The 58112-nt window shown below is 41.9% G+C and overlaps 4 protein-coding genes across 7 annotated transcripts; 3 read left to right on the top strand and 1 right to left on the bottom strand.

Annotated features, from left to right (window-relative positions):
- The first annotated feature begins 14479 nt into the window (after nucleotides 1–14479).
- Nucleotides 14480–25969, top strand: LOC139416520 (tubulin tyrosine ligase-like family, member 9). Its single transcript, XM_071165219.1, has 14 exons — nucleotides 14480–14652; nucleotides 14980–15026; nucleotides 15530–15622; nucleotides 15837–15948; nucleotides 16681–16866; nucleotides 17245–17313; nucleotides 17521–17611; nucleotides 17736–17776; nucleotides 17971–18058; nucleotides 18652–18710; nucleotides 18851–19047; nucleotides 23443–23556; nucleotides 24961–25085; nucleotides 25281–25969. The coding sequence occupies exons 1-14, from the start codon at nucleotides 14638–14640 to the stop codon at nucleotides 25349–25351; spliced, it is 1308 nt and encodes a 435-aa protein (XP_071021320.1). The 5' UTR covers nucleotides 14480–14637; the 3' UTR covers nucleotides 25352–25969.
- On the bottom strand, nucleotides 25495–33971 carry LOC139416519 (family with sequence similarity 217 member Ba). The gene is made up of 4 exons (XM_071165218.1): nucleotides 33520–33971; nucleotides 30014–30107; nucleotides 29831–29895; nucleotides 25495–29756 (listed from the first exon to the last, which is right to left on the bottom strand). The coding sequence occupies exons 1-4, from the start codon at nucleotides 33624–33626 to the stop codon at nucleotides 28373–28375; spliced, it is 1650 nt and encodes a 549-aa protein (XP_071021319.1). The 5' UTR covers nucleotides 33627–33971; the 3' UTR covers nucleotides 25495–28372.
- A 652-nt stretch (nucleotides 33972–34623) lies between these two features.
- Nucleotides 34624–43561, top strand: LOC139416522 (protein phosphatase 1, regulatory subunit 3Da). Of its 3 annotated transcripts, none has more exons than XR_011635105.1 (3): nucleotides 34631–34756; nucleotides 40823–42039; nucleotides 43120–43561. XR_011635105.1 is itself a non-coding variant. In XM_071165223.1 (2 exons), the coding sequence occupies exon 2, from the start codon at nucleotides 40851–40853 to the stop codon at nucleotides 41757–41759; it is 909 nt and encodes a 302-aa protein (XP_071021324.1). In that variant the 5' UTR covers nucleotides 34624–34756; nucleotides 40823–40850; the 3' UTR covers nucleotides 41760–43550. The 3 variants fall into 3 exon arrangements, 1 of the variants encoding a protein (XP_071021324.1); XR_011635104.1 differs by having other exon boundaries at nucleotides 34640–34756; nucleotides 40823–42949; nucleotides 43099–43553; XM_071165223.1 differs by having other exon boundaries at nucleotides 34624–34756; nucleotides 40823–43550.
- On the top strand, nucleotides 34644–56617 carry LOC139416521 (calcium/calmodulin-dependent protein kinase type 1B-like). 2 transcript variants are annotated; one of them, XM_071165221.1, is made up of 13 exons: nucleotides 34644–34756; nucleotides 47692–47839; nucleotides 48507–48593; nucleotides 48910–49041; nucleotides 49126–49200; nucleotides 49312–49450; nucleotides 49716–49839; nucleotides 49942–50017; nucleotides 50114–50226; nucleotides 50444–50522; nucleotides 51225–51312; nucleotides 52808–52910; nucleotides 56273–56617. In XM_071165221.1, exons 3-12 carry the CDS (start codon nucleotides 48517–48519, stop codon nucleotides 52907–52909), a joined length of 1005 nt encoding a protein of 334 aa, XP_071021322.1. In that variant the 5' UTR covers nucleotides 34644–34756; nucleotides 47692–47839; nucleotides 48507–48516; the 3' UTR covers nucleotide 52910; nucleotides 56273–56617. The 2 variants fall into 2 exon arrangements, with proteins under 2 accessions (XP_071021322.1, XP_071021323.1); XM_071165222.1 differs by lacking the exon at nucleotides 52808–52910.
- Nucleotides 56618–58112: the final 1495 nt, after the last annotated feature.

Below are 58112 nucleotides of genomic sequence, written 5' to 3'. Positions count from 1 at the left end.
CAAGGCAATAAATAACAATACTGTGGTCTGTGCTTGCCAATGTTCCTGCAGACGTCATCTGTAGCTGTCAGTTACTGAACATCCACATGCATTTTTGATATATGGACACTACACTCTCAGACAAAAGGGTTCCAAAAGGATTCTTTGGCTGTCCTCATAGGATAACCATTTTTTGGTTCCAGGTAGAAAACTTTTGGGTTCAGTGTAGAACCCTCTGTCGAAAGGGTTCTACTTTGTGGTTGCAAAGTGCTTTTCAAAGGGTTCTCCTATGGGGACAACCGAAGAACCCTTTTAGGTTCTAGATAGCACTTTTTTTTTCTAAGAGTGTCACTCATGACAAATCACTGCTCCTCACTCTGCACAAAACTAATGGCTAATCCTATTACCATTCAGTGGGATATATGGCTAGATTTACCATTACAGGCTTGTAAGCGTTCTTTCTCTTGCAAAGTTATTGTGAGAAAATAACTAACGGGCACATAGCCAGAGCTGAGGTCGATTCTAGTAAGCTCCATTCAGTTGAATTGTTATGTTTTCTGTTCATAGTCTGTGGTTCATTTAACTTGTGTTCTGAGGTTAACCTCACCTCTGCACCATGTATTCCTTTAAAATGACCTTGGTTTTCAAGCATTTAGCATTAATATGATTTGTACAGTATTTCTCCACACATTAGTTCATATAAACAGCAATTGGCATATGCTGCATAGTCAAATGCATTCAGTTATTGAAAGCTAAGTAGGTGATGTATTGCACTGGATGTGAGCATAGTAAGCTTGTGTAATGGGTGCCCTCCTTGGGTTTTGTGCGGAGTGTTTATGTACAAATATATGTAATATGCATAGACCTATGGAAAATCAATGCCAATCAGGCTCAATGGTTCTCCTTCGGAACATTAACACAACTTGGCTGTGCCTTGGTTTGACGTAGGCGTGATATTTTGTTGACAATTATGTTGAGTGGGAGCTAGGAAGTAGCCTAATCAGTTTGACCTCACACATTGTCAGAGGCAGCCGTCGACAGTTGCCGCTTGGAAAAAAAAGTCATACTTGTAAATTCCCCCTTTTCTTGGCTTCCTCTATGTCCAGTGATCTGAAAAGGCTGGTTGGAGGAGAGCAATATAGTGGAGGGCATATCAAAGAGAAGAAAACAAGGAGATAAAAGCATTTACAAACATTGTGACACACGTTCTCTCTTATAGATAATATATAATTAAATAAAGTTATGTTTGAGCCTGGATCCACATGGGGGCAGTATCTACCACAGTGTTCTTTTCACGTTCATGCATTCCTATTCACACTGGTCCAATCACAATTTAAAGTTTGAAGGTTTCAAACGTTTTCCTTGTTTATACAGTCACAGAGATTTATAATCTTGATAAACCATATTGGTTATATCAAGATTATATGAGGACCTCAATGGAAATTATTCCGTTTTTTAACCTTGATCATTTTTTTATGTATTTAATGTCGTCTCTGGCTCAAGCAGCCTACTACTTTTCATTAACAGATGAATTCAAATCAATCAATCAACCAAGATTATCCCCCATACAAGGTGAAGCTCAAATGTTTTGCTGTGAGAATTAGCTGGATCTAATGTATAAAGGTGATCGGGTCCTCTCCTTGTTCGGGCGTCGCTCGGCGGTCGGCGTCGCCGGTCTTCTAGCCATCATCGATCCACTTTTCATTTTCCATGTGTTTTGTCTTGTTTTTCCTCACACCTGGTTTCAATTTCCTCAGTTACTTGTTATATATTTAACCCTCTGTTCCCCCCCATGTCTTTGTGTGGGATTGTTTATTGTAGTACTTGTGTACGTTCCCCGTGAGCGCACAACGGGTTATTTTTGTGCCTATTTATCTTGTTGTTCTGGATGCTGTTGGTTTTGCATAATAAATCTCCGGTTATCAACCAGTTCTGCTCTCCTGCGCCTGACTTCTCTGCCGCACCCGCTACATTGGTGCTATTACGCACCCGCTACATTGGTGTTGATCAGTAATTGTTTTTGCCGTTGTCAAAATGTTATTTGTTTAGGCATGGATACAGTGCATTCGGAAAGTATTCAGACCCCTTGACTTTTTCCACATTTTGTTACGTTACAGTCTTATTCATCAATCTACACACAATACCCCATAATGACAAAGCAAAAACTGTTCTTTAGAAATTTTTGCAAATGTATTCAAATAAAAACTGAAAAATACATTTACATAAGTATTCAGACCCTGTATTCAGTACTTTGTTGAAGCACCTTTAGCAGAAATTCCAGCTTCGAGTCTTCTTGAGTATGACATTACAAGCTTAGCACACCCTTTATTTGGGGAGTTTCTCCCATTATTCTCTGCAGATCCTCTCAAGCTCTGTCAGGTTGGATGGGGAACGTTGCTGCACAGCTATTTTCAGGTCTCTCCAGTGATGTTCCATCGATCTCAAGTCCAGGCTCTTGCTGGGCCACTCAAGGACATCCAGAGACCCGAAGCCACTCCTGAGTTGTCTTGGCTGTGTGCTTAGGGTCATTGTCCTGTTGGAAGAACCTTCGCCCCAGTCTGAGGTCCTGATCTCTCTGGAGCAGGTTTTCGTCAAGGATCTCTCTGTACTTTGCTCCGTTCATCTTCCCCTCGATCCTGACTAGTTTCCCAGTCCCTGCTGCTGAAAAACACCCCCACAGCATGATGCTTCCACCACCATCCTTCACCGTAGGGATGGTGCCTGATTTCTTCCAGATGTGACGCTTGGCATTCAGTTCAAAGAGTTCAATCTTAGTTTCATCAGACCAGAAAATCTTGTTTCTCATGCTCTGAGCTGGTGTCATGTGCCTTTTACTGAGGAGTGGATTTTGTCTGGCCACTCTACCATAAAGGCCTGATTGGTGGAGTGCTGAAGAGATGGTTGTCCTTCTGAAAGGTACTCCCATCTCCACAGAGGAACTTTGGAGCTCAGTCAGAGTGACCATTGAGTTCTTGGTCACCTCCCTGAACAAGGCCCTTCTCCCCTGATTGTTCAGTTTGGCCGGGCGGCCAGCTCTAGGAAGGGTCTTGGTGGTTCCAAACTTCTTCCATTTAAGAATGACAGGTGTGTCTTTCCAAATCATGTCCAACCAATTGAATTTACCACAGGTTGTAGAAACATCTCAAGGATGATCAATAGAAACAGGATGCACCTGAGCTCAATTTCGAGTCTCATAGCAAAGGGTCTGAATACGTATGTAAATAAGGTATTTCTATTTTTTATTTGTAGTACATTTGCAAACATTTCTAAAAACCTGTTTTCGCTTTGGCATCTAATCAATTTTAGAATAGGGCTGTAATGTAACAAAATGTTTAATACTGAATACGTTCCGAATGCACTGTATCTGCGAAGTGTTTCTGTGGACTCACACATATGGGTAAACTGCCAAACTAATGGAAACACTTGAGTAAATGAAGTATATTAAAAGCAGGTGCTTCCACACAGGTGTGGTTCCTGAGCTAATTAAGAAATTAACATCCCATTATGCTTACGGTCATGTATAAAAATGCTGGGCAGGCCATTATTTTCGTTATTATTTTGGCTACCATGGCCCCTATATGATGACAATTCCCCCATCCATAGGGCACGAGTAGTGACTGAATGGTTTGATGAGCATGAAAACAATGTAAACAATATGCCATGGCCATCTCAGTCACCAGATTTCAACCCAAATCAACACTTATGGGAGACTCTGGAGCGGTGCCTGAGACAGTGTTTTCCACCACCATCAACAACATGGAAGATTGGTGTCGTATCCCTCGATAGAGTTCCAGATACTTGTAGAATCTATGCCAAGTTGGTTCTAGCTCTTGGTGGCCCAACACCCCATTAAGATGATTTATGTTTCTTTATTTTGGCAGTTACCTGTACATTGCATTTATTAAGGCTTACTTCTCATGTTAAACATAGTTTGAGAGCTCTTGCCAAGAAAGATGTCTGGTGTCTTGTAGTGCAGCTTGTTGCAATAGAGTATTGCCTGTTGGGTAAACTTGTGCAGAGGTCTTATTGTCATGCAGGAGCACTTTGAAGGTCTTGACTGTGGCTTCATCCCGTTTGCTCTCCAGAGATGGGAGTGAGTTGTAGGGAGTTCCAATGATGTGGCAGCCCTAAGGTCTCAATACCAGGTCAGGCTGCAGGGTCAAACCAAAGACTATCATTGACCTGTGAATTGTAAAGGGTGTAGGCAGATTGCTAGCCTATGATATGCTAGATCAAGTGCATAAGGTCACGTAAGGTCACGTACAGTACAGTGGTTGGATCAAGACAGCGAAATAAGGAAGTCACCTTCATATTTGTTGTTGATACATTTCCTTAAATTAGATACTAAGAGTCACAGTTAAAGGGATTTTCCTGTACTTTTGTATACTTTTTCACCAGTAGTGCTGAAAGTAGCGCCCACGAGCCAAAAATGGTCCTCGGAAATTGCGTACTACGCTACGTATGTGCAGACGTGCAACACATCTTTGCTCTCTATCACTCTGCTGTGGGTGCATCATGTGCAACTTGATAGCTGTCACTCATATGGCGAGGGACAGAAGCTCATTGGTTAAACTCAAATTGCTAGGAGGCTGGCCCACATTGGGGAAAATGTAGGGAAAATGCCTCAGCACAGCTTCCAGAAAAACTGTTGCTTTCAAACTAGGGATTTCGTGTCTAATTGAGGTAAGACAGTAATTCTGCTCATAGACGGTTTAGTTGTTAGGCAACAATGCATGCGCAACTATTGGGAAAAACAGACAGGGTTGGCTTAGATTGTTGATAACATGCAAGCTATATTTCGTCTCCAAAGTTTATTGAAAACATTAATACTTTGCACTGTTATGATCGTCGTAATGAGCGGACCAAGGCGCAGCGTAAGTATAGTTCCACATATTTTTAATATCCGTGAAACAAACAAAACAATAAAGAAACAATGAAACGTGAAGTCTTGACGTGCACGCAGGCAACTAAACACAAACAATATCCCACAAAAAACAGGTGGGGAAATGGCTACCTAAATATGATCCCCAATCAGAGGCAACGATAAACAGCTGCCTCTAATTGGGAACCATATTAGCACCAACATAGAAATAGACATACTAGAACATGCCTTAGTCAACTCCTGACCTACTACACCATAGAGAAACAAGGGCTGTCTATGGTTAGGGCGTGACAGTACCCCCCCAAAAGGTGTGGACTCCGGCCGCAAAACCTAAAACCAAATGGGGAGGGTAGGGGGGTGATTAGTGTCGGTGGCGGCTCCGGTGCAGGTCGTAGCCCCCGCCCAGACCCCGGATCCGGCCATGGCGCCGGGCTGAATGCCGTGCCTGGACTGGGCATTGGCGCAAAGGAGGGCTCTGGCCATGGAGCTGGGTTGGACGCCGTGCCTGTACTGGGCATCGGCGCAAAGGAGGGCTCGGGCCATGAAGCTGGGTTGTACACCGTGCCTGGATTGGGCACCGGCGCAAAGGAGGGCTCCGGCCATGGAGCAAGACTGGACACCGTGCCTGGACTGGGCATCGGCGCAGAGGAAGGCTCCGGCCATGGAGCTGGACTGTACGCCGTGCCTGGACTTGGCACCGGCACAGAGGAAGGCTCCGACCTTGGAGCGGGACTGGACGCCGTGCCTGGACTTGGCACCGGCACAGAGGAAGGCTCCGGCCTTGGAGCGGAATTGGACGCCGTGCCTGGACTTGGCACCGGCACAGAGGAAGGCTCCTGCCCTGGAGTGGGACTGGACACTGTGCCTGGACTGGCCACCGGCGCAGAGGAAGGCTCCTGCCCTGGAGCGGGACTGGACACCGTGCCTGGACATCGGCGCAGAGGAAGGCTCCGGCCATGGAGCTGGACTGGACGCCGTGCCTGGACTGGCCACCAGCGCAGAGGAAGGCTCCTGCCCTGGAGCAGGAAACCTTGCATGGAAGCTCCAGACCGGGAACCGTCGCCGGAAGCTCTGGACTGGGAATGCGCACTGGAGTCCTGGTGCGTGGAGCCGGCACAGGTGGCACCGGACTGGTGACACACACTTCAGGACGAGTGTGGGGAGCTGGCACAGGAGGTACCGGACTGGGGAGACGCACTGGAGGCCTAGAGCGTGGAGCCGGCACAGGTTGCACCGGACTGGTGACACACACTTCAGGGCGAGTGCGTGGAGCTGGCACAGGACGTACCGGACTGGGGAGGCGCACTGGAGGCCTGGTGCGTGGAGCTGGCACAGGTTGCACCGGACTGGTGACATGCACTTCAGGAAGGGTACGGAGAGCTGGCACAGGACTCACCAGACTGCTGACAGGCTCTTCAGGTCGGATGTCGTGCAGAACACACCTACATTTCTCTCATCTCTCTCTCCCAACTTCTCCATCGCCTCCCTGACGGTCTCTGGCTCTTCCCACGGCTCATCCGCCAGCTCCATGTGCCACCCCCCCAAAATAATCTTGGGGTTTCTTTGGCAGCGGAATGACAACACGCTCCTCACGGCAAGTGCAAGAAACAGGCACAGGACATACCGGGCTGGGGAGACGCACTGGAGATCTGATGCGTGGAGCTGGCACAGATGGCACCGGACTGATGACCTGCTCTTCAGCCCGCCTGCGCTAACCCAGCCTGCGCTAACCCCGCTCTCCGGTATCCTTCCTCACATTGTTCCATCGACTCCCAAGCAGGCTTTGGCACTCTCCTTGGCTCAACCGGCCACCCCTCGTGCCCCCACCCCCCAAAAAAATCTTGGGGTTTCTGTGGCCATGGTCCCCGGCGTCGTTGCTGTCCTTTCATGCTCCCTGGCGACTCCCGCCAAGGAAGGGTCTCGTGTCCTCCCATGATTTCCTCCCATGTCCAAAACACCTTCTCCTCCATGGCACGCTGCTTGGTCCTTGCGTGGTGGGATATTCTGTCATGATCGTTGTAATGAGCGGACCAAGGCGCAGCGTGAGTATAGTTCCACATATTTTTATCTCCGTGAAACAAACAAAACAATAAAGAAGCATGAAGTCATGACAGGCAACTAAACACAAACAATATCCCACAAAACACAGGTGGGGAAATGGCTACCTAAATATGATCCCCAGTCAGAGGCAACGATAAACAGCTGCCTCTAATTGGGAACCATATTAGCACCAACATAGAAATAGACATACTAAAACATCCCCTAGTCACGTCCTGACCTACTGCACAAATAGAGAACCAAGGGCTCTCTATGGACAGGGCGTGACATGCCCAATGAGCACTTGTCTCTCAAATACATGAAAATGTTACAGTTGTTGTCAAATACATGTTACAATGTGTAGTCACAAGCTTGATGTAGTCATTGTGTGCTATAAATATGGGACCAAATACTTCACTTTTGACTGCACTTATAAGTGAATTTGTCCCAATACTTTTGGTACCCTAAAATGGGAGAACTATGTACAAAAGCTGTTATTTCTAAACGGTTCACCCAATATGTATGAAAAAAAAAACTGAAATGAAAGCTGACAGTCCGCATTTTAATCTCATAGTCATTATATAAGTTCATATCCAAAGTGCAGAGCCAAAACAACAAAAAATGTGTCACTGTCCCAATAATTTTGCATCTCACTGTAAATACCTGCTATGCTGATAAGGTAGCACTATTGACACTACTATAGATACCTGTTATGCTGATGCGGTAACATTATAAACGCTACCATATAAATATATTTAATGCTAATGAGGTAACATTATAAACGCTACCATATAAATAGATTTAATGCTAATTAGGTAACATTATAAACACTAAACTATAAATACTGGCTATACTGATGAGGTGACGTTATAGACACTACCTTATAAATAACTGCTCTGCTGATGAGGTGACGTTATAGGCACTACCTTATAAATAACTGCTCTGCTGATGAGGTGACGTTATAGGCACTACCTTATAAATAACTGCTCTGCTGATGAGGTGACGTTATAGGCACTATCTTATAAATAACTGCTCTGCTGATGAGGTGACGTTATAGGCACTACCTTATAAATAACTGCTCTGCTGATGAGGTGACGTTATAGACACTACCTTATAAATAACTGCTCTGCTGATGAGGTGACGTTATAGGCACTACCTTATAAATAACTGCTCTGCTGATGAGGTGACGTTATAGGCACTACCTTATAAATAACTGCTCTGCTGATGAGGTGACGTTATAGGCACTACCTTATAAATAACTGCTATACTGATAAGGTATTATAACCACTACCTGATATGCTGATAAGTTATATGAGTTTACTAGATGAATGAAAAGAGATGATCATTCAGACCAGCCTTACTGATTGAACTTTCATAAACTACATTATACACTGTAAGCTTTTTCTCTCTGTTGTGTCAAATTTCCTCTGAGATGTATGATTTAATTAATTAATTAATTTCACTCACTCTTTCGACCATATTATTCTCGTCTGATCTCGGAAGCTAATGCTGCGTTCGCAAGAGGACGGTGGAAATTTACGATTTCTGAAGTTGTAAATACCAATTGGATGCATTCACGTGTTTTGAACTTGTTGAGAAACACTGATTGGGTAATGGCCAACAAGCTGTGTAAACCATGAACTAACTTAATGTAGCAGGGGAAATGAATGTTAGGTTAAAAATATTGTATCCCTGAAACCGGCAACACCCGCTTTCATCCACCGCCGCGAAGGGTGATCGTCTCCTGGCAACCAATTCCATGTGCAGCAAGACTTAAGAAGGGTTCCTCCTTAAATTTTTTGTTAAATTATTTTATTATATGTGAACAGCTTAGTTAATTTAGTGCATTGCAGACAGGAAAAGGTGGCCACATCACTTGGGAGGATGGTGGAGAGGGCCTCTACCACCTCCCCAGATGCCAGGATTGTATTGTACACCCTGCTCCGGAGGAGAGAGTTTCACCTGCCACTATTGATGGAATAAATGCCAGCCTCCCTTGGGACTGTGCTAACTGGCTAAATGTGAAATTGACCCACCATCCCACCCTTAGTCTGGACTGTCTGTGTGATAATGTACACTTGTTCAAAGAGGGTGTACCCACCTTCGTCAGGATGTTTCTCTGGGTGGCCAGTCCACCTCACCCTACAGGAGCAGCAGACCAGCCACCAACTCCCTGAGACAAATCAGAGGCTCATTTAGACCTGCATCTGATGGCGCCTCACAGAGACTGGAGAACAGCCAGCAACACTGCCCCCCACATCACCAGTCATCACTTCTCTCCCAGGAACTGCATGCTCAAGCCAGTCACAGTGGCCCCACGCAGTTTGGAACATCGCCAGCGCCACCGCCTTCCACACAACCCTCTTCAATTCATCCAACAACCTGCCTCTCATGTTACCAAACCAGGCAGGCATCAACTCAGTCCAGCTCTACACAAGACCGACCAATACCCTAGGGTTTGGAAAAACACTGTCGAGGGTAGTGCACCACATTATGCAGTCCACACCATGTATCATTCACATCATCAGCCCTCATATGCTGAGAATTAGGAGCTTTGCCAGCTACACTGCCCTGCGCACCACCCTCCTCAATTCCCCCACAACCTCCCTCCCAGGCTAGTTTTGGTTACCCTCCCTACTCCCATCCCCAGGACAGGTCTGGGACACTACTGCCCCTCATGGCGGCCCCAACCCTGCAACAAGAGCCACACCAAGGCCTCATGTGCACACTCAGAATGGAGCATTGGCAGCCACTCCGGTCTCCTGCAACAGCTTCACTCCTTTGGTGGGAGCTTCATCCGGCCGGACTGATCTCTGCCAACACTGCTCACCCAGTTCCCGCACCAGCCCCTGCATCCAGCGACTTTAGAGAGGTCTGTCAGCTCAGTCTGCTCTGCTCTTACGTGGTTGGCCAGGGACCTTGGCAAAGGTCTCTGCTCTCACTCAACAAATAGCTACAGATGACTCTATGCCTGTTAGCTCTTATGGGAATGAGCTGAATACCCCCTCTGACTTTAAGTCACGTAGGAGGCTTGGGCTAATGCACCTAAATGTGCGAAGTATGATTAAAAAAATTGACACAATTTACATTTGGGTACAGGACTTGTTCTCTCAGAAACACGGTGTAGTGAAACGTCAAATGGATCTCCCTCCTGCCCCCCTACCCCCGTTGTCCCCTCCACCACTGTCTCAGCCAGACTCAACTGACCTGCCAGATTGGGCTCAATCTCCAGCAGAGGACGCCAGTCCACCACCCAACACAACAGACTGGTACCAAGAAACACCCACCCCGCTAACCGACGACACCCCAGATGAATGGGAAAAAATGCTAGAATCATTGCTATTACAGTAAGAGGCTCTGTCATAAACGGCGGCCCATATATGTACTATGAAAAGTATTTCCTGCTGTACGCGTCATTACTGCACTTGATATAGTCGCTGAGGTAATGTGTCATCACTGCTTTTGCCAAAGAGGACGAGGAGCGGATCCGGTGCAGAGAAACAAAAGGTATATAAAGAGAAATTGCCATTAAATTGGCGCTGACTTCTTGAATCTTGAATTCATTTAGACAACCATTTGACCTTGAGCCATTAATGCTCGACTCAAATTACCTATAGATTCTAACTTGCTGGAACTCAGGTTCGTGCCGCTTACCTATCGGACAGTCGTACTTGTCGCCATTTGACCTGTGCTCGGTTTATCTTGATGCAACAATATCTTAACTGATTGAGCTCAACATTCCGGCTAGGACTTATTGCCACAGACACTGCGGTAGATCAACGGTGAACCTCTGATCTCTCCAGACTAACTTGAATCTCAAAATCTAGTTGAACCACCGATCTCTCATAGGAGGAATCGATACCTAAACTAAATTCTCAGAACTCTGACCGATTGAAACTCTGCTCCTGATCTCGTGGGTCTCCCCGTCATCTCTCAAAGGTAATTAAAGAGCTATTATAAGCATTAATATAGAGATACGTGTTATCATTGTACCAGGCATTATAGAGCATTAAGGCATTTGCATGTTTTTGATTAACGCTGTGTGTGACCAAGTAACAAATTGTGTATTTTGAAGTGTGTTTGATTGTAAAAGACAAAAAACAGAGTGTTTCCAAAAATAAACGGTAGCCTTATTTTGTCTCGAGTAAAATGCCCTCCCAAGACAGTTAACGGCACGGGAGATAACAACTCTGACACTCCCCTCTACCAGGACACTGGAAACGGAGACCAATACTCCATGACAAAGTGAATTACCATTAAAAGACAAGGAGGAAGGTGTGTCCAGTAGTGATTCATTAATTGTCTTATCGATCTATCTAAGTTTTATTATCCAAGCGATACATAGCCGACGGGCAGAGTAGTGAGACTAAGTTGACTAAAGGTCTTCACACTTTAAACTAGATACATCACAGAAGGGAAATACTCAACCTGAGGGAAATCATATAGAGACTGGTAGGAAGAAGGCTTAATAACAACTCAAGGATCCATTAGTGGTGTAAAAGGAGTCTAGGGGATAAATGTGGGGTTCACACATCCCAGCTAGAGCTAGACCGTTGAGAGTGACAAGGCAAAATACCTCTCTACGCGGACAACGTATCGATATAGAAAGAGAGGCAGGGCTACGCGAGCGGTCCTGGTTATACCGAGATAACCTGAAGTATCTATAGTGCCCTGTCCAATCCAGGGAACGGGACGCTAACCACCTCTAGCACCCCGCTGCCGGCCAAGGGGCGGGGCTGAAGGTTTCGTATCGCGACAACGGTTAAATGGTTCTGTCTTTGATAAAGACATTGAAGTAAATTATTATAATGTATTTAGATTTGACATATTACAGAAAGGGGGAGTTGTGGCCATATATGTCAAATCAATAATTTAAAATTTCATGGCGCCCTGTTCTTGAAATATTTCTGTTCCCAAGTCATTTGAGCTCCTGGTTGTAGATGTGTCCATAAACCAGAATACTGCCAAGGCAGATGCTGTTGGTGCTACATCTAAGTGTTGAACACATTTTCTTTCCTCTGAGTTGGTCATTTTTTAGGATTTGAAATCTGGATTGGCTATCCCCAACCTCAATCAATTTAAGAGTAAATGCATTGATTTTAGTCTGACTCAATTGATCTCAAATCCCCCACAGCTGGGAAAATGGGAAAAACGCTGTTAACTCCTGATTGATTGAATTCTTACTAATAACCCCCATAAATATTTGTCTAGTGAAGTATTTGCATATGATCTCAGTGATCATTGTCCTGTAGTATGTGTTAGAGATACCAAACAGCTAAATTCTAATCCTTGTTTAATTAAGAAGACACATTTTTTAAAGTTTTCTCCTCAAGGGTTTTCACATTACATGTTCTACTCTGATTTAGCCATACATCTAGTCTCCTGTATTCCTGACCCTGAGTTGGCTCTAGAAAATGTATCATCCATATTTATTCCTCTGGCAGATAAACATGCCTCTTTTAAAAAATTCAGAGAAAATAAATCCACTGTGATATGCTTGATCCATTTTTGCTGCAGCTCTCTGCCCCCCTGATTGCTGAATCATTAAACCATATTTTTTAAACCTGACACGTACTCCCCCTTCACAAAGGTGGTTACCGCTGTGACCTAACTAATTATCACCCTATTTCTAAACTTTCTTGCCTAGCTAAAATATTTGAATCCTTGATTAATTCTCAGCTAAAATCTTTCTTATCTTTGAAATTAATTCTAAATGTACATCAGTCAGGTTTTAGACCAGGTCATATCAGTATCTCTGCTGCATCCCTAGTTATAAGTTATGTGGATAAAAGGCAACATTGTGCTGTCCTCTTCATTAACCTGTCAAAGGCCTTCAATACTGTTGATTACTCACTGCTAATTCAGAAGCTTTCCTCAATTGGCCTAGACCAGGCCATATGAACGCACCTGCCACTTCATTAAAGCCGTTAGATGCAGTTTAACATAGCACACTGCCCTTTATTACTGGCGACAGTTTTAGTACTCATCCCTGCATTCTCTACCAGAAAGTTAGTTGTCCCTCTTTGATGTCACGTAGGGTGATACAGTGCTATGTTTTCATGTATAAAGCTCTTTTACAAATACTCCCACTTTACCTAGCATCATTACTAAACATTAGTCTTATGAGTTACCACACTCGGTCTCAGGGATGGCTATCTCTGAAAATTCCTTTGGTCTTTACCGAGTTAGGTAAATCAGGTTTAAGTTTTCTTGCAACTTATTTGTGGAACAATCTTTAAAATGTTCTTAAATGTGATGTTTTGGTTCCTGTAGTGCTATTCAGAAATCGAATTGAGGACCTTATACTGATGAATGTATTTATTTTTTATGACAGAGTTTTTCTACCTGCTTGTATTTTCTGTAATTATACTTTTTTTTAAACATTTCAATGTCAACCAGTGCAATCTAATATTTGTATTAATAAACCAAGATAGACCAGAACACGTCGTTTACAATGGAAGCAAATTAATCATAGGGTGCAGAAAACTCGGTGGGCAGAGCCAAGCACGAGCTAGTGAGATCCTATTGGCTCGTTATAGCATTTATTTTAAAATGTTCGTTAGCGAACCCTAGTTCTGTGAAGTGCGCGTGTGCACTCCTTCTAAGCAACGCAATTTTTTAGAAACTCCGTCCACTCTGTTTGTTACAGGTTGTAGTTTTGGAAACAGAAAACTGTATGGATATCAAATGTTTCATAGATGAGAAAATGAGCAGAATGTCGCCCAAAATCCATCTCTCACAGCCGGCCTCTGGGCTTTCTCTCATCACCATATATGGTACTGAGTGGAAACGCCAAGCGGATGCTTCACATTTATACATCAGGTGAAATATCTGTCTCGTTGTTCTAGCTGTAGTAAATTGGCTCTTTGGCTAGCTTTTGCTACAGCCTATGTCAATGAGCGTTAGCATTCTAGCTAACAAATGCTGCATCCAAAATAGTTATTTAAGCAAAGATCACAACCAAATATAGTCTTAGCGACTGTTATTAAAGCAATAATCAAAACGTAATTAAATGCGTATGAGAACCTTAAAAAGTTTGTTTGTTTATAAGTAATAAAAACGTAAATCTAGGCTATGTTGAATGGGCGCAGATGATGATGATGATGATGATGATGATGATGGCTTTCTTATGGTGCGTTCACGACAACTGAGAACTTGGGGAAAAACGAGGTAAACTGACGTCAGTCATCTTAAAGTCGTAAAATCGGAGCTCTAGAAAGAGGCCCAAGTTCCCTACTTGGATTCCCGAGTTAGAGGACCGTTGAAAACTAATTTTCCCAGTCGGAGCTTGTTTTATCCTAGTTCCCAATTGTCTTGAACGCACTGAATATGGAGGTTTCCGAGCTTCCAGTTGGTTCGAAGGCTGCATTAGTAGCGCATCCAAAAGACAAGCGCGTCTGTGCGTGACGTCAGTGTGTCTTGTACTGACTTAAGAGGGGGTCTACCAGTGCTGTACGCTTTTTCTCTCTTCCTATGATTTGGGAAATATGTAAATAAATGTTCAAAGATTGTGTGTAATTCATTGGAATTCATGATTATAAATACAGCTTTTTTATTCATGAGGTTGCCATGACAACATGTGTTGTCAAACCAGGTAGATACGAACTAGCTACTCCTTTCTAGTATCTGGTCAAACTACTCGACAGCTAGCTAACGTTAATGCTGCTAGCTAAACATTTAGCTAATTAAACTTTCAGCTGACCCCGGTAAACAGATGTGGCGAATGCTACCACGAAAACATGTCAAAGAATAAGGTGGGAAAGCCCTTCAAATGAAAATGTATGCATGCTCTGTGTAGCCAACTTTAGCAACGTTAACGTTACTGTTAGCGCATTTTGACCTGTGGTTCTGATACTGGTGAAGCTGCTAGAGCAGATCTAGCGCCGATTATCAGCTGCCTAGGCTGGTCTGGTCACGACTTCATTGTGTCCGACTCAGAGGCAGATATATTTAGCTTTGTCTCTGTTGTGGACTTTAGCGAAGATAATCAACTAACGTTCAATGTCTAGCTAGCTAACTTATTAGCTTGTTCAGGCAATTGTGAATGGCTAGCTATCTTAAATCATTCATTGTTTCACCAGACTGCTGGTTACAAGGGTCCTTATGGTTATCAAAAAAGAAGAGAGGGGTGAGTTGTTCTGCAAATATGGTTGTTATTAACCAGCTAACGTTAGCTACTTAACGTTACTCACTAACATGATTGGAAACATCTGACAGTACATAGACAATTTTACATTCATTTTGACACCCAGCTAGATAATTAATGATAGCCACTGTAGGCTAATGCTATTAGCTGTGTGTGTGTGTGTGTGTTTTTTTATTTGCATTTTACTAGCTATATTGTGTGTACACACTTTAAGAAGAAAAGGTTTTACATGGAACCAAAAGAGGGTTCTTCAAAGTGTTCTCCTATGGGGACAGCCGAAGAACCCATTTAGGTTCTAGATATAACTTTTTTTTCTTAGTGTAGACGGACTTACTTACATGACAATAAGTAAAATGCATATGATTTGTGATATGTGATCACAGTAATGGCAAATGTGATTTTATCTGGTGTGATGTTGGATGGCTGATGTTTGTGACATAGCCTGGCAATGGAAGATACTAACAAACCACTTGTTGACTCCTTAGGGATGGAAGAAGTTGTGTACGTTACAAATGTGGCCTAACAAACACCATTCAGGATGTCTTGCGACAAAGACCAGGCTGGATGGAGGTCAAAGAGTGAGTTGTGTAGGCTAGACCTAATGATGTAGCCACAATGTGTGTGTGTGCGTGCGTGCATCCACAACATTGAATTGTGATTAGGCTTTGTAGCATATTGTATCCAGAGTGTGTGTGAGCATTTTAAATAGCGTATTGTATCCTGAGTGACTTAGCCTACATTACAAGACGTCAAATGCCCATGTTTTTTTTGTATATATATCTGTGAGCGCAGTGATGGAGAATGGGATTTTAACTGGTGTGATGTTGGGTGGCTGAGGGAGAATTTCGACCACTCCTACATGGAAGAACACGTGAGGATATGCCATTTCCGCAATCATTATGAGGTCAGTCAGTACCGTTATAGATTAGTCAGTAACACTTAATGTGGGGCCCCCTTATCTATGTATTCATAAAGCCTTTACAACACTAGCCTACAAAAGACATTAGGCTATAACAGCCGTCATATGTATGCTTGTTAGATGACAGGCAAATCTGTTGTCATGTACAGAAGTTGTGCCTGACTAGCCTCATTAACTAGCCTCATAGAATATTTTGCCGGTGTCCATAAGGTTCATCTTTATCACTGCCTATGGGGGACATTATGTCTAAGCTGTTATGAAGGCTTTTATGATGCACAAGGATCATACAGTAGTGTTACCATGTATTGTAAAAATAGCTGTTAGCATATATGGACAGCAGGTGTGATTTGACCATATTTTCCCATGTGGCGCTCTTATTTATAGTCATGTATTATAAGGGCAATCTGCAGTTCAAACAACAGAGTTCACCCCACACTGTTTTGGTAAACAGCTGAGGAATGGGGCTGGAGAAAGGCAACCACTCTCAAATTCATAGTTAGATAGACTTATGGATGAAGGGACTGATCATCCATCTCTGAGATCAAAAATATTATTTGTTTAAGTAAGATCATAAGGCATTTCTTAAAGAGTCAATGTGTATATAGGCTATCATTCATTTAAGAGTCAAAAAAAGGATGTACTAATCGCAGATTGCCCCTCATAACGTATCACTTATGTTTGTACTGTATCATAATCTTAATTTGTTTTATCATGCAGCTGACGCGCAAGAACCTAATGGTGAAAAACCTGAAGAGGTACCGCAAAACCCTTGAGAGGGAAGCTGGCCGCATTGAAGCGTCCAAATGTGACTTTTTCCCCCGGACCTTTGAACTACCCAGTGAATACCACCTCTTTGTGGAAGAGTTCAAACGGAGTCCGGGCAGCACCTGGATCATGAAACCGGTGAGAGGACCTGCAGATTTGTTTTTTTGTTTAATATAGGCCTGTCGAACCTTTATTTAATCCATTCCCATCAGAGATACAAAAACATATATTTTCCAAGGAAGATGTGGCAAACAAGGCAGCTCCAGTTTAAAAAAACACAGAACAATCATACAACCAGAACATACCTGTGCACTAAATCTATAAGTCTACAAATGCATTATTTTCAACAGTGAACGTGACAATTCACACAAGCTTAGTTTAGCATTAGGTTGCCCTCAGTAATAAGAAGAGTAGACAAAACAAAACTATTGCTTTTACATTATGCACTAACATAATACATTTGTATCTTTATACTATAGTTATGAAGTTCAACTCCCTCTATCAATCTTTGTTCAGGTTGCAAGATCTCAGGGGAAGGGCATTTTCCTATTTCAAAAACTGAAAGACATCATGGACTGGAAAAAGGTAACACCATGCGGTAATATAATAAATTGAAACATTACATTATATGATTGTTGTGCAATGTAGATGTCTTATAGGTTGTTTCCCTTAACTTTTACATGGTTTATGTTCATGTTTGTAATTTTTTTTTTTTTTATATATATTTTTTTTTAAAGACAGACAGACAGACAAACAAACACACACTGACACTGTATGTTTGTGTTTGTACAGGATGGGAGTCGCTCAGAGGAGCAGAGAGATGAGACTCAAGTGGAGAGCTACGTTGCACAGCGCTACATAGAAAATCCCTATCTTATCAGTGGTGCATTAAACTTAAGTTTGATAATAGGTCTAAGTTTGGAATAAATTATTACACAATAGATTATTTTTATATTTCTGCATTGCTCTTCTCTAATGTTCTCTTTTTATGACCTTTCCTTAAATAGGGAGAAAATTTGACTTGAGGGTTTATGTATTGGTTACATCAGTAAGTTTCGGTCTTCTCAATCACTAAATGAATCAAAATCAAAGTAATCAAATCTAAAACCATTTTGGTAGATCATTGGATTAAAGCACTTCACTCATATGGGCTTGACACGTCAGCTGATGAAGTAAGCAACACATGCTGTAAAATATGTCAATTTAACACTGTTAACTAGAATTCATTTGTGTGCGTCTTAGTATATCCCACTGAAGGCATGGTTATATCGAGATGGTTTTGCCCGATTCTCCAGCACCCGATTCTCTCTCACCAGCATTGATGACCAGTGTATCCTTCTCCTTACCTCATTACAGCCTTGTATGTGAGCTGAGTTATTGTCTAAGAACAGTTATCTGCACACAGTAGTCGACTGTTCTGCAGCCAAATAATAATAATTGTCTTTTCCTTAGAAACAAACTCCCAACGGTCGGCTCTATTTCATCTCGACTCAATTCAGGATTAAATCCGGAATCCTAATAATAAATTGTCTGAAACAATTTGAGTCTTTTGAATTGCCTGGAATTTAAATACATTTGACCCAAATTCTGTTCTACTATTTCTCCATCATCTCTTTCTCCAGTGCCAGTCTGTTTGTGCCATCATGCCAACTCCTTGTCACTCGTTATCCTGTCATATAGTGCATTCCAAAAGTATTCAGACCTCTTGACCTTTTCCACATTTTGTTACGTTACAGCCTTATTCTAAAATGGATTAAATAATTTTTTGCACTCATGAATCTACACACAATACCCCATAATGACAAAGCAGAAACAGTTTTTTAGGAAATTGTTTGGCTTGGCAATGACAGCAATGGAGTTGGCAGGAGTACAAGCAGATCTGGGACTAGGCAAATAGAACGTCTCCTTAATGCTTCTTCTAAGATGTCCATCTCACCAATGTGGCAGTGCAAAAAACAGCACCAGATTATGATCCTGAAAAGGTGTGTAGAATTCCTTCAAAAGTCACAATGTTGTGGGGTAATCTAATCCGAATGTTTAGTAAGACCACTGCTAAACACAATTTAAGAATAAATGACTTTGCTATGAATCTCTCCCTCTATTCTCCCTTCCGTGTGTGTAGGGCTGTAAGTGGCAGATGCAGCAGCTTCGGCGATACCTGACTGCGAGGCATGGCACAGAGACCATAGAGGCTTTGTTTAAGGACGTTGACAACATATTTGTCCGTAGCCTGCAGAGTGTGCAGAAAGTAATCATCAACGACAAACACTGCTTTGAGCTCTATGGCTATGACATCCTACTGGATCAGGACCTCAAACCGTGAGACACACGCACACCTCCATCCTCATTCCCCACCGACTGACTGTATTTCTAATGCAAAACCTTAGCCAGTCTGAGCCCAGTATGTAACCACTGAATTGCTTTATAAATCTGACGTTTATGTAGGAAGGAACCTCATGAAGCTGGTTGAGGGAATGCAAAGAGTGTGCAAAGCTGTCATCAAGGCAAAGGGTGGCTCCATTGAAGAATCTCAAATATAAATATATTTTCATTTGTTCAACACTTTTTTGGTTACTACATGATTCCATATGTGTTATTTCACAGTTTTGATTTCTTCACTATTATTGTACAATGTAGAAAATAGTAAAAATAAAGAACCCCTTGAATGAAAGGGAGAGGGGGATACCTAGTCAGTTGTACAACTTAATACCTTCAACTGAAATATGTCTTCCGCATTTAACCCAACCCCTCTGAATCAGATAGGTACGGTGGGCTGCCTTAATCGACATCCATGTTTTGAGTAGATGTATCCAAACTTTTGATTGGTACTGTATATATATATATATATACAGTACCAATATATATATATATATATATATATATATATATATATATATATACAGTATATATACAGTGCATTTGGAAAGTTTTCAGGCCCCTTAACTTTTTCCACATTTTGTTACGTTACAGCCTTATTCTAAAATGTATTAAATTGTTTGTTTTTCTTATCAATCTACACACAAGACCCCATAATGACAAAACAAAAAACATTTGCAGATGTATTAAAAATAAAAACTGATGTAACATTTACATAAGTATTCAGACACTTTACTCAGTACTTTGGCAGCGATTACAGCCTTGAGTCTTCTTGGGTATGTATGACGCTATAAGCTTGGCACACCTGTATTTTAGTTTTTCCCATTGTTCTCTGGAGATCCTCAAGCTCTGTCAGGTTGGATGGGGAGCGTCACAGCATAGTTATTTTCAGGTCTCTCCAGAGATGTTCGATTGGGTTCAAGTCCGGGCTCTGGCTGGGTCACTCAAGGACATTGAGACTTGTTCCAAAGCCACTCTTGCGTTGTCTTGGCACTGTGCTTAGGGTCGATGTCCTGTTGGAAGGTGAACCTTCACCCCAGTCTGAGGTCCTGAGCTCTCTGGAGCAGGTTTTCATCAAGGATCTCTCTCTACTTTGCTCCGTTCATCTTTCCCTCAGTCCTGACAAGTCTCCCAGTCCCTGCCACTGAAAAACATCCTCAGAGCATGATGCTGCTACCACCATGCTTTTCCATAGGTACCAGGTTTCCTCCAAGACGTGACGCTTGACATTCAGGCCAAAGAGTTCAATCTTTGTATCATCAGATCAGAGAATCTTGTTTCTCATGGTCTGAGAGTCCTGTAGGTGCCTTTTGACGAACTTCAAGCGGGCTGTCATGTGCTTTTTACTGATGAGTGGCTTTCGTTTGGCCATCCTACCATAAAGGCCTGATTGGTGGAGTGCTGAAGAGATGGTTGTCCTTCTGGAAGATTCTCCCATCTCTACAGAGGAACTCTGGAGCTCTGTCACTGTAACCATCGGGTTCTTGGTCACCTCTCTGACCAAGTCCCTTCTCCCCCGATTGCTCAGTTTGGCCGGGCGGCCAGCTCTCGGTCGAGTCCTGGTGGTTCCAAACTTTTTCAGTTTAATAATGATGGAGGCCACTGTGTTCTTGGGGACCTTCAATGCTGCAGACATTTTTTGGTACCCTTCCCCAGATCTGTACCTCGACACAATCCTGTCTCGGAGCTCTACAGACTATTCCTTCGACCTCGTGGCTTAGTTTTTGTTCTGACATGCACTTTCAACTGTGGGACCTTAAATAGTCAGATGTGTGCCTTTCCAAATCATGTCCAATCAATGGAATTTACCATAGGTAGACTCCAATCCAGTTGTAGAAACATCTCAAGGATGATCAATGGAAATTGTTTGTATATGAGCTCAATTTCGAGTCTCATAGCATAGGATCTGACTACCTATGTAAATAAGGTATATCTGTTTTTTAAATTTAATAAATGTGCAACATTTTCTAGAAATCTGTTTTCCCTTTGTCATTATAGAATGTTGTGTGTAGATTGATGAGAGAAAACAAATATTCAATACATTTTAGAATATGACTGTAATGTGGAAAAAGTCAAGGGGTGTGAATTATTTCTGAAGGCACTGTAGATGAGCAAACAAATAAATGAGTGATACCCCCTCCACTTATTTGCCCATCCAAAGAATTAACCAAATATACAGATGGAGATTCAGTGAAACGAATCACATTGATTTGTTAAGACTTGTCACAGTCTTTTGGTCGGGAGTAGGCCTAGGCTACTAATTGACATAGAGTGAAGAGCAAAATAATCCACTTGTTAATTTTTCAATTTAACCTTAATTTAACTAGGCAAGTCAGTTAAGAACAAATTCTTATTTACAATGACGGCCTACACCGACCAAACCCGGACGACGCTGGTCCAATTGTGCACGGCCGGTTGTGATACAGACTGGATTCGAACCAGGGTGTCTGTAGTGACGCCTTAAGGACTGAGATGCAGTGCCTTAGACCGCTGCGCCACGCCACTCGGGAGCCCCAACATGCTGGCAAAATGTTCTGATCAGTGCTAATAAATTTGTCAACTAGACAAGATGATCATGCGCAGCACTCACCTCAACTTAGCTAACATTTCCACAGCCTAATTGTAGCCTTAACAATATCCAAATGGAGATATTGGTTGATTTATCAAGACCCCACGCTTGTCTCATAACAGTTTGGATGACTTTGTTAGTTTTAGCAAGTTTTAGCAAGCAACAATTTGATGCCATCAATTGTATTAGCCTACTTTATTCCAATATTTTTGTCGTTCAGGTATATTTAGTCCCACAGTAATTCTTTATGGATCCATCCAGTTGTGGTTAAGAAAGCAGTGCATGTGGTGAGCTATGCGAAGAGATGGGTGAGACATGCCTCGCAAAGTTTAGAACTGCCGGGATGATAGTAGTAACGGGCGCTGCCTAGCAACCATCAAGAGTTTAAGAGCGTAGGCAGAACTTTACTGCAATCATGACTAGGTCGATTGGAAGAAATATAAGTATAGGCTTTGTCACCGACAATACCTTTCATATATAAAGAAAAGTTGGCGGGATGCTAAAGTTGGCAGGAAAATGTCATGGTTTGAAAGGTGTATAGTGTATAAGGTTCAGGGCAGGGTACTGGGCGGAGGCCAGCTAGTGGCGAGTGTTTACAATAGAAGCTGTTTATCAGTCTCTTGGTCCCAGCTTCAATGCACCTGTACGGTCTCCGCCTTCTAGATGGTAGCGGGGTGAACAGGCCGTGGCTCGTGTGACTGAGGTCCTTGATGGTCTTCTTGGCCTTCCTATGACACCGGTGCTGTAGATGTCCTGGAGGGCAGACAGTGTGCCCCCGATGATGCGTTGGGCTTACCACACCACCTTCTGGAGAGCCCTGCGGTTGCGGACAGTGCAATTGCCGTACTAGGTGGTGATACAGCCTGACAGGATGCTCTCAATGGTGCATCTGTAGAAGTCTGTGAGGGTCTTAGGGGCCAAGCCACATTTCTTCAGCCTCCTGAGGTTGAAAAAGCACTGTTGTGCCTTCTTTACCATGCTGTCTGTGTGAAGGGACCATTTCAGGTTGTCAGTGATATGCACACTGAGGAACTTGAAGCTTTTGACCCTCTCCACTGTGCCCCATCAATGTGGATAGGGGCGTGCTCTCTCTGCTTTCTCCTGTAGTCCACGATCAGCTCCTTCGTTTTGTTGAGGGGGAGGTTATTTTCTTGGCACCACTCCGCCAGAGCTCCAACGTCCTCCCTGTAGGCCGACTCGTCATTGTTGGTAATCAGGTCTACCACTGTTGTCGTCAGCAAACTTGATGATTCAGTTGGAGACCTGCATGGCCAAGCAGTCATGGATGAACAGGGAGTACAGGAGGAGGCTGAGCACGGACTTCTGCGGGGAGGTGTTGCCTAACTTACCTACCTTCACCATTTGAGGTCGACCCATCAGGAAGTCCAGGACCCAGTTGCACAGGGAGGGGTTCAGACCCAGGGCCCTGAGCTTAGTGATGTGCTTGGAGGGCACTATGGTGTTGAAGGCTGAGCTGTAGTCAATGAACAGCATTCTGACATAGGTATTTAGGGGAAGTCTGCAGTACAATGGCGATTGCGTCATCCGTGGATCTGTTGGTGTGTCCACAATGTAAAGTGGTAGCTAGGTCTGTCACAATTCTTGGATCATCTTAATGTTAGATCATTGCCGTCATCCTTAATCTCTTTTAGGCCAATTCAGAATTATAAGCGGACGCAACTCTTCACTTAATCTTTCATTGATGTCAATGGGAGACTGGTGCGAACATTCAAGTCGGATTGCAATTCCTAATTTGTGTCTCTCCACAGGTGGCTGATAGAGGTGAACGCCTCTCCCTCTCTCACCGCCAGCAGCCAAGAGGACTACGAGATGAAGTGTTGTCTGCTGGAGGATACCTTACACATTGTGGATATGGAGGGCAGGTAGGGAGTGGGGAAAGGATACTCAACCCAGGGCCAATATGCCTACTGGTTTCCTTCTTTGCTTTTGATTTAGCCACTGATTTAGACCTCGGAAATCAAGATTCTCAGGCCAATTGGTGACATTATTTGGGTTTTAAAGTAACTCTCCAAGGAAAATATAGTTTTTAAAAGCTAATTCTGTGAACTCATAGCCAAATAATGTTGTTGACTCACAAGTCCTTTATTTGTGGCCAAAACATAAATTATAGAATAACCACTTTAATACCCCTCCTCAAACCTGTATCTGAAACAGACTGTTTCAAAAAGTTGACCTCTCACACTTTGGCCGATATGTCTAATTGGCTGAACTGGCAAATCAACTGTTCGGACAGGGGTTCACAGAAGGGGGTGTCGTATTTCCTAGAAGATCTAGACAGCTAAAATACTGGACAGCTACTGAAAAATCCACAGACAAAATGGCCCCCTAGTGATAGAGCTGAATATCTCTGGATTAGGGTAGACGTCATTTGGGAAACCAGTAGGCATGAATTTGAGTTTTCCCTTTTAAAAGGGAAACCACACTACAGGTTCAACTCAGAATGTTTACTCTGTACTAACATAAACCGCGTTACACCTGACATACCCTATAAGCTCCAGTGCAGACTGCAATTGTCACTAGATATTGACCTAGCCTCAAAATATACAGTATCAACATTCTGAGTGACCCGCAGTGTGGTTGCCTTTAGTGATGGAATTGGATCCAAATATTGGCATGCTCCTTTCCTATCTTCGTTACTTTCCACTGATGAGAAGACTTGATTTGTAGTCTCCCTGTGCAGATGGATTACCTCCCGTATGAACAATGTTCCAAAATACATGTCTGCACCGATACAAACGTCCAGTTGGTATAGTCGGAAATGGACAGGAAAGCAGGAAATCCAGCTTTCTTACTTCACCGCCTTTTCCGATTGTACACTGGTATAAATATCCACACCGGACAGCTAGCTAGATGGAGCTGGCAGAGAATATTTTCAATGTGTATTTTCCAAGTTAGTAGTTTGCATGAGCCATGACAGCGAATGTTAGTGTTACAAGCTTTCCACCACTGACTGGCTGTGGCTATAATTAGCCTAGCTATCTGCGTCCACCTCTTTCATGTTTCCGGGGTGATAGTATATCAAGGGCACAATTCCCGCCTGCATTTTAAGCTGAGCCTACCCAAATGTATGATTTGTTGGGAGAGTTGTCTGTCTGAAGAGCACCGTCCCTGAAAGATTTTCTTCTCCCCTTTCGAAGTTGCCAAGAAAATCCCCTATTGTTCCCAGACATAAGGTAACAGCACTTCCTGAGACTACTTAATAGGGGAAAGTGATTTGATGTTATTTTTCCTATCATCTATATTCTCTCTTTGGTTGTTCTCCTTAGATTGACTGGCAGAGAGAAGAGGGTTGGTGGCTATGACCTTATGTGGAACGATGGACCCGTCTACAGAGAAGATGTCAACCTAGAGACACTGGGCAGTGCCTGTTTCACTGCAAACACACACCTCGGTAAGTCTGGCTTAAACTGTTACTCTCAGTCACCACACTTGGGTTCAAGTTCATCTCATGTCAGTCAAACAAAAAAGCCTCATAGAAAATGATTGTCTCTTAAACATGAATTTTTACACTTCAATACATTTGCTTCTCACCTTAGAGAGAGCATAATATCAGGTTGTGTTTTGACAACTGTTTTCTCCACAACAGGCTGTGTAAACGACAGAAAGAAGCAACTCCGTCAGCTTCTAAAACCTTTTCCAGGCAAGAAGAGGATATGACACACTACCCAAAAAGATTTTCCAATTGAAATCAACAAGCCTACATATCACCACAGTTTCCATCAAAATTTCATAAATATGTATTTTCTTACAACCTCACTCAGATGGTGAGGTCACACTCACACAATGACATCACTCGATGATTCAGTGCAAAGCATATTTATTTCTATGCCTTACAAACAACTGCATTCAACATTGAGAAAATATGCACCACTTTCTGTGTGCGTGTGAATGTTTACGACAACTCTACTCCCTGATCTATGGCTTAGATACTTTACATTAATATTGAATAAATAAAGTGCAATTTAACACAGTACGACTATTACATGTATGTAGCGTTTCAATTAATAAATTCCACATAAAGTACAATACATTGATAGACGTTCTAATGTAAACAAATTGAATAACTGTTAAATTATGCAAAACAATATACATTCAGATTTTTTGCTTAACATTTTTCCTACCCAAAACTGTAAACATAAATGTCAATGATAAATGCGAATCAAAATGTGATTAACACAATATCTATCATAAATAGAACTATGGTGTACAAAATTTGGAAAAATATGCATTTACATTCGTAGCAAACATTAGACTGTCTCTCTTGAACAAAAAAAAGAGCTTATAGCCCTATGCAAATTATACTTGTAATAGACAATGTCAATTAAAGTCTATTCAAACAAGAGAAAGCCCTTACACAAGTATACCTTGAATAGAGTATATCATTCATATTGAACCAATAAACCATCATTCCAACAATATCTCAGTGTGTCTCTCCCCGTATTCAACCATTAAACTCTTAGACACAGAAACAAATGAGGCACCAAAGAAAGATACACGATGGTCAAGCAACAAAGGAAAAACAAACAGTGAGAGAATAAAGGAACAAATACATTCCAACACCAGAAACAGCTCCACTAGACCGGTGATGATGGCTATTTTGAGTGAACCTCAGGCTCTGTGGATCAGCCTACTTGCTGACTAAATAATTAATGGTTGACTAATAATATGTTGTCTACTTTTCAACATCAATAACCTGTACTGACAAAACTGGCTGTACAGTGCAAAGTGCCTTGAGCCCAAAGTTTTCAGTTTGCCTAAAAGCCTTAATTGATTACAGTCTGAAATAAACATGTCTGGAAAAAAATATTTACTCCACACATTAGATCATAATATCAGATATCATGGTCCAAGCTCCATGTAAAGGCTTGCGTGTATTGGCCAAACCAAAATTGTTACAGTGCAAGATTGTTACAGTACAACATGTTGGCAATGTTTTTATTCTTTGACCTATTAAAGTATCACTTAAAATCAAGTCTACATGAAATAGATGATTATATATTTTTTATTTGACCTTTTGAAAGTTGCAAACAGCTAGCGTAGTGATTTAAACAGCAGTAAAACAGTTACAGAGCCTTCAGAAAGTATTCACACCCCTTGACATTTTCCACATGTTGTTGTGTTAGAGCCTGAATTTCAAATGGATTAAATTAAGATTTTGTATCACTGGCAGAGCCTGTTTCACTGTGGAATTATGTTTTTAGAACATTTTTACAAATTAATTACGGATGAAAAGCTTGAGTTAATAATTATTCCAGCCTTTTGTTATGGCAAGCCTAAATAAGTTCAGGAATCTCAAACAAAGATTCAACCACAAAGACATGGGATGTTTTCCAATGCCTTGCTAAGGGCACCTATTGGTAGATACAAATAAAAAAAAACAGACATTGAATATCCTTTTGAGCATGGTGAAGTTATTAATTACAATTTGGATGGTGTATCAATACAGTGTAGTCACAATGTAGTCATTTCAAAGATACAGGCGTCCTTCCTAACTCAGTTGCCAGAGAGGAAGGGAACTACTCAGGGACTTCACAATGGGGCCAATGGTGACTTTAAAACAGTTAGAGTTTAATGGCTGTGATAGGAGAAAACTGAGGATGGATCAACGACATTGTAGTTACTTCACAATATTAACCTAAATGACAGAGTGAAAAAAACAAAAACCTGAACAGAATACAAATATTGCAAAACATGCATCCTGTTTGCAACAAGGCACTAAAGTACTATTGCAAAAAAAAAAATGTGGCAAAGAAATTAACTTTATATCCTTAATACAAAGCGTTATGTTTGGGGCAAATCCAACACATCACTGAATACCACTCTATATTTAAGCATGATGGTGGTGGTTTCATCATGTTATGGGCATGCTTGTCATCGACAAGGACGATGGAGTTCTTTTTAGGATAAAAAGAAACAGAATATAGATAAGCACAGGCAAAATCCAAAAGGAAAACCTGGTTCAGTCTGCTTTCCAACAGACACCGGGAGACAAATTCACCTTTCAGCATGACAATAACCTAAAAGTTGCTTACCAAGACGACATTGAATGTTCCCAAGTGGCCTAGTTACAGTTTTTACTTATAATCGGCTTGAAAATCTAGGGCAAGACTTGAAAATGGCTGTCTAGCACTGATCAACAACCAACTTCAGAGATAAAAAAAAAATAATAATAATAATAATGTGCAAATATTGTACAGTCCAGATGTGCAAAGCTCTTAGAGACTTACCCAGAAAGACTCAAAGCTGTAAATTGCTGCCAAAGGTGATTCTAACATGTATTTTTATTTATTTAACTAGGCAAGTCAGTTAAGAACAAATTCTTATTTACAATGATGGGGGACTGCAGTGACGCCCCTTGCACTGAGATGCAGTGCCTTAGACCGCTGTGCCACTTGGGAGCCCCATTGACTCAAGAGTGTGAATACTTACATAAATGAGATGTTTCTGTATTTAACTTTCAATACATTTGCAAACATTTCGAAAAACATGTTTCCACTTTGTCATTATGGGGCATTTTATGTAGATCGGTGAGAGAAAAAATATATTTCATCCATTTTGAATTCAGGCTGTAACACGACAAAAAGTAAAAGGATATGAATACTTTCTGAAGGCACTGTATATTATATAGAACTTTATCAAGCATAACTTTAAGCTCCTGTACTGAGCCAGGAAATGTGGTTACTTGGCAATAAAGTGAACATTCTTTGCTTTTCCATTCGCTTTGGCAGACAACGGTGCCTTGAAGAGAGAGAGTGGCTCTTTTACTGTTCTTTTAACCCCACTTTTAGATGCCTGACTTCCTGTTTCTGTCCTCTGACAGTCTTTCTCGACCCTCTTGATCGTGTTAGCCTCTCGTTTACTTCCAGAGTGTGTGTGTTTCTCCACACCCGCCTTAGCCGTACTGGACTCCTTCCTCACCTCGGCTTCCGAATTGGCTCTGGCGCGGCCTTTCTTCACACTGGCCTGACCTTTACCGTTAGTGCCTGGCTCCTGGGCGGGTTTACGGATGTTGCCAACCGCCTGCATGTGTCTGACGTGGCTTCTTCCTGCCGAGGGGCTACCTGGAGTCTGTCCTCCCCCACTGCAGCCTGTGGCCCTACTCTCAGAGGAAGTGACCCGGCTCTCACTGCTGCTCCTCTTCGGGGGAACCCCGGGCCTGGCTCGGCGCTCCAGCAGGGGACTGAGGCGCGAGTGGCGCTGGTAGGCATAGGAGGAGCAGCTCCCGTTGCACAGAGGGTAGCGGATGTGACAATGGGGGCAGACTGGGAGGCAGGAGAGCTGCTGTGCTGCCAGCGAGGGGGGGTTGTGAGGGGCAAGCGGGAAGGCGCGCTGACACTGCCGCAGGCCTTTGGGGGAGCTGAGGCGGCTGGGTGGCGCCGTGTGGGGCCGAGGTGCGTTCGTGGTGGTGGCAGAGGGGAAGCCCAGGGCCCTAGGACGGCCCCCCGCAGGTCGGCAGGCCTCCGCCTGCACAGTCTGGATCTGGAGCCACTCCAACTGCAGCAGCCTCTCCAGGTACTTCTCCAGGGGCCCCACAGGTTTGGGGCGAGGTGCGCCTCGGCCCTCCGTGTGGAGGAACACAGCCAGCTGGCGTAGGCTCCAGGTATTGAAGGGAGGAGGCAGGAAGTCAGGGTAGTTGTAGCTGACGTTGTCGCTCGTGGCCCCGTGTGGTCCTGGGAAGGCTGGGGGGAAGTCGCTGGAGTTGATCACTTCAGCGCGGAGGTTGAGATGGGGTGGGGTGCAGGGGGTACAGGGGGAGGGGAGTACAGGCAGTCTCTCTGAGTCTGACAGGTCACTGGCGCTGTCCGAGTCGACTTCCTTCTGCTCAAACTGTCTGAGGGACTCCAGGGTGGGGACTTGAGTGTGTGTGTGAAGCCGCATTGGCCCCTGGCGCAGCCCAGGTATAGGGGAGAGGGGCAGAGAGAGAGCTTTCCGACTTCGGCCCAGTACCCCATGGTTCTGATCTAACTCACCGCAACATGGGGACGTTCGCTGAACCTCTCGCTTCTCTTGCCTCTGTGTGGAGTGTGTGTGTGGTTTAGACTTCAAGCCTCCTTCTTGAGGGCTGTGGAGAGTTAGTGTTATTAAGGATTTGACTGGACTGAGTCATTTTAAGAAAGGGTTCCCCAATAAACTTACCTTGCCAGTTTGCTAGTGTTTCGAGTAGTGCCAGATTTGACTCTGCTTCCCTTTGAATGAATGCCCTGAGGAGAAAATGTACCATATAAGTTATTTGCCAAACACTAGTCTGGTTATTAATGGTAATTGTGCACATGACAAGACCTCATGATCTGCAAGATGATTTCACCACCAGTCACTCACCCTCTGGATTGTCGACACAGTGTCCTTATCCTGACCTGGAAGGGCATTCTTGAGTTGAGCTCCTGCCTTCTTCACCTTGTTAGCTTTCTTTGAACTGTTGAAACAAGAGAGTGGAGTGAGGAGACAGGAGAGAGCTTGTAATTATCTCTTTGCACTATACGCAATTTGGAGTGTTCCTGCATGTGGGCATTCCTGAATTTGCAGAAACCCCTCTTTATACTTCTATTGGTCACTTTTTAAGCTACGACTCCGGTATACAGGCAGGAGGCGGTGGCGCGCCAGTACAGTAGGTGGCAGTAATGCACCATAACGTTGGATGCCAACCGCCAATAAACCCCACAGAAGAAGAAGTGCCTGTCGGCCATTGCTATCCTGCAGTTATGTTAACAATGGCTAGGGCAGGTGTTCGACAAATGTTAGCGAAGGACACTGGATGCTAGGTAGCTAACTAGGACACAGGCGGTACATAGGAAACAGGATATGTAGGTAGCTAGGGCACTGTTTTCCGCAGTTCTATTAACCACGGTGAGGGCAGGTGTTCAGCAGGCGTTAGAGAAGGAGTTAATCCATTTGAATTCAATCACTTTTTGACACCCCCCCCCCCTTTTGATTTGAACAAAACCTTCCATACATATTTGTCCATTGTAGAAGTGCTCAGAAAGTGACTTTTTTTGGCCTGAATGCTAAAACATTCAAGACATAAAAGGTGCTCAAAGTTGACCTATTTTGCATACCATACCATCACTGATAAAGATAAACAGTTGAGATTGATATAATTTAAAAACTTACAAAACAGGGCTGTCAAACTGTTTTATAATTATTTTTGATTAAAAAAAAGAGTTTTTTTTTCCTTCATCGTCAATGATCTAAAACTCTGATTTTTTTCATATTCGTATATGTTGAAACTAGACCCTATTTTACTTAATCTGAGGTTTTCGGTTGTGCCTGCCATCAATTAAGGTACAACATGCTCTTGAATAAAGGTTGGGTGTCGTGTTTTGGCTGATAAATGTAGTAAATAGAATCAAATTGAAATTTCGACTTTCAAATAGTATGACAAAGATAGTTATAGGTCCACACATAGAAGAATGTTGATTTGAATGGGAATTTCTTGTTTTAAATTATACTCAATCCTCCATAAGAAACTATTGAAATCATAGAAATAAAGATAATAGAAAATACATGACCGCTGGATCCTTGTGGTAGTAGTTAGAAGTTACAATTTCAATTCAATTTAAATCGTGTACCAGCTAAATTGCAGTGGTCTGAAAGGAACAGGTCCATTATATGAATTATATTTCTATGATTTAAATGACACCCACCCTGTATTCAAGAGCATGTTGTGTCTCAACCGATTGAGGACACAATAGAAACATCTAAGAGGAAGACTCTAAGCTACAACATATGCGGTTCTGAAAAACTTGGCATTTACGAGTTTTTAGATAATTGATGTTAAAAGGTTAAGGTCCTTTGATGTGGATTCAGTGTATACAAACTGTGTAATTCCTTGCTCTGCTGAATTGCTGATTACTGCCACGGTGTACTTCCTGTGTTTTTATATAATGTATTTTACGCACCAGTGCATAATCTGTCTTTTTATGCCTCGATCATACCAACAGTGTCTGCATTTTGGTACACCAGAAGTGCATTTATTTCCAATGGAACGATGTGTTTGCCTTGCAGCGTTACGTTGCAGTGCGTTCTGTGTGGTGAATGCGTCAAACAGTGTGCGTAGCTGGCTTGACAGAAATGGTAGCAGAAGATGAATGTTTAACTTTTGTTGCACACATCCACATTATGCTGCATACTATTTTGCGCAACAACAGTATCTGTGTGATCAAGGCGTCCCGCACTCAACTCTGACGCTTCGATTTCGCAAAATAGTACGCAGCATCATCTGGATATGTATGCAACAAAAGTTCAACATTCACCTTCTGCTACCATTTCTGTCAAGCCGTCTACACATACAGTTTGACGCATACGTTCGATAAATCCAACATATGCACCTCACCGAACGCACTGCAACTGCCTCTGCAATGCTGCAAACGCAACGTTTCATTGGAAATGAATGTAATTATGGTGTACCAAAATGCAATGATGTTGTCGGTGTGTTCAACGCGTTAATGCTTTGCAGTTGTGCATCCTGATGTACTATGCTGACTGCTCCCTTATGTACTCTTTTGTACATACATTCTGTTTAAAGTTCAATAAAGTTTATTGCAACGTGCTGGCCACCTACCTCCTCTTCTATCTTTTACATTTAAAGGTAATTTTTTTAAAAATGTTTATTGAATTTATTTATGAAATTATAACATTTTGATCATCCTGTTTGTAAGCTCTTAAATGATATCAACCATTTACTGTATATTTTCCAGTGATGAAGACATGGATGTCTCTTGGTATGGTGGGGTATGGAAAATGGGTCAACTTCGAGCACCTCTATCTCCTGAATGATTTGGCACTGAGGTCCAAAAAGTAACTTACTGACCATTTCTTCCATGGGCAAACATGTATACAAAGTTTTGTTTAAATCAAAAGTGAAGCTGTCAAAAAGTGATTGAATTCATATGGATTTACCCGAAGGACAAATGGTGCTAGCTAGGACTCTGGCGGTACACTGCAGGCAGGATAGGTAGCTAGCTAGAACACCAGTATACAGTGTCCTTTGCCCCGGAAAAACTCAAATAATACTTTTATTTCCCATTTGACCCAGATTTTGATAACGTAGATAATCAGGGGAAATCCAGAATATCAAAAGTGTCACACAAACATGAAGATATCTTGCTCTTTGGGAGGGGGCATGCCTGCAGATGCAGGAATGCCCACATGCAGAAACAATTGCAGGCCGCAATCACACACTATTGGGAAATTGTGGGGAATGCATGAATTATCAACCCAAGAAGTGCTAGCTAGCTCTTTTACTCCTGAGGTGCTGACCTGTTGCACCCTCTATACCCTCCCCACCCCCCCTATTTATATTTCTATGGGCACAAGCACTGTTCATGACACAAACTGTTCACACCCCTCTTGTTGGCATAGAGAACTTTGCAGGTTTAAAGCTTATGTCCTGCAATTCTACACATTTGTCATGAAGTGCAGATAAAAAAAAATACTTTTAAAACCAATTTTCTTGCAATTCTATACATTTTACCACGCCTAATGTATATTCATATGAAATTTGAGTGGCTCGAACATTACTACAGTTTTGGAAACCACTGCTCTATATAACCACTGTGATTATTATTTGACCCTGCTGGTCATCTATGGACGTTTGAATATCTTGAACGATCTGGCCTTAATGGCCATGTACCCTTATAATATTAACCCGTACAGCCAGAAGAGGAATTGCCACCTCTCAGAGCCTGGTTCCTCTCTAGGTTTCTTCCTAGCCAGTGCTTCTACATCTGCATTGCTTGCTCTTTGGGGTTGTAGGATGGGTTTCTGTATAAACACTTTGTGACAACTACTGATGTAAAAAGGGCTTTATAATACATTTGATTGATTACCTCGTAATCGGTTCGTTATTTTCAGAATTCTTCGTACGTATCTTCTCTTTGGAAACAACGCGTTTCAATGCCGTGGAGGCAGTGCGTTCCTGCATAATGGGGCCCATGATCCTGGAGCTCAAGGACAGCTGCTTTCAGTCCAATGCAACGGAATAACGTCCTACTGTAGCTATAGATGCCAACCTAAATCCCATATGAGGTACTCCATGTTAAGGGTAAAATCGTCCATATTATCGAAAGTGATGCAGTGCATAATGCGCATATCAGGAGTCTATTCCCGTGCGAAAACAAATACTGTAATAATATTCCAGTTTTCTCAATGGTTTACTGCCGTGTCGTGTACGGCAGCTAACGTGAGCCCCCGATCAATAAAACAACTGTATCCTAAATTCGTTTCCGCTATCACTGTGTCGAATAGGCTTGTTTACTTGCTGCGGTCCCTGTCTGGCACAGTTCCGTAGCCCACTTCTGGGATGCGTTCAGTTCGTTAAACGATTTGCTACGTTGCATGACGTACACGTTTCCCTAAAACGGTGCGCACCGTTCTTCAACATTGTTTGAAGTGTGTTTGCTCCCGTTTGACAGGTGTGATCAATATGTGTCTGCCCATTTCAAATCGCAAAATTCGTGCAGCACACAATCGTCCTCTATGCCACCATAGCCTATTCACAACATTCAACTGGTCGTTCAGAACAGGACCGTTTCTAACGTTGTGTTAGTTCTGCTGAATGCGGCCCTGTTGTGCTAGCAGAGAAAAGCATTATGGGAATTGATGTCATTACAACTGACGCTTTAAGGACACACATGCTGTATTGTTTTCTCTATTTAATCCTTAACCATATAGATGTTTAAATATGTTTCAGGTTCAGTAGGTACATTTTTGTTAACTTAAATTCACACTAAAACGCTGACAAATATTACTATCATGAGCTCAACCACTGCATTTCCCATAAGACAACCTGATAAAATCAGGTCTGTCGTTGGCATGGCAAAATTGAAGTATGTGGGCGCATCTTCGATGATCTACACATTGTGAGTTTCGCATCCGGGATAGGCCTACTGTGTGTTGGCTACATGAGTATTTGCCCACATGTTGTGCGAATCAGTCCGCGTAATCACACGCACGCGAATGGCCAACTACGAAATATGTAGGCTGCTAGTAAATGGAGGATCAGTCTTCGGGTTCAACCTACAAAATATAGCCTACTTGACAATCATCCCATACTTCGTACAAATGGTGAGCTGTTGTGATTTGTTCGTTCGTTTTTATTGAATAAGCCAACCATTTCAAGGGATCAACATAAGAATATAATATTTATTTCCTGACTCGAGAGGATACGCCATAGACTGTACAAAGATACGCCAAGTCTTCCTTTCTGTCTGAAAGTGAAGTCGCACTACAAAGACCGAGGCTGTGTTCGAGAGCAACAAAACCGTGATGTATCATGGGTAGAGTGTGACTGACTGACTGACTGATCTACAAATAATAATGAGTCGTGGTGTAAGGTGATTTGTAGATTATGTTAATTAAGTCTGATTTAATAAACAAATACGATAGCAAAGATTTTTATAACGAAACCAAGACAGACCACAGCCTCTCGTTTCCAATAGAAACAAATGAGTCATAATAGGCAGAACAAGCAAGGAGGTGGGCAGAGTCAGCGAGATCCTATTTGCCTGTTCTAGCAGACGTCTGCATATTTCCGTTAGGGAACGCACAATCTGTGAAACGCGCGTGTGCAATAACGCATTTCGCCTTTTCACACCCACTAAGCAACGCGATTTAAAACATTTTTTGCAAATGTTAAAATCTAAAATACTTCATCCACTCTGTTTAAAACAGATTCTAGTCTTGTGAACTGAAAGCTGTATTGTTTCATCGATGAGAAATCAATCTCCTTCCATCTTCTCCCACTGCTGGCGACTAGGCCTCCTCTCACTTCCATATTTGGTAGTGAGTGGAAATTCCAAGCGCATCCGGTGAAATATCTTTCTCATTGTTCTATCTATGACAATAGTCAGTTTGAAAGGGGTAAAGGGTACATTTCCAAAACATCAGACTCTTACCATTGTTAACCCAGGGATATGCAGTCTGAAAGAAGTCTGCCTAAAAAATATGCAAGACTCTACAAGCCAGAATGTAGGATAAAATGATATCTACCGTTGTCAGTGCTGTTGGTTCTTTTGACAGTAGGAGAAGGAGAAAGTGTTATTTACCTGACTTTTTGCTGCGGTGGTAGGTTCTGTCACTTGTATTTTCAATCTCCTGATGCAATGCGCGTGATGAGCAATATGTAAACAATAGCCTAATGTAACCGAATGTAGTCAACCAAAGCACGTTTCCTTGCAATAAGCTGGAAGTGTTTGTCAAATTTGCCAGCTGATTGCATGGGACAATGTTCAGTCTGTGGTTTGGTTAGGCTCGGCCATATTGTAGTAAGTATTTGCCTCATGCGAAAAAACGATATACAGGATAGCATACTGAAGGTTGGGTTGATAAGGCTTCCCTGTGGACATTTTGTCTCAGATTAACCAAGCGGGGAGAGGCTGCCCGTTGTCACAGTTCCAAGATCAGTCAGAAGCGTCCAGTTAACTTTACGCCAATGAATCTTAAAACTGAACTTTGATCCGCATGAAGTAATATTGATATCCTTCGCCACTGTCGTCTTACAACAGATATTTAGATTCAGTCATGACCAGGGGTGTAGTGCTGCCGGACAACACTGGGCCAATTGTGAGCTACCCCATGGGACTCACGGTCATGGCGGGTTGTGACACAGTCTGGGATCGAACTGGGATCTGTAGTGATGCCTTGCCTAAGACCGCTGCGCTACTTGGGAGGCCCCTGTAGTAAGGATTTATGTTTACTACTTGGTCAATTGATTATGATACCGTGTATAAGCTACACAAAATGCTTACTCGCAATAAAGCTATCCTCATAAACAGTGCCATGATATTACGCTATTTGTATTTACATTAGGCTATAGCCTACAAATAGCTGTACCATGTAGTCGTAGGACTATTAGGCTATAAGCCTACTGCAAATGATTGTTGTTTGTTCCTGAACTGGGCGAATGGCAGAGCTATCCTTCAGCACCACAAGTTGGTTCAACTTCTTTAACGTCATTGCGCGATTCTGGCGCTGTCCTTTCAGGACCACAAAGGGTGCTACAATCGCTTAAAATGACATCTCATCAAGATCTGTTGCCTACTCAATAGTCATACTCATCACTTCTTATTATTACAAATAGAAAAGTATCACTTCTCACAATGGTGCTTGTTTTGTAAAGTTAAATCAAAGCTGAATCAATCTCTTGCAAGATCACAATGATTAATTTACATTTTACATAACAGAACCGAATATAATAGCATAATAGCACAGTTACACCCCAAAAATTATTTCAAATTATATTTTAGGATGGTTAGCTGAAGTTGACCATACAGTGCATTCGGAAAGTATTTAAACCCCTTGACTTTTTCCACATTTTGTTACATTACAGCCTAAAATTGATTTTAAAATGGATTACTTTTATGTTTTATCCTCATCAATCTACACACAATAATACCCCATAATGACAAAGCAAAAACAGAATAATTATTTTGTGTGCAAATGTATTCAAAATAAATACGTTGTTTACATAAGTATTCAGACCCTTTGCTATGAGACTCGAAATTGAGCTCAGGTGCATCCTCTATTCATTGATCCTCCTTGAGATGTTTCAACAACTTGATTGGAGTCCAACTGTTGTAAATTCAATTGATTGGACATGATTTGGAAAGGCACACACCTGTCTATATAAGGTCCCACAGTTGAAAGTGCATGTCAGAGCAAAAACCAAGCCATGAGGTCAAAGGAATTGTCCGTAGAGTGCTGAGACAGGATTGTGTCGAGGGCGTTGGTCAAGGAGATGACCAAGAACTCAATGGTCACTCTGATAGAGCTCCAGAGTTCCTCTGTGGAGATGGGAGAACCTTCCAGAAGGACAACCATCTCTGCAGCACTCCGCCAATCAGGCCTTTATGGTAGAGGGGCCAGACGGAATCCCCTCTTCAGTAAAAGTCACATGACAGCCCACTTGGAGTTTGCCTAAACAAGATTCTTTGGTCTAATGAAACCAAGATTGAACTCTTTGGTCTGAATGCCAAGCATCACGTCTGGAGGAAACCTGGCACCATCCCTACGGTGAAGCGTGATGGCAGCATCAGGACCTCAGACTGGGGCGAAGGACCTCAGACTTGGGCGAAGGTTCACCTTCCAACAAGAAAACAACCCTAAGCACACAGCCAAAACAACGCAGGAGTGGCTTTGGGACAAGTCTCTGAATGTCCTTGAGTGGCCCAGCCAGAGCCCGGACTTAAACCTAGTCGAGTATCTCTGGAGAGACCTGGAAATAGCTGTGCAGTGATGCTCACCATCCAACCTGACAGAACTTGAGAGGATCTGCAGAGAAGAAAATCCCCAAATACGATCCCCAAATACAGGTGTGTCAAGCTTGTAGCGTCATACCCAAGAAGACTTGAGGCTGTAATCACAAGGAGCTTCGACACAGGACTGAGTAAAGGGTCTGAATTCTTATGTAAATGTGATATTTCAGACTTTTATTTTTAATAAATGTGGAAAAATGTACAAAAATAAAATGTAAACGGTTTATTTTCATTATATGGTATTGTGTGTAGATTGAATCCATTTTAGAATAAGGCTGTAACGTGGAAAAAATGAAGGGGTCTGAATACTTTCTGAATACTTTCTGAATGCACCGTACATGCACTATTAGGCAGTATATATGCTTTGATTGAAACAAAGTACAAGAAAGGCTAATAGTTTGTTAACACCATCTGCTCTAATTTGCTCATGAAACAGTAATTGAAGAGGATCTAAATGCATATTCCTATTTAAACTGATTAAGATCAATCAAATTAATGGCATGGAGATGCAGTTAGGACATTCCACCTTTAAAATGTGAAGAATTATAATTCATGAGTAAGAGTGATGATGGCCTATTTTGAAATTTGGTAGCCTATGCCTAACTTGGTGTTTGAGGGTATTAAAAATAAAAACATTTATTGAGACAATATGTGTGGGCATAGGCAGATGTTGCATTTGGAGCATGCATTTTATGCATATTCTTAAATGGTGGACTATTCAATTGGCTACATCTGCTGTACAAACTTTGAGGAAATTATGACATCATTGCACAAGACCATTGGCCATGACTATTCAACTAAACAATAGATAATCCATCCACCTGACAGGTGTGGTGTATCAAGAAGCTGATTAAACAGTATAATCATTACACAGGTGCACCTTGTGCCGGGGACAATATGCCACATTTCTCAAATTTTGAGGAAGCTTGCAAATAGGCATGCTGATTGCAGGAATGTCCACGAGAGCTGTTGCTAGATAACTGAATCATACTTTCTCTATGATAAGCCGCCTCCAACATAATTTTAGAGAATTTGGCAGTACGTCCAAACGGCCTCACGACCGTAGACCACGTGTAACCTCACCAGCCCAGGACCTCCACATCCGGCTTCTTCACCTGCGGGATTGCCTGAGCAGGGTGGAGGGGAGGGGAGGGGTGCTGAGGAGTATTTCTGTCTGATATAAAGCCCTTTTTTGTGTGGAAAAACTCATTCTGATTGTTGCGTTTTATATTTTTGTTCAGTGTAGTTTAGCTGGGGAAAACGGTCAAAACTACTCGGGCCTAGTGCGCATGCGTGCCGCAGTAGGCTAATTCAGGGGACAGATTGTAGTTTTTATGCTCTGATATCAGGAGCTGGCAGTGAAAAGTTTGATTAAACAATTCAGACTGAAGCTAATAAATCAGATGACTTACATTTTAAGGAGAGTGAATCGATATACAATCACCTAAACAGCTGTAACTGTCAATAGTAAAACAAAGCTTAAAACTTTGAGTGAACCCAGAATACAGAAAATGAATAGGGAAGTTGCTTTCCTCCTCCTCACCACTCTATGGCTGCCAGTCCACCCATTATGACATCATTGACTTGACTGGGGAAGTCCATTCTGTTCATTCTATTTCAGTGCTGAATCACCCTCCCCCACACAGGAATTTTGGGGACTGTATGTATGCTATATAAAGTCACATGTTTTGTAGCCCAGACTAGTCACACCATGAATTGTTTGTTTTACACTGGCTCTTTTTTGTGCATGTTATACAATATGTATTTGGACAGTGAAGCTAATATTTTGTCTGGATGGGTCGATGCTACCATTTTGGATTTGAGATCAAATGATGAAAATGAGGCGGCAGTGCATAATGTCACCTTCTCTTTCAGCGTATTTTCAAGCATCTGTTTTGCCATTTAGAAATAAAAGCACTTTAGGTAGGCCCATCTAGTCCACCCATTTTAATAGTTAAAGGGATAGTGTGAAATGTTGGCAATTAAGCCCTTTTTTCTACTTACCTATAGTCAGATGAACTCATGGATAGGTCTACCATTTTAATGTCTGCATGCAGTTTGAGGGAAGTTGAAGGTAGTTTTGCGAGCCATTGCTAACTAGCGTTAGCGCAATGACTGGAAGTCTCTGGAAGCATATAGTCAAACATGTTTATAACTAACCTTTCTGGAATATATTTGCGTATTTTTGTTAGGGAACACCTATTCTGTGAAGTGCCCGTGTGCAATAACTCAATTCGCCCTTGCACTCCTAAACAACATTTTTCCAAACTTTGGCAAAGGGTAAAGTCTACAAAACATAGTCCACTCTGTTTATTACAGGTTTTAGTTTTGGAGAAAGAACTGTGTTGAGATTAAATGTTTCATCTAGGAGAAAATGTGCAGATGGGCAAATGATAAATCAATATCATGTTTGCAATTTCTTTAGCTAAATGGGTATATATTGCTTTGTCATTTTCATGATTGAGAATGCCTGCCAATTTTAAAAATAAAAAGCTAGCAAAGTGTGTGATATTTGTGCCGCGTTCACGTGCTCGTCGGAATAAGAAACTCAGACATTTCCAACTTGATAACTGGTTATACACGTGTCGCATTCAACCAGTTAGCAAGTTGGATATTTCCGAGTTTCCTATTTCTGACTAGCACGTTGACGCGACACCAGATTATCATGGTACTATCCAGTACAATACTGACATATAGAGCCAAAATGTTTCACTGTTCAAAAGCATATGGTGAAGAATGTAGATAAAACAGGATACATTTTAATTTATTAAATTATTTATAAAAAAAATATTTATTAAATTAAATGTGTTTTTACATTGCAAAACTCTCCAGATTTGAGATTATGACCCATAACTTTTTCCTTCACTTTTTTTATAAGGTGTGAAGGACCTCTTTAATTTAACATCATGGATTGGACTATTGGGAAGGAGAGAATTCCCTCATGTAATAGTGAACTGCCTAAGGCCTCAAAGAATGCCTCCGGAACCAACCTCACTATCAATCTGAATGAAATGCTCAGATCAAAAGCTGACGTGGAAAGGAAGCGTGTTCCAATCCGCCCACCCAACCCAAGAGCCCCTGCACCCAGGGAACTGGAGTTTAGTCGAGGCCTTTCGTGTGAGCCCATGCCCAAACCCATTATCCGAAGACGTGCACGATCTCTGTCCTCCTCCACAGAGTGGAAGAGGCACACTCGTAATGTTGGGGTGCGTTTTGTAGACTGTCTGGGCCTGGACCTAGAGGATGTTAAGGTTTTCAAAACCGGAGAGGATCCCTTTGTGCCACAACATGTCTCCTTCAGGCTTTTGATGGGTGCAGAGCTGGCTGGGGGGAAGAACTTGGAAATCTCGCTGCCGTATCTGAAGCCGGTGTTCCCTCAGCAACCCGGTGATCGACCTGAATTCTTCAGCCGCCTGCGCCAGCAGAGAGTCTGTCTGGAGAGGGTTTTGTGCTTTGACCTGGGCATCATCGGGATCACTCAGGTCATCAACCTCCATTTTGAGAAAGAGGTGAGCGTGCGCTATTCTTTCACAGGATGGAGGTGCAGCTCAGAAACAAAGGCCTCCTGGGTATCCACCACCTGCAAGTCCTGGGATGGAACGCAGGAGCAGCTCAATTGTGACACCTTTCGTTTCCACCTGCCTGTTCCTCCCTTCCTGCTTCCTGGAGCCGCTTTGGAATTTGCTGTCCGATACAAAGTGTCCGGGAAAGAGCACTGGGACAACAACGAGGGGCAAAACTATAAGTTGGTCTGCCATAGCTACAAGCTGACTGTGCCCAAGGAGTGTGAGCATAGCATGGTGCACTTTATTTGAGCTCATTCAACAAGGAGCATTTACTGGTTGCTCTCATAAGTTCTAATTAATAATTTGGCCATAAGGTCAAAACCATCAGACCTGAGCGGCAGCAGTAGTGTTCAGAAAAAGACAGATCTGGTGTATATGAATAACATGTTATTGGAGCACTCAGCTAATAGAGAACCACGTCATGGTTGTCTGTGACTGTGGTGGAAGCCATGTTTATTATTCATTCATATACATTTATTTTAACAGAGCACACCTATTAGTATTGGAGTGCATGTTTTCAAATGCAAATGCACTTTATTATATACAGTGCCTTCGGAAAGTATTCAGACACCTTGACTTTTTCCACATGTTGTTACATTACAGCCTTATTCTAAAATGGACATAAATCTGCACTCAATGCCCCATAATGACAAAGCAAAAACAGGTTTTTATCAATTTGAGCTGGCCTCCCAGCCAAACTGAGAAATCATGGGAGAAGGGCCTTGGTCAGGGAGGTGTCCAAGAACCCAATGGTCACTCTGATAGAGCTCCGGAGTTCCTCTCTGTGACACTCTATCAAGCAGGTCTTTATGGTAGAGTGGTCAGACGGAAGCTACTCCTAGGTAAAGACGCGTGACAGCCCACATGGAGTTTTCCAAAAGGCACCTAAAGACTCTCAGACCACGAGAAGCAAGATTCTCTGGTCTGATGAAACCAAGATTGCACTCTTTGGCCTGAATGCCAAGTGTCACGTTTGGAGGAAACCTGGCACCATCCCTACGGTGAAGCGTGGTGGTGGCGGCATCATGCTGTGGCAAAGTTTTTCAGCCGCAGGGACTGGGAGACTAGTCAGGATTTAGGCAAAGATGAACGAAGCAAAGTACAGAGAGATCCTTGATGAAAACCTGCTCCAGAGCACACAGAACCTCAGACTGGGGCGACGGTTCACCTTCCAACAGGACAATTACCCTAAGCACACAGCCAAGACAACGCAGGAGTGGCTTTGGGAAAAGTCTCAATGTCCTTGAGTGGCCTAGCGAGAGCCCGGACTTGAACCAGATCTAACATCTCTGGAGAGACCTCAAAATAGCTGTACAGGGACACTCCCCATCCAACCTGACAGAGCTTGAGAGGATCTGCAGAGAAGAATAGGAGAAACTCCCCAAATACAGCTGTGCCAATCACTGCCAAACGTGCTTCAACAAAGGACTGAGTAAAGGGTCTGAATACTTATGTAAATGTGATATTTCAGTTCTTCAAACCAGTTTTTGCCGTGTCATTATGGGGTATTGTGTGTAGATTGATGAGGGGGAAAAAACAATTGAATATATTTTAGAATAAGGCTGTAACAAAATGTGGAAAAGTCAAGGGGTCTGAATACTTTCCGAAGGCACTGTATACAGCACTTGTTCAGATAAGACTGACACAGAGTACGCAATGTGCCTCTGGATGTTCTAAAATCATTTGGACTTACTCTGACTCTGGTCCTCGGAACTAGCCATGCTTGCCAGGTGGAACACATGTAACTGGTAGAGATTAATTTATATTAATTTAATTGATTAATTTCTCTTCAAGAGAAGATCAGACAAGCATTTAAACTATGCAACCAAGCAGCTTTTAGTTCAAATATTACTCATGAAATAAATTGAAAATATTTAGCTACTAACAAAAGAAATACACTGTTTTAACTGGTAGTACTTAGAAAAGTTAATACTATTGTTTCTTGTTCTTTTTACATTAAAGCACAGTTGATGATAGAAACCTCTGTTGTGAATTATTTGCCTTTGTTGCTTACAATACAACACTAAAGCTGTCTTTACACTGCAGCTAAAATGGACCCAATTTAACATAAAATAATTATCCTGTGACACAGTTCAATCTTCTTTAGAATGGTGTAAACACAGTACAGCTGGCGACCGAAGTCAGCATGCATGCACCTGGCCCGCCACAAGGAATCGCTAGAGCACGATGGGACGAGGACATTCTGGCCGGCCAAACCCAAACCCTTAAACCGCTGTGCCACTCGGGAGGCCCATGGTGAAGTTCTAAATTACACTTTGGATGGTGTATCAATACAAGTCACTACATAAATACAGTTGCCAGAGAGGAAGGAAACCGCTCAAGGATTTCACAATGAGGCCAATGGTGATTTTAAAACAATAATGGCTGTGATAGAGAAATGAGGCTGAATCAACATTGTAGTTACTCCACAATACTAACTTAATTGACAGAATGAAAAGGAAGCCTGTACAGAATAAAAAATATTCCTAAACATGCATCCTGTTTGCAACAGGGCACTAAAGTAATACTGCAAAACATTTGGCAAAGCAATTCATTTTTGGTCCTGAATACAAAGTGTTATGTTTGGGGCAAATCCAATACAACACATTACTGAGTACCGCTGTCCATATTTTCAAGCATAGTGGTTGCTGCATCGTGTTATGGTTATACTTGTAATCGTTAAAGGACTGTGGAGTTTTTCAGGATAAAAAAGAAATGTAATGGAGCTAACCACAGGCAAAATCCTAGAGGATCCTAAAACACAAGGCCAAATCTACACTGTAGTTGCTTTCCAAGAAGTCAGTGAATGTTACTGAGTGGCTGAGCTACAGTTTTGACTAAAATCTACTTGAAAATCTATGGTAAGATTTGAAAATGGCTGTCTAACAATGATCACCAACCAATTTGACAGAGCTGGAAGACTTTTTCAAAGAATAATGTACAATCCAGGTGTGCAAAGCTCTTAGATATTTACCCAGAAAAGCTGACAGCTGTAATCACTGCCAAATGTGATTCTAACATGTATTGACTCAGGGGTGTGAATACTACTTCGATAAATTTGCTAAACATTCAAAAAACATGTTTTCACTGTCATTATGGGGTATTGTGCGTAGATGGGTGACAAGATAATATATTTAATCAATTTTGAATTCAGGATTTAACATAACAAAATGTGGAGGAAGTCAAGGGGTATGAATACTATCTGAAGACACTGTAGTTGATCATTGACGTTAGTCTGCTGGACAATATAAGTACGCGAATGAGAGCTGTCTTAGTATGGCCTTATAAATAAAAATGTACCAATGACTTAGTCTCCGAAGAGCTATGGAAGGCCAGTTACCTAGTGTGATTACAAGTCCACTTGCTGAAGGGTATTCCACTTGTGTAATTACTCATTATCTACTTCATGTTTTTGCAGACTTATGTTTTGTAAGTAATTACACATTTCAAAGTCACCTGTGAATTACCATGTTAATAACTCCAAACAAAGTGTGACATTGTTACATACATTACATACAAGGGAAAGTATAACAAAAAACCCAGCTAGCTATGTTGTTGATATGTGTATCCTAATAGACTAGGGTAACAACCCTTAAACAAGGCACACCTTGCCATGTTATAACCTGTCCCAAAGGATACATTGAATCAAATGTTATGTTACTACGATGCTGTTGCAAAGGATACACTTGTAATTATAATGTCAAATCAAATTTTATTTGTCACATACACATGGTTAGCAGATGTTAATGCGAGTGTAGCGAAATGCTTGTGCTTGTAGTTCCGACAATGTAGTAATAACCAACGAGTAATCTAACCTAACAATTCCATAACAACTACCTTATACACACAAGTGTAAAGGGATGAAGAATATGTACATACAAATATATGATGAGTGATGGTACAGAACGGCATAGGCAAGATGCAGTAGATGGTATAGAGTACAGTATAAACATATGAGATGAGTAATGTAGGGTATGTAAACATATAAAAGTGGCATTATTTAAAGTGGCTAGTGATACATTATAATGTATCTACCCAGGATCAAGCAATTTGATGCAAAGTGAAACATGTCTTTTTAATTGCTATGTATTTACAATGTAACAGCATTTGCAGACATTAGGCTAACCAAGAGGAATAAGGACACAGGAAAACATTAGTATAACCATGGAAAGAAGGTGTACCCAAACATACAATTCCCCATTTCAGACTCATACCCCGGGTTGGGTAGTAACGGATTGCATGTAACAGGGATACCTATGGACGGGGTGGTGGGTGATGCCCAGGGAGAGGCGTGATGGCGTGGCACGGTGTGGAGGTCTGGACTTGGGCTGTGGAGGAAAAGTGGAGGTCAGGTGGAAGTAACCTGGACTCCCAGGCCAAGGGAGAGGGCATGTTCCCTGAGCAGGGAGTATCGGCCAGGAGGTCTGGACTTAGGCTGTGGAGCAACAGTGGGACAGTGGACTCTCTTAAGGGTCGGCATGCCATTAAATCTAAAGAGGAAACCGACACCTTTGCATCCTGAATGAAGGATCTATGAAGTGGTGTGGGGGGACACAAATGTATTAGGGGTGGCGTCAATTCGGAATTTCTGAAATTAATCCATGAATTGAACTTGAATTGGCCACACCCCAAAGGAAACATAATTTTAATGTAAGGAAGTAGAATTGAATTAAAAGCAATTCAAACCAATTCAACTGAGACATTAAAGTCTCATTAATATTGACATTGCATTGGATTGTTCCGTTTCATACTGCAGCTTTTGAGCTAATGCATTCTGAGAAATGTATTTACGTTTCTGATATTTAAAACATTAAAGGAAGGATCAATTATTATAGACAACACACGTAATTATTTCAAATTGTTTTAGGAGAATGAGTTTTAAAAATGACATGTTTCAAGCACATGCTACATGGCATTGGTAGCCATACATGATGTCAAAATAAACATTTGTATCGTGATGTGTAGAATAAATAAACCATTTGAATTTCATTTAATTAAATTATACTTACTTTAATTCAAATTCAATTCAAATTCTGCTTTCTGTTGGGTGTGGCAAATTCAAATTCAATAATTGAATTGCATTTAAAGAGCAATTCGCAACTCAATTCAGAACTGACCCCAGCCATGGAGTGTATCAGCAGCTGGGCAGATTATGTTTGGACGTCAGAGGACAAACGTCATCAGGAACAATAGCGCCCTCTGGCGGAATTTGGCCTGAGTCCAATGTGTAATGAGAGTTTTTTTTGCTTTGCAATAAATTAAGGCCTAGGTTCCTGAAAATCAAGATGTCTTTTAGTACCAGTTTAACTGATTGTGCTACAGTGAAGAGTTTACAGATACTTTCTAAAAAGTCCAACTGGAAACATTAAGACATCATGTGTATTCAGACAATGTTTCCCTCTAATGGCTAAAATGTCCAAACAGATGATTTTGTAATAGTATTCACATTTACATCGGCAGTATTGGATGGCACAATAACAACAATATCAACATGCCTAAAATGTGGACAGTTCTCACTCAGGACAGTTTGAATTCTACACTGCAGTTAAAAGTTTGAAATTACTGTGTCTAACAGCAGATTATAGATTACAATAGAGAGTGTAATAATATTCATATTAGTAATGAGTATATATTTTGATTTCAGATGGAATAGGCACAGTCATTTATTTATTTTTGTTCCGAAGCATGATTTTGTCCTCAGGGTAAATGCATCTTCCTCTGTTTTGCAGCTCTGCTATGAAAGGCATGCATAATGTGGGATAGACTGTTCTTCTGGCCGAGAGGATTGTTTGAGTTCCTTTTGCCAGATGGATTGGATAGATGAGATTCAATGGATAACCCTGTGCCCATAGAAGGATAGTGCAGGTTGGTGTTTCAGAGACAAAAGCCAGGTTACATAATGTAAATATAGGGCCTGTGGTGTTCCTTTCACAGGCTTAGACAACCTGCAAGTCAACCGGTGCACATGGCTTTCTCCTTGATCAAATTGTAAACAGTGCTACCAAACTTAATGTACCAGATGCAGAGATATGTACTGTTCACTGTATGTTCTACTGAGTAGTTCCTCTTGACAGTAAGCTGTTACACATGGCTTGTTTTCTTGAAGCTGATGCGTTGAGTAACTGTGAGAGGCAGTTTTCATCTTTGCTTTCTCCATCCGCTTTTCTCTTTGTACTGTTAGTGTGTGGGTGGAGTGGACAAGGTTGCTTCAGGAAAAAAGTGTGATTTTCAATGAATGCTCATAGAGGACAGTGGTGACGAAGGTACAGAGAGAAGAACTGTGAAGAACGCTAACAGTCAGGATTATTCTCCGCCACTGCAATCAACAGGTAAACTGGCATCCTATTATTTTTCGCCACATATAACCAAACAGCACACTTGTTTTATGTTATATAGACTTTACAGGTACATTAAAGTTGATTTGAATAGGCATGTCCTATTTAGACTAGGAGGTTAGATTTGACCAAGTCATTCTGCCGTGCTATTTGGAGTTAATACAATAGGTTATAAACACATGTATGTTATAGGCTTGAACGCTATCAAAATATATATTTAAAATGCACCTGAGGCTGTAAAGTTGAATTGTGCATTTAACATTTTGGTTACACTGTTGGAAAAATATAATAGTGAAGTCCTACAGACATATTTGGCATGGAACATGACCATTCGATGGAAAGTGACGGAAACTTCAGAAACCTTCAAAGCAGTATAAAGATTATTCAGATTACTTCCAGACCTATCTTATGATGGCTATTTAATTTGAACACCGTTTAAAAGTAATATTTGGCAAGTTACACACATCAGAATATAAATAAAGGCTACTCTTAACCTAATACTAAAGATGTGCAGACCCTAGATTTATTTTTTGCCAAATAACTAACCAGTGTAATTGGATTGGGTGAATAACCCTATTGCTTTTCCTTTGAATGGTGAATGAGTTATTTCTGCTCAAATACAGGAGACATTACGTTTTTCTATTTTCCCCATTGCATAAAGCCTATTGAAGATGCCTCTGGGGAAGGAATTCAGGAAGAAAGCAGAGGACATCACAGCAGTGTATGATCTGAGAGAGAAGCTAGGAGAGTGAGTGTCTGTTATATTTTTGCCAAATAGGATTAGATCTACATGCCGTTTCCACACAGATATAAGGCTCTTTACTTGGTGTGAGAGCCATACAATTCTGTGAGAGCCATTACCTTGATGCCTTGATGCTTACTGAAATCCTGGCACATTCTTCCCATTATGAAGTATTACAATTCTCTAGCAGAGGCCCCCGGAGTTGTCAGAGGGGGAAGCCATCCCAATTCATCGGGTGACTGAATAATTATCATCCCAAAATAAAGCAATGAGAACGAAAGCCTGTATGAATGTTTACTAATATGATGTGGGTGTGTTTCAGGGGATCATTCTCTGAGGTGCGCGTGGCTCAGCACCGCCGCACCCTGAAACTTGTAGCAGTCAAGTGTATCCGCAAGAGGGCGCTAAAGGGCAAAGAAGCCATGTTGGAGAATGAGATAGCAGTGCTACGCAGGTTAGTGTCACATCTGCACTTTTAGCTAATACAAAATAGACAAGAAATCAATGGTTCAGAGTGTATCCATTGTTTCCCCTTCAGAATCAACCATCCCAACATTGTGGCATTGGAGGAGACCTTCGAGACATCTACAAAGCTTTATCTGGTTATGACTCTGTGGGTGGTGGGATTTTAATTTAGATACCCTGAAATGATCTAATCCAAGATGAATTGTTGATTATGTTGTTGCTTATATTTTACAATGCAATTGATGGCTTGTTACCACAGTGTTACAGGAGGCGAGTTGCTGGACCGTATTCTGGAGAAGGGGAGTTACACTGAGAGGGATGCCAGCCGTGTCATACAACAGCTTCTGGAGGCAGTCCAATACCTCCACCAGCTGGGCATCGTGCACAGGGACCTGAAGGTACAACTGTCCACTAGCTGTTAGAAAAACACTTAACCTCACTATAAACAGCATCGTAAGATTACTGTTATATGTTCCCCAGGTATATCAACATAAAAGAGAATAGAATGTATCTGAGAGTTCACAGGTTAAGGTCAATGTGCTCCATATAATTGGGATCAACACTCTCATGTGATTTTCTTATTGTTTGGTACAAGTGTTCAAGTGATTGATAGATACAGCTTAATTGTCAATTATTTTAGGCCTTCTATTATTATCATTCCAGCCTGAGAACCTACTGTATCAGACTCCGTCGGAAGATTCCAAGATTGTCATCAGTGACTTTGGCCTGTCCAAGATGGAGGAGCAGGGGATGCTCACCACAGCATGTGGAACCCCTGCGTATGTGGGTGAGGATCCCCAAATACCAAGATCACTTCTGAACCCTCATCATGTAGAATTAAAGCAGTTTGAGCCTCATACATTAACCTTCTCTTTCATTTTGTGTGCAGCACCAGAGCTTCTGCAGCAGAAATCATATGGCAAAGAAGTGGATCTATGGGCTCTGGGGGTGATCACCTATATACTGTGAGTGTATGGTAATGGTTCATTCCTCACAGTTGACTTAATACAGACAAGTGAAAAGTTATGTTGTGCTAAAAGGATTTCTTTTTTACGTTGCAGACTCTGTGGCTACCCTCCGTTTTATGACGAGAGTGAGTCACATATGTACCGGCAGATCATGAAGGCTGAATATGAGTTTGACTCCCCGTATTGGGATGAAATCTCTAATTCAGGTAAAGTATGACCTTGGTCTATGAGAGATCCTTTTAGCTAGCCTGTATTAGTTCATCACATCACATCTCACACCTATTTGTCATGCAACGTTATCACTGTCTCGGCAATAATGACTTATTTTTCTTTCTTTCAACGTGCTTTTAATTGAACTTTCTTTGGTCTTGAAATTGTATGTCCTCCTGAATGCTGCTTCTCTCTCCACATGTTTCCGTTCAGCAAAAGATTTCATTCCGCACATGTTGCAGAAAGAACCAGAGGAGAGGTACAATTGTGAGCAGGCCTTGAAGCATCTTTGGTGAGTTAAAAAAAAAAAATAGTAGCTTTGTGTGTATTCTTTTCTATAACATGTTTAGTAAACATTCTCAGTACTATCAGTGTGCATGTATTTGGTCAGTTGAAGTAAAGAATGAGATGTTCTATACAACACAATGAATGGGTACTTTGATATTTAGGGATATTTTCAAGTTTTTCTATACTTCTATAGCCTATCGTAATGTCCATGGCAGTTGAGTTTTAAACATAGATCACTTTAATCCAAACATATAATAGATTCATTCTGCTCAAAATATAATACTTTTCTTGATCTATATTGATTGCATATCACTTTATGTTCCCTCTAGAATTTCGATTAAAAGCCTCCGTAGGTCTGTCACTATATCACATGTAGTATACGGTACACATAGCATCCCACTGGGTACAGATGTCAGTTCAATGTCTAGTTTTGATTTACATTTGGTTGAGGTGTGGTTGTCAGCTAACGTGAAATCAACAAAACATCACCATGTCATTGGATTTAGGTTAAAAGTTGGTTACTTTTTTCAAATCCAATCAGTTTTCCATGCTGATTCAACGTCATAACATAGAATTTTGGTTGTTGAAATGATGTGGAAACAACTTTGATTCAACCAGTTTTTGCATAGCGGGCTAATGACTCCAAAGTTATATGATAATGGTATTGATGGCTTGTTGATTGGTGCTGTGTGTGTTGTTGAATCAGGATATCAGGAGGAGCCGCTCTGGAGAAGAACATTCATGGATCAGTCAGTAAGCAGATCCAGAAGAACTTTGCTAAGAGCCAGTGGAAGGTAAGATTAGTCCTGCCTGGGCACTGTTTAAAATGTCCAAATCATCTTCCACAATACAATATCTCCCATAAAACTAGAATCTAGATATATGCCCAGTTACATTGACTATGTAAATAAATTATTCTGTGTGCAGGAATGCACTACACTCTTAGAAATAAGGGTGCAGCTAGAGTACAATATTGTTCCCTAGGGAACAAAAATATCAAAATACACAATGTGCCTTCAGAGGTACACATAATGATCTCACATGGTACCTCATGGTACATTTTAGGGTACATATGTGGATAAAGAGTCTGGTGGTACATTTTTGTACCCAATATTTTGAATATAAATCTATACTAATTATACTCTCGTTCTCCAAAAAAGGGGTACGATGTGAAGATACATTTCTGTTTCCCAGGATACTAACAGCTTTGTCACTGGGTTGGTACCCTAAAAGGCCACATTTGTACCATAATCATTATCATATTTGCCAGCATAGTCTACTGCAGGTAGATTCTTTTTGAATAGTTTGTAATATCTTTGTTTTTGCATATACATTCATTGATTGATTAATCTTAAGCTACATAAAGATAAATAACATACATTTTTCAAAACGAATCCAATCAGTTAGTTAGATTTTTTGCACCTGTTATTGAAATGTTTGTTCCAGTTTAAATGGCGTAATGTTTTTGATTTTATTTCACCTTCATTTAACAAGTTCTCATTTACAACTGCGACCTGGCAAAGCAAAGCAGTGTGACAAAATCAACAACACAGGGTTACACATGGGATAAACAAACGTACAGCCAATAATACAAGATAAAAATGTTCCTAACTCTGGCAGTCATAAAGAATGCATGTTGCGGGTGAATAAAAATTCCAGCTGTTGGATATCCAAAATCTGTCTGGATTCTAATAGGAATTATATATCACTTTGCAAGCCAGCATAATGTGACTTGTAGGTAGGATTGCAAAATTCTGGTAACGTTCCCAAATTTCGCAGGTTTTCCAGAAATCACAGTTGGAAAATTCATGGAAAACAGAGGGAATAAGCAAGAAATTATTCAACCAGGATTTCTAGTTAGCGGAATATTGCAACCCTACTTGCAGGCCAGGTGTGGCCTGTAAACCATGAGTTTTCTAATGAGATATGTAACGTATTGTCATAAAGAGATTCATTTTAATGATAACATGGTGAAAGCCATGGGACTGAAAATGAACAAATTCAACAACCATTACACTAACAAATATAGTCATGGGTGGTAACGCTACAATTTCCTCAACAAAGCAAGCCACACTGGGAAATTATATTGGATACGTGGCTCTGCCTGTTCTTTCAGTTAGTTATTTTTGAGTGGAAGTGTTGTACCAGTTTAAGTAGTCTATGGTAGAGGTACGTTTTTGTCAATCACTAGGAACGTATGACTATGTCACTGTGGTACACTGTGGTATAATGGCAAAATGTACCTTTTCTAAAAGCACACTTTTATACCTGTGGACTATATGTTTTCAGAGGGCATTCAATGCCACAATGGTGGTGCGGCACCTCAGTAAGAAGAATCTAGTAGTAGAGGAGGAGTCTAAGGAAAAGGCAGAGACCAAGGATACACTGTAAGGTGAGGGATGAAATAATAATGGCACCGGAGAAGAAGGCCAACCTTTTACATGTCCCCAACCGATTGTGTTTTTTGGTTGGTTTATTTGCGTTTTTTGTAACTTATGTTTTTAATTATTTTGTACATAATGTTGCCGCTACCGCCTCTTATGACCGAAAATAACTTCTGGTAATCAGGACTGCGATTACTCACCACGGACTGGCAGAATCCTTTTTTTCCTTTAAAGAGTCTGATGTGCCTGATGAGAACGATATATTGCTTTCTCGGGAACAGGCCCAGATCCCTGTGATTTGCGTGGAGAGAAAGGGGCCAGAGGTCGAGCTGCCTTCTGATAATTCGTAGGCGATCGAATAAACCTCCACTTCCTTCCATTCTGCTAGCAAACGTGCAATCTTTGGAGAATAAAATAGATGACCTACGCGCAAGATTAAACTACCAACGGGACATTAAAAACTGTAATATCTTATGTTTCACGGAGTCGTGGCTGAACAATGACACTATCAACATGCAGCTGGCTGGTTATACGCTGTACCGGCAGGATAGAACAGCGGCGTCTGGTAAGACAAGGGGCGGCGGGCTATGTATTTTTGTATAACAGTTGGTTCACGATATCTAAGGAAGTCTTGAGCTATTGCTCGCTTGAGGTAGAGTATCTCATGATAAGCTGTAGACCACACTATCTACCTAGACAGTTTTCATCAGTATTTTTCGTAGCTGTTTACATACCACCACAGTCAGAGTCTGGCACTAAGACAACATTGAATGAGCTGTTTTCCGCCATAAGCAAACAAGAAAACGCTCACCCAGAGGCAGCGCTCCTAGTAGCCGGGGACTTTAATGCAGGGAAACTTAAATCCGTTTTACCAAATTTCTATCAGCATGTTAAATGTGCAACCAGAGGAAAACAAACTCTGGACCACCTTTACTCCACACACAGAGACACATACAAAGCTCTCCCTCGCCCTTCATTTGGCAAATCTGACCATAATTCTATCCTCCTGATTCCTGCTTACAAGCAAAAATTAAAGCAGGAAGCACCAGTAACTAGATCAATAAAAATGTGGTCAGATAAAGCAGATGCTGCTACAGGAGTGTTTTGCTAGCACAGACTGTTCAGAGATTCCTCCAATGGCATTGAGGAGTACACCACATCAGTCATTGGCTTAATCAATAAGCGCATCGATGACGTCGTCCCCACAGTGACTGTACGTACATACCCCAACCAGAAGCCATGGATTACAGGCAACATCCGCACTGAGCTAAAGGCTAGAGCTGCCGCTTTCAAGGAGCGGCGACTCTAACCCGGAAGCTTATAAGAACTCCCGCTATGCCCTCCGACGAACCATCAAACAGGTAAAGCTTCAATACAGGACTAAGATTGAGTCGTACTACACCGGCTCTGATGCTCGTTGGATGTGGCAGGGCTTGTAAACCATTACAGACTACAAAGGGAAGCACAGCCGAGAGCTGCCCAGTGACACGAGCCTACCAGATGAGCTAAACTACTTCTATGCTCGCTTCGAGGCAAATGGCACTAAAACATGCATGAGAGCACCAGCTGTTCCCGGAAGACTGTGTGATCACACTTTCCGGAGCTTAAACAAGTCAACATTCACAAGGCCACAGGGCCAGATGGATTACCAGGACGTGTACTACGAGCATGCGCTGACCAACTGGCAAGTGTCTTCACTGATATTTTCAACCTCTCCCTGTCCGAGTCTGTAATGCCAACATGTTTTAAGCAGACCACCATAGTGTCTGTGCCCAAGAACACTAAGGAAATCTGCCTAAATGACTAACCCGCAGCACACTAGTTTGTAGCCATGAAGTGCTTTGAAAGGCTGATCATGGCTCACATCAACACCATTCCAGAAACTCTAGACCCACTCCAATTTGCATACAGCCCTAACAGATCCACAGATGATGCAATCTCTATTGCACTCCACACTGCCCTTTCCCAACTGAACAAAAGGAACACCTATGTGAGAATGCTATTCATTGACTACAGCTCAGCGTTCAACACCAAAGAGCCCTCAAAGCTCATCAATAAGCTAAGGACCCTGGGACTAAACACCTCCCTCTGCAACTGGATGCTGGACTTCCTGATGGGCCGCCCCCAGGTGGTAAGGGTAGGTAACAACACATCTGCCACGCTGATACTCAACACTGGGGCCCCTCAGGGGTGTGTGCTCGTTCCCCTCCTGTACTCCCTGTTCACTCATGACTGCACAGCCAGGCATGACTCCAACACCATCATTACATTTGCTGATGACACAACAGTGGTACAGTAGGCCTGATCACCAACAATGATGAGAAAGTCTATAGGGAGGAGGTCAGAGACCTGGCCGTGTGGTGCAAGGACAACAACCTCTCCCTCAACGTGATCAAGACAAAGGAGACTATTGTGGACTACAGGAAAAAGTGGACTGAGCCGCCTCCATTCTCATCGACGAGGCTGCAGTGGAGCAGGTTGAGAGTTTCAAGTTCCTTGCTGTCCACATCACCAACAAACTAACATGGTCCAAGCACACCAAGACAGTCGTGAAGAGGGCACGACAAAACCTATTCCCCCTCAGGAGACTGAACAGATTTTGCATGGATCCTCAGATCCTCAAAAGGTTCTACAGCTGCACCATTGCGAGCATCCTGACTGGTTGCATCGCTGCCTGGTATGGCAACTGCTCGGCCTCCGACCGCAAGGCACTACAGAGGGTAGTGCGAACGGCCCAGTACATCACTGGGGCCAAGCTCCCTGCCATCCAGGACCTCTATACCAGGCGGTGTCAGAGGAAGGCCCTAAAAATTGTCAAAGACTCCAGCCACCCTAGTCATTGAATGTTCTCTCTGCTACAGCACGGCAAGCGGTACCGGAGCGCCAAGTCTAGGTCCAGGAGGCTTCTAAACAGCTTCTACCCCCAAGCCATAAGACTCCTGAACACCTAATCAAATGGCTACCCAGACTATTTGCATTGCCCCCCCCTACCCCTCTTTTACACCGCTGTTACTTTCTGTTGTTATCATCTATACATAGTCACTTTAATAACTTTACCCACATGTGCATATTACCTCAATTAACCGGTGCCCTCGCATATTGACTCTGTACCTGTACCCCCCTGTATATACTGTAGTCTCACTATTGTTATTTTACTGCTGCTCTTTAATTACTTGTTTAATTACTTATTTTAACTACATTGTTGGTTAAGGGCTTATAAGTAAGCATTTCACTGTAAGGTTTGCACCTGTTGTTTTCGGCACATGTGACTAATTTGATTGGCATAAATAGCTCAGTATCACAATCCCGCAGCTAACAGACAATGGTCACAGTAGCTACAGTAACCTGTGTTTCTTTTCTCTTGGTTTAGGTTGTGACCTTTAATCCATGGATAGAAGAGAATTTGCCCAGAAGAATCCTGTGACAGACCAGTCAGAGTGGTCATTTCGGCTCTCAAGCGTCTCTGTATGTGATAAAAAGCAAATACAGTGTGAAACTTTCTTTCTGCCAGCAGAGAGCACTCTTAATCAAGCTTAAGTTCTAATTTTTGTTGTCTGTCATCTAAACATTGCTCCGACTCTGGTTGGTCCCCATACACTTCAGCAATAAGACTCATTTGACTCATCAAGTGTAATTTTGTTGATAAATCCATATAGGCTTAGTATCTGTTGACCATGCATGGATGTAAACATGTTTTCTTGAACGTTATTAAGTCTCTATAGACCCTTGTATTCTTCAACAATAAAAATGTTAGAAAACACTGTATTGTTTACTCCTAGTTTGATCTATGATCATCCTCTTGTTGAGTTTGACACAGTCATTAGCATTCTTGATTGTCTTGGGAAGAATAAGACCAAATGAAATTGACTAAATCTGCAGCATTGAAAATGACGAACTCCACATTAAAGGTTCAATGTAGCAGTTTTTATCTCAATAGCAAATCATTTCTGATTAACAATTAAGTACCTTACTGTGATTGTTTAAATTAAAATGGTCAAAAATAAACAAAAATAGTTTCTTAGCAAAGAGCAATTTCTCAAGCAGGAATTTTGCTAGGACTGTCTGGGAGTGGTCTAAGTGGGGAGGGGAAAACTGAAAACTTTGGAATTCTCGCTCTTATTGGTTTGGAATTCTCGCTCTTATTGGTCTATTAACAAATTTACCACCTGGTGATGTCACCAGGAAGACCAAAACTCCATCCCACTGAAATTTCAGGCGGTCTTTTCAAACAGCTCTTACACTAAAAGGGCATTATCATACTTTTCACAATTTCACAGTATTATTCCAACCTCATAGTGTGGAAATGCATATAAAATATGTTTTTTTGACTGCACTGGGCCTTTAAAGCAACAATGTGGGATAGGGGCAGAATACATATTGCCTTTGACAGGAGAAACAAACCATGCTTACCCTAAACTAATGAGACAGCTCCTAGAAAGCACTCCGCTGTATGTGTGTGAGAGAGAGGCAGCCATATTTGTCCTAGTGACCTAAGAACCCATAATATCTTACATTTGGGTCAGAATGCATCAGAGTGCTCTTGAACATGGAGCAGTTTTCTTTTCATTAGAACAATGCCTGGAAAGAGTTTTAAAGGGGAATTTCACCCTGGCTCTGCCACAGAATATAGTCATTACTATACTAACAACATTACGTTTTTATCATAAACGTCACAATTATCCAAATCACAAGCTAAAACTAGCACATTTTCATTTCACTGCTAGAATGGTGAAGTTGCAAATACCTGTGTATTCGTCTGCTCATAGCGAACCACAAAGTCCGGCATTCAAAGCGAATGCTGAAACCGCTCACTAGGTAGAGGGGCCATGCCCACAAACTTGAATAATGACGTTGTTTACTTCGAACAACCAGCACACAGAAATCCCAGAATTTTTCTAGGCAAGATTGTTTTGAAAACATTTGTTTTTCAGTGTTTGTCATCATGCTCATGTTGTGTTCTGTGCCTGGCTGTGCTAATTACAAACAAGTGTGAAAATCTTTCACCATTTTACCTACACCGATCCTGTAGAGGTTAACTTGCTAGCCTAGTTGGGTAAGTTAGCTAGCTAGCATTACAGCCCTGTACAGCTAAATCATGTATCTATCGTTTGGGATACACACTGTCAATCAGTTTCGCCTATGCCATGGCAGTCACTGCTAGACTGGTAGCTACCTTCAGCAGAGTAAACAAGTTTGTTAGCTAACGTCAG

Source organism: Oncorhynchus clarkii, chromosome 9 (genome assembly GCF_045791955.1).
Source record: "Oncorhynchus clarkii lewisi isolate Uvic-CL-2024 chromosome 9, UVic_Ocla_1.0, whole genome shotgun sequence".
NCBI lineage: Eukaryota > Metazoa > Chordata > Actinopteri > Salmoniformes > Salmonidae > Oncorhynchus > Oncorhynchus clarkii.
Note: the sequence above shows the minus strand (reverse complement) of the source record. Positions and strands in the feature narration are given on the sequence as shown.

Excerpts from the sequence above, each read along its gene's own strand:
- LOC139416520 (XM_071165219.1), top strand. Across the intron at positions 15,949-16,680 it reads ATTTCCGCAATCATTATGAG|CTGACGCGCAAGAACCTAAT; the intron begins GTCAGTCAGTAC and ends TTTATCATGCAG. Across the intron at positions 18,711-18,850 it reads CAGATTATGATCCTGAAAAG|GGCTGTAAGTGGCAGATGCA; the intron begins GTGTGTAGAATT and ends CCGTGTGTGTAG.
- LOC139416521 (XM_071165221.1), top strand. The coding sequence starts at position 48,517 with ATGCCTCTGGGGAAGGAATTCAGGAAGAAAGCAGAGGACATCACAGCA. Across the intron at positions 49,451-49,715 it reads TCGTGCACAGGGACCTGAAG|CCTGAGAACCTACTGTATCA; the intron begins GTACAACTGTCC and ends TTATCATTCCAG. Across the intron at positions 50,523-51,224 it reads CAGGCCTTGAAGCATCTTTG|GATATCAGGAGGAGCCGCTC; the intron begins GTGAGTTAAAAA and ends TTGTTGAATCAG.
- LOC139416519 (XM_071165218.1), bottom strand. The coding sequence starts at position 33,626 with ATGGGCCCCATTATGCAGGAACGCACTGCCTCCACGGCATTGAAACGC. Across the intron at positions 30,108-33,519 it reads AATAACGAACCGATTACGAG|TTCAAAGAAAGCTAACAAGG; the intron begins GTAATCAATCAA and ends TTGTTTCAACAG. Across the intron at positions 29,757-29,830 it reads AACACTAGCAAACTGGCAAG|CCCTCAAGAAGGAGGCTTGA; the intron begins GTAAGTTTATTG and ends AACTCTCCACAG.
- LOC139416522 (XM_071165223.1), top strand. The coding sequence starts at position 40,851 with ATGGATTGGACTATTGGGAAGGAGAGAATTCCCTCATGTAATAGTGAA.